This window comes from Vulpes lagopus, chromosome 10 (genome assembly GCF_018345385.1).
Source record: "Vulpes lagopus strain Blue_001 chromosome 10, ASM1834538v1, whole genome shotgun sequence".
Classification (NCBI taxonomy): domain Eukaryota; kingdom Metazoa; phylum Chordata; class Mammalia; order Carnivora; family Canidae; genus Vulpes; species Vulpes lagopus.
Genome location: NC_054833.1, coordinates 36,430,442 through 36,502,530, shown reverse-complemented (window position 1 = coordinate 36,502,530; position 72,089 = coordinate 36,430,442). Strand labels below are relative to the sequence as shown.

The window sequence follows — 72,089 nt, the reverse complement described above, 5'->3', positions numbered from 1 at the left end:
AAAACCAGTCCATTATCTCTAGGCAGAAATGAAAATTAAGTCGTTAACTACAATCTTTTCAAGCTTCTCAAGAAATACATTTATATTTTCTGTTAGCATCTAGATCAGTATGTGATAGTCTTTAAGTAATAATCTAATCTCTTTTTCTGTACATTGCAATTTCCTTAAAACTTGAAAAAAATGGAAAGAACCTTGGAGCTAATATAGTTCATTTTTCTATGTTGATAGCAATATACAATAAAGAATACAATAAAGAACATTGAACCCAGACTGAAACTTTGTTTTTTCTCCCTTCCTCTTGGTGTCTTTACGTAAAATTATGAACAACGGTGAATGGCTTTGCTATGCCCCTGCCCAGGCTAGATCACTGGGCTTTGCAAGGCTTTCAGTGGACCAACCACTTCCTACTGGAAACATCTACCTTGACTTAATGACCTGTTATTTTTGAACAATCTAGCTTTCTATACCATACTTGTGAGACTCTTAAACCCACTAAAGGACTGGGACTCAATTAGAAGATTATAGGACATGCCTTCAACCACTCCACCAACCCTGAAGTACAATAACAGTGGGCTACAATTTAAACAGCTTCAAGACAGCTTATCTCTGAGCAGGACATAGAGAAGACCCAAAGCTCTGGGAAACAAACAAGGGGTGGTAGAAAGGGAGGTGGGCAGGGGATGGGGGTGACTGGGTGATGGGCACTGAGGGGGGCACAGAAGTAGAAGTTAACAGAAAATCATGGGTCAGCTTCACTCTCGAGATGTCAACTTGTATCTTTTAAGTAATGGAATGTCTAGATGCCACCATGTTGTTGGTTGGTGCCTGTAAGAATTATCCTGACTCACCTTCACTGATCGTTATCTCTATAGCTTCTATCAATGAAAGCCAATTAGACGAATTCCACAAATATAATATGGGCTCAGATAAACCATAGTTTTCTAGGTATTCATAGTCACAGATCTTAACAGATCATAGAATTGAAAGATCTCAAGAAATCATCTGCTTCTGACCTTTATTAAACAGATTAAAACCAGACCAAACCAAACCAAAACAGCTGTGGCTGGAGGAAATAATCCTAATTTAAAAAAAAATCCCTGTCTGATAATTCCAGTATTCTTATCATATCTGAGTTTGGTTCTCATGCTTGTTTGGTGTCTTCATGTTTTCCTCCTGCCTCCTGACATGTCTTATGGCTTTTGTTGAAAGTGATTCATGTTTTATCTCTTAATAGGGACTGAAATAAACTGGCCCTCATGTGTGAAGATTTATATGAATCTGGCTGGAAATGAGGCTGTGTTTAATGTTTGTTGTAGTTCTAGGGATCAGACTTCAGATTTCTCTATTGTCCTTGTTCTTTTTTTTTTTAGTTTCTTTTTATTGGAGTTTAATTTGCCAACATATAGCATAACACTCAGTGCTTGTCCCATCAAGTGCCCCCCTCAGTGCCCATCACCCAGTCACCCCCATCCCCTGCCCACCTCCCTTTCTACCACCCCTTGTTTGTTTCCCAGAGCTTTGGGTCTTCTCTATGTCCTGCTCAGAGATAAGCTGTCTTGAAGCTGTTTAAATTGTAGCCCACTGTTATTGTACTTCAGGGTTGGTGGAGTGGTTGAAGGCATGTCCTATAATCTTCTAATTGAGTCCCAGTCCTTTAGTGGGCCTGTATCTCATGGATGTGGCTTTCAAAAGTGTTTTGTTTATGTCCTTCTATCAGTCGCCACAACTTTCTTTCCCTTTGTCTCCCACTCTCTTACCTAGGGGTATCATTTTCAATCTATTTTGGAAGATCTCTACCATGTTGGCTTTTTTTTTTTTTTAAATGAGAAAGGAAGACCAAACTGGGGCATAATTCCTGTCTCTGACTGGGGAAAATGTTTCAGATTTGCTATCTATCAAGTGCTTTCCCCCTGAAGGTTAGGTCTTCATTAGGGAAAACGAACTGGATGGGTTTCAGGATGAGGACTCTTGATTCCTGGCCAGAACCAACAGAGGATCTGTTTCATCTCATTACCAGGAGAACCTTGTGGATTGCTACAGAGCAAGCCTGTAATATGCGGTCCCCATATGACTGAGGGCCCCAGAAGTTTCTCACAGTTATGCTAGTCTTCACTCAGCCTCCTGCAGTTCATTAAAATAATATTCGAGTGTTCTTACAAGCTTATGGAGTTATGAACTTTTGCTTCAGGTAAGCACATCATGAGGGCTGTTTCTCTCTGGTACATTGGTCTCTAGTTTTCAGGCTGGCAGTTTGCCCTGCAACCTCTGGTCTCTGATGGGCCCAAGAAAAGCCATTAATTTTTAGTTTTCCTAGTTTTTTTTCTTGCACAGACAGGAATGACAACATTCAGTTTCTTTACATGTCCTAATTGAAACCCTTTGTTATCATACAAATCTTCACAACTGCTGTTGGCTAGTTCAGTACAGAAAGTAAAGTGCGAGGATGCCTGGGTGGCTCAGAGGTTGAGCACCTGCCCTTGGCTCAGGGTGTGACCCGTGGTCTCAGGATCAAGTCCCACATCAGGCCCCCTGCTGGGAGCCTGCTTCTCCCTCTGCCTACATCTCTGCCATTCTCTCTCTGTGTCTTTCATGAATAAATAAATTTTTAAAATCTTAAAAAAAAAAGAAAGTGGGCATCACCAGGACATGACTAACAAGAACATCATTATACAGTGATATAGCATCCCTATAGAATTTAGACAGGAACAGATAAAAAATGGTAGGGATGTGGACTTAGTAGAAACTTTGAAAAAGAAAAGGGGGTTGGTGAAATGTGAATGCTTAGTGTAGCTGCAGCAAATAAACTAATGTTTAGAATAATTTTCCTAGAAATTCCTTTGAGTCTGTGTTAGCCAAAGTGCTTGAATAAAATAATAACTAAATTTTTCTGCATATTTGTCATGTTCCAGTGTTATTTAATCTTTGCAGTCCTGTGAGTCAATTCTGGCTATAAATTCATGATATAAGTACCATGTTATTAAACACCACTTTAACCATTAAGAAACTGACTTTTACTTTTAAATTCGGCCACTTTCCCTGTGTCACACAGGTGGTAAGAAGTAGAAGAAGGGCTGGAACCATGATTCATGTGACTCCAAACTTCCTGTTCTTAATCAGTAGTATAGGTCCTCCCAAGGAGATAAAAAAAGTATTCTAGAAAAAATCCTATGATTGATATATATGACTAACCACTTTAAGGTCAGGAGAAGCCTGAAGGCATCAGTTTATAGGTAAAATGTGAATTGCTAGTCAAGCTACATATGTTACCTTACAACACCTTTTCCTTTTAAAGGGAAATTGATATCGCCAAGTCAGGGCGGACCCACCAAAATGGTCAGAATGTTGAAAGCTTGAGAAATACTCCATGAAATGATAAATGAGGAACATTTGGTGGAAGCAGACGTTTGCATTAAGAGGTGTGGGTGCCAGAAGTTCCCCACGTCTCTTCAACTTCACTGTCAAGATGGATACAACTTTGGGACTGACCTGCAGGGTCAAGGCTATCACCCAAGTGGTCACCTCTAAGTATGCACATACTTAAATGCTTGAGACCATAATTGGCAGTCTCATAGCACAACGGACCTGTTTTCCTTAGCAATTATCACTTTTACAATTTACTTTTATTTCATCAGCTTCTCCCTCTTCCACTGAACCAGCACTATCCAATTAAATTTTTAGAAATGATGGTAATATTCTATGTCTGCCATTGACTACATGTGGCAACTGAGTACCTGAAATGTGCTGAGGTAACAGAGGAAGTGGGTGGCCACACAGGGATAGTGACTATCATTTTGGGGAGCATAGCATAGCTTTAGACAATAATCCCTCTATATTTACTTTGCTCACCATTGTAACCCCAGGACTCAACATAAAGCTTTACACAAAACAGGAAGATAAGTACTTTTGAATGAACAAATGAGCGAAGGAATGATTTTACTAGTCTTGGACCTTAGCAGAAATTCAGGTTTTTCTAAGTATACGGTAACCACTAGGTTTACCAGGCATGATCTTTGTTTATGCCAGTTGTAGCATATTTATTTATAAAGTCTTTATAAATCTTTCTGTGCTTCAGTTTCATCAGCCTTGAAATAAGAACAATTCTAATAGATATAAATATATAAGTATGAAGCAGGAGAGTGCTTAAACTATTTGACACAAAATAAATACTATAAAACGGTTCTTTATGCAGTAAGCTCACAATTGTAGACTTATTTAAAAACATACAGCTTGCATTTTTTGAGTTTATTTCCTGATGAAGGAAATTTTCAATTTTTAATGTTTGTGGGCCCTCTTCCTGGGCTCCCAGGGAGGCTACATATTAACTTTTACCAAGGTCAAAATGATTTAACTGAACTTCAAAGCACGGGATCTATTTTCTGCCCTGAGCACACATTTTACATCTGAGTCCTTAGCAAGTAACCTCAAAGAAACATTTCAAACTAAAGGCACGAGCAAAAATCTTCCTAAGTTCTAACCCTACACCTCTAAAGCCTGCAACCTTGCACATACTAAAAGTTTGTAATTTTCTGAAATGTCCTTCTTCATGATGATTTGTAACTTTTTATGAAACATAAAACATATATGACCCTGTATTAAACATTCCTTCCCCTGAGCACTCTCTTCTTTGTGAAGATAGTGTATCCTGGGCAGCTGTCCTCACTTGGGCTCAAATAAAACTCTCTTCCTTTTAAAAACAAATTCTAAAAATTTTGCTCATTTTGTGCCAACAGTTCTAACACATGTTATGGTGTATTTCATGTCCATTGAAGGAATATTTGATCGAATACTTTAAAATATGTGATATACCAGATGTAACCATTTTATGAGCAAATTTACTATGTTGGTAAGTTTGGACAAATGACTTAATTTTCCTTGCTTCAGATTCCTTATTTTTAAAGTATTAAATATATTGTTAGGTTGAATCATACGAAATTGCTACCTGATTCAGCCTAATATTATCTTTTACATTGAGCTGTTGTGAAAAATGAATAAATTAGTAAAAGTAACAAGATTAGAATTGTAAGTGGTTAAGTATTCAATAAATCCTGGCTATTATCATCACTAACAATGATTTATGCACACAAAAATATAGTATTTTGAAACTATAAAGAACAGCCACCACTAATAATTGTACATATTTAACTATTTCTCCAAACTTTAGATTAGCAGCAAAAAATTAAAATCATGATTTCAAATATTTCAGAAATTATATTCAGGTAGGAAGCTGTTGTCATGAAGACTTTCTAGGCCAATGTATGCAAAGCTTTAATTTCTAGCTCTTAACCAAATGACTGTCTACTATTCCTACACTGAGAGAGAATATTATACATATGGGAACTAATGAAAGCATCAACAAAAGATTTTTTAGAAAGCAAATTTTAATTGCTTCTGTGCCCCAGTAACTTATCCCTGGTGAAAGGAAGTCTCACGGGAGCTTCTGTGTATATATCTTTGATGCTATTACTTATATATTACCCTAGGTAAAAATAAGTCACTTTGGCGAGTGGCTCTGGTAGCATTATGAGGAAGCTACAGTAGGGAACCATGGTTTTTGATACATAATACTTATGTGAACTTCTCAGTAATTGAGACCTGCCTTTGATCTCCTAAGTAGAAGAGAGCCCAGAAATTTCTATTTTGAACAGCCTCTACTGTGATTCTCAAGAGCTATTTCCCTTAGAGGATACTTGGTCTAAATAGTACATATAACCCAGACTAAGGTTTCCAAGTAAAGGGTGAGTATCTGAATTCTATATATTGTAGGAATTTTAATCCCAGAATGTTGAAGGAGTCTAGCTTCCTCACAATATAGGAATTTCCTAAAACTTCTAGAACATGGTTACTCTTTTGCTATAACACATCTTTTGCTATCACACATCCAAAGACAGAAAATAAGCTTTTTCAATGAATGGATAAAGAAGATGTGATCTACGTATACAATGGAATATTACTCAGCCATTAGAAATGACAAATACCCACCATTTGCTTCGATGTGGATGGAACTGGAGGGTATTATGCTGAGTGAAATAAGTCAATCAGAGAAGGACAAACATTATGGGGTCTCATTAATATGGGGAATATAAAACATAGTGAAAGGGAATAAAGGGGAAAGGAGAAAAAAATGAGTGGGAAATACGAGAGAGGGAGACAGAACATGAGAGACCTCTAACTCTGGGAAACGAGCAAGGGGTGGTGGAAAGGGAGGCGGGTCGGGAGTGGGGGGTGACTGGGTGACGGGCACTGAGGGGGGCACTTGATGGGATGAGCACTGGGTGTTATGCTATATGTTGACAAATTGAACTCCAATTAAAAAAAAAAAAAAGAAAATCAGCTTTTTCATAATTCAACCCATACCACTTTCAGGCACATTTAGATGGTTAGAGAGATATTTGATGTTAAAACAGGTAGTTCATTGGCCATAGCTCTTCCCTTTAAAGTAACATACAATAAGTTTGATTCCAATTCCTGTTACTAGTCATGTAGCCACTTGGTGCAAATTATTTTGATCCAAATCTTCAGATTTTAAATTAGTTTGTAAATTGCCATAATGAAATACTGCCCTCAGAACTCAACACAATTTACCAGATGAAGTTTATCTTGTGTGACTATCACTTTGCTCATTTTAGATTTCTATGTTCCTTTTAATTAAATAGCATTCTTAGGTGTTTTGTCTTTTGATCCTGATCTTTTCAACACAAGGCCATTGGTTCCCAATTTTGAATGTTTGCAGACCTGGCTTATTCCTACTTATCCTTTAAGATTCAGGTTTCTTTTGGAAGCCTTCCTGGACTCCCATTTGGGGTTAGCACCACATTCACTGTGTTCCTATAAGACTTGTGCAATCATGTATTAATCACATTGCCTTGTCTGCCTCCCCACTTCTACACTGTAACATTCTGAAGAGCAGGAACTTTATCCCATTCATCTCTCTAACCTGAGTGCTCACAACAAACTTTATGCTTATAAATTCCCGTTAGCTAACCTACATTGTAATCTTAGTGTCAGCTGTACACTATAGCCATTCAACACTTCTATACAACACCAGGTGCTCATCACAAGTGCACTCCTTATTCCCCAACACCTATTTCACTCACCCCCCCACCTCCCCTCTGGTAACCATCAGTTTGTTCTCTATAGTTAAGAGTCTGTTTTCTGGTTTGCCTCTCTCTCTTTTTCCCTCTATGCTTGTTTGTTTTGTTTCTTAAACACACATACACTACACCACATATGAGTGAACACACACCACATATGACTGAAATCATGGTATTTGTATTTCTTCGACTGGCTTATTTCACTTAGCATAATACTCTCTAGCTCTATCCATGTACTGCAAATGGCAAGATTTCTAAATTCATTTTAATATCAGCCTAGATTCACAACCTAACATTCTCTTCTTAGATTATTATCATCATACAAGTCTTTACTACTCTTATCTATGTTAACATTATCTCTGAATTCCGTAATGTCTTCTATGGCATCATCCAAGTTATTGATAGAATGTTTTTCAAGACAAGACTAAGTATACAGTCTTATGGAATAAGAACTTAAAATTTCTCACTTTGTCATTAATCTTTAGATGTTCATTGAATTCATGGAACTATGATGTTTGTTCTGTATTTTTACCTACTACACATAACTTTGTCATGTCCATAGACTATCACAAGAAATTTAGCAAACACTTTAAAAATCAAGATAATCTAGGACTGACCGTTTTTTGTCTATTAATCTAGTAAAACTAAAGAAAAAAATCTGGGCTACCTTAATGATCTTATTCTGGCTATAAATCATAGCATTTCTATTTTAAGAACTCAACTTTTTTTTTCCCTTTCCTAAACTGTTTTGATGTTTTCCTCAGGACCCCTTCATCTCTAAGATAGATTAGACTAAGAAAAGGGAAGACCATTGATGAAATGTTGGGAATTCTCTAGGGGGTTTCAGTCATGGGCCTTCAAACAGGAAATAATGGAAACTCTGATCATGTGTCAGAGTCACATTGCAGAGGGAGTTGGTCACCCATTAGAAGAGCTTAATACTCACAGTAAAAATTATAAAAATTAGACAAGGTATAATGGAACATCTGTGATGGCCAAAAGTTTTTAGTGGGTCACTTTTGTGAAGGGCTAGGAGTACAGGAGAAACAGTTGTAAAGAGTCAGAAATATGGAAGGACACCACAACTCAGCCCCTTTGTTATAAGTAAGGAAAAAATAGAGGATGGATTAAAATAAATAATTGGGATTTTGTAAAAGATAATGGGGGGAGACTGCCATATGGGGTTTATGAAACTGGCAACAGGTTTGGCTTGATCATGAGTTGAAGGTTTGTGCATTAAACATACTTAAATTCCTCACAGTAAGATATAGAATTGACCCAGAGCCAGGGATGGTTGGTTTCTGCTGGAGATGGCAAACTTTCTGGTTATCTGGGAGTAAAAGGAAGGCAGATACCAGGCAGCAGCAAATCACTGGGTACCTCACTTAAGTCTCCTGGGTATTTCAGGCTTACTTTTTCTGTACTTGTCGATTTTTTCTCTAATGAAGACATAAGATAAAGGAGAAATCATTTTAAATAGAGTATATTTCTTTAATCTGTAATCAGAAAGAGAATATTATAATTGTAAAATATAGTTATAATTTTTGAGCCAATATTGCACAATTTTTTGGAGAGAAAGATCTCACTGTTTGAAGAAACATTTAATGGGCATATTTGGCATAAATAAAGAGACATACACTGGCATAACCTAGAGGGGGGAAGGCTTGGAAGGTCATGGCAAATTAGCAGGTGGTGGTGGAATATTTTGAAAAGTAATTATGATATTATTATCATTTTGTTGTGGTTGTTTTACTTGTTTATAAAAGCTTTACTGATATAATTCACACACCACAAAATTCACCCATGCAATGTGTACAAATCAGTGGTTTTATTATATTCATAGAGCTGAATGACCATCACCACGTCCTACAGAACATCTTTATTACTTCAACCCTCTCCGCCACTCCCAGAATAAGGTCTGTGCTCATCAGGAGTCACTTCCTTTCTCCCCTGCTCCCAGCCCCGGGAGGATACTAAACTACTTTCTTTCTACATAAATTTACCTTTCCTAGACACTTCATATAAATGGAATAATACAGTATGTGGCCTTTTGTGTCTCTTTCACTCTCCATAATGTTCTCAGGTTCATCCATGATGTGGCATGCCTCAAAACTTTATTACTTCTTATTGTGGAATAGTTTTCCACTTTATGCGTATCCACTCATCATTGTTTATCCACTCATCATTGTTTATCCACTCATCATTTGATAGACATTTGGATGGTTTTCCTTTTTTGACTATTAAAAGTAATATTGCTAAGCATTCATGTATAAATTTCTATGTGAACATTTGTTTTCAGTTTTTGTGAGTATGTGAACTCTGGGTCATATGTTAAACTTTATGTTTAACTCTTTCAGGAACTGCTGAACTGGTTTTCTAAGCAGCTATATCATTTTGCAATCCCACCAGCACTATATGAGGGTTCCAATTTCTCCAGATCCTTACCACTACATGTTACTGTCTGTCTTTTCGATTATAGCCTTTCTAATGTGTATGAGGTGTTATCTCACTGTAGTTTGGACTTGCAGTTCCCTAATGACAAATGATGGTGAACCTCTTTTCAGGTGCCTATTGGTCATCTGTGTATCTTCTTTGGAAAAATATCTACTCAAATCCTCTGCTTATTTTAAAATTGTGTAGTCTTTTTATTGCTGAGTTGTAAGAATTTTTATATTTTTGGGGTACAAGTTGTTGTTAGATATGTAACTTGCAGATATTTTCTCCCATCTGTTGGTTGTCTTTTCATCTTCCTGGATGATACTTGTTGAAATACCAGTTTTTATGACATTATTTATTTTTCTATAGTTATTTGTGCTTTTGATGTCTTATCTAAGAAAATATTGCCTATTCCAAGGGCACGGAAACTGATTCCTATATATTTTTAAGAGTGTTATAGTTTCAGGGGCACCTGAGTGGGTAGCTCAGTCAGTTAAGTGTCTTACTCTTGATATCAGCTCAGATTTTGATCTCAAGGTTGTGAGTTCAAGCCCTGTGTTGGTCTCTGCACTGGGTATGGAGCCTACTAAAAAAAAAAAAAAAAAGATTGTTATGGTTTTAGCTCTTATATTTAGGTCTCACACCTATTTTGAATTAATTTTTGTGTATGTTGTGAGGAAGGGATCTGACTGCATTCTTCTGCATGTGGCTAACCAGTTATTGAATAACCATTTGTTGAAAATATTCTTTCCCTCTTGAATTGTCTTGTTATCCTTGCCAAAATCAATTCACCACAGATGTATGTGTTCATTTCTTAACTATAATTTCAATTTCTTTGATCTACATGTCCATTATGTCCATTTTTATGTCAGCAACACATCAGCTTAATTACTGTAGCTTTGTAGCAAGGTTTCAAATTAGGTCTGAGTCCTCCAACTTTGTTCCTCTTTTTCCAGTTTTTTTTAAGATTTTATTTATTTATTTATTCATGAGAGACACACACACAGAGATAGAGAGAGAGAGGCAGAGACACAGGAAGAGGGAGAAGCAGGCTCCATGCAGGGAGTCTGATGTGGGACTCAATCCTGGGACTCCAGGATCATGCCCTGGACAGAAGGCAGGAGCTAAACCACTGGGCCACCCAGGGATTCCCACCCCCCCCCCTTTTTTTTTTTTGGCTATTCTGAATCCTTTATATTTCCACATGAATTCTAGGAAGAGCTGGTTAATATCTGCAAAAACAGCTACGATGTTGATAGAGATTGCATTGAATCTATAGATCAATTTGGGGATTATTGACATCTTAAGGTTTTTGATTCATTAACATGAAATGTCTTTTCATTTACGTAGGTCTTCCTTAATTTTCTTCAAAAATGTTTTGTAATTTTCAGTGTATGTGTCTTGTGTCTCTTTGTTTAATTTGTTCCCAATTATTTTATTATTTTTTTGCTATTACAAATGGATTTTTTTCTGGATTATTTATTGTAAATGTCTAGAAATACAATTGGGCATTATATGTTGGTATATTTTTCAACCTTGCTGAACTTGTTAATTATTTCTAAGGGTTTTTAAATAAAGTCCTTAAGATTTTCTATATGTTACATCATATAATCTGTGAATAGAGATAGTTTTACTTCTTCCTTTATAATGTGGATGTCTTTTATTCCATTGTCTTCCTTGATTGCTGTTGATAGAATCTTCAGTATAAGGCTGAGAAGGAGTGGTAGGATGGCCATCTTTGCCATGTTCCTCATCTTAGGGAATAATATTCAATTAAGGATGATGTTAGTTGTGTTGTTTTTTATGGTTGCTGCTGAGGTTATTTAAAAAATAAAACAATGTTTTTTTGACAAAGCATACGCTCCTCAAATTGCATCATAACCTCTTATTTTTTTTAAAATCAAAGTGGCCCTTTGAATAATTTATGTTTGAGAAATCTTTAGGGCATTATGTTAAGTGTAATAAGCCAGTCACAAAAATATAAATGCTGTATGATTACACTTATGGGAGATATCTAAAGTAATTAAATTCATAGAAATAGAGTAGAATAGGAGTTACCGGGGCCTGAGGGAGAGGGAGAAAACGGGATTTGTTTAATGGGTATAGAGTTTCAGATTTACAGGATGAAAAAGTTCTGAGGATCTGTTTCAAAACAATGGGAACATATATAACACTACTGAATTGTACACTTAAACTGAAGACATGACAAATTTCATGTTATGTGATTTTTTACATATATATTAGTATATTATATGTAGTATATATATATACTAATATATATACTAGTATATACTAATATATACTAATATACACTATATAAATAGCATATATATATTATATATACAATATATACAGGATATATATCCATTAATCAGTTGATGAACATTTGGGATTTGGGCTGTTTCCATAATTTGGCTATCATAAGCCTTTTAAGTTTTATCTAAATATGCATACCCTTGTTTTTGATACATGAATAATTCGTAATGGCATCTCTTGGATCTCTTTCTTTTGGAGATGGAACAATCATCACAGCATACTCTGCCTCAAATCATCAGTTTTTTTCCAAACCTATATCCCAGAGACAGAAAGATATACATATTCTTTCTGCTCTGGTTTCTTGTGCCCCTGAAGGAGTGCTTTTAAAAGCTCTGGTTCAAAGTGGAGTACAAAGACAGCAAGACAATGTGCACATTGTTGTTATATAATATATCCTGCAAGATTGACATTCTGCAGCTCTGTTTCCCCAGAAAATAAGTTCCAAAGGTCACAGACCACATCAAATCATACACAGCACTTAGCTCATGCTGAATATTCTATAAATGTTTTTGGAATAAATTAATTTGGGCTTCAATGTTTCAGATTTCTGAAATCCTCGTTAGAAACCTTATCTCCTTCCTGGATGTGGAATTCAAATTGATGGTAGACTTATTGTTAGCTCTCCAGTTACTTTCAGAGCCACTATTTCTGTATTTTTGAAGAGGTGCCCATAGTCAAGGTACTCAGGGAGTATAGGATACAAGGTACTACAGGGGGTCTAGACTGGACCAGTTGTCAATGCACTATTGTAGTACTTAACATAATTCTTTTCCTTCACATTAATTGGCTTCTCTGATATGACAAAGAGACAGCGATAGGGGAGCAGACATAAGTAGCTAAAATGAGATAGGGAAGGTGAGAGAGACAGGTCTTACATCATATCCTTGATCATTTACTTATTACATACTTAAGGATAAGCAAATATCCAACCATTATAACCCTTGGTTACCTAATATGCAAACCAGGCATACTAGTATTTGTTCTGCATAAGAGCTGAGAGTAAAAAAACAAAAACAAAAACAAATCATGGAGATTTTTATAACAAAGTTAACAAAAAAGTTCTTTGGATGTTCATGGACTGGGCAATACTAAGACCCACTTTATTATCTTTTTAAATTCTGGTGTAACAGTGTTATATTAATTTCAAGTGTACAATATAGTGATTCAACAATTCCATATATAATTCAGTGCTCGTTAAGATAAGTTTACTTTTAATCTCCTTCTCCTATTTCATCCATCCCCCACCTACCTCCCCTCTGTTGTCTGTTTATTCTCTATAGTTAAGAGTTTGCTTTTGATTTGACTCTCATTTTTTCCCTTTGTTCATTTGTTTTGTAAATTCCACATATAAGTGAAATCATATGGTATTTGTCTTTTCTCTGACTGGCTTATTTCACTCAGTCTTATACTCTCTAGATCCATCCATGTCTTTAAGCACTAACATAGAGATCACGGACAGACATCGAACTGGACCTACCTGGTTGAAAAGACAGATTTTGTTTCATACTACATTACGTGATAGGATAATAAATATCTACCACAAATTTTCTTCTTCTCTTTCTACATAAAATTTCCAGAGGAAAATGGGAGCAGGAAATCACTCCACAGTGACTGATTTCATCCTTGCTGGGCTAACAGAGAAACCAGAACTCCAACTGCCCCTTTTCTTCCTCTTCCTAGGAATCTATGCTGTCACAGTGGTGGGGAACCTGGGCATGATCATGCTGATAGGGCTCAGTGCTCACCTGCACACGCCCATGTATTACTTCCTCAGTAGCTTGTCCTTCATTGATCTCTGCCATTCCACTGTCGTTACTCCCAAAATGCTGATGAACTTTGTGACAGAGAGGAATTTTATCTCCTATGAAGGCTGCATGACTCAGCTTTACTTCTTCCTTGTTTTTGTTATATCAGAATGTCACATGTTGGCTGCAATGGCCTATGATCGCTACGTTGCCATCTGTAACCCATTGCTTTACAATGTCATCATGTCTTATCAGGTCTGTTCCTGGCTGGTAGGTGGGGTGTATATCATGGGCTTGACTGGTGCCACAGCTCACACAGGCTGCATGCTAAGAGTGCTTTTCTGCAAGGCTGATAGAATCAACCATTACTTCTGTGATCTCTTCCCACTATTGGAGCTCTCCTGCTCCAGTACTTATATCAACGAGGTGGTAGTTTTGTGCTTCAGTGCAGTTAATATTCTTGTCCCCAGCCTGACGATCCTTGCCTCCTACATCTTCATCCTATCTAGCATCCTCCGCATCCGCTCCGCTGAGGGCAGGTCCAAAGCCTTCAGCACCTGCAGCTCTCACATCTCAGCTGTTGTTGTCTTCTTTGGATCTGCTGCATTCATGTACCTGCAGCCGTCATCTGTGAGCTCCATGGACCAAGGGAAAGTGTCCTCTGTGTTTTATACCATCATTGTGCCCATGCTGAACCCCCTGATCTACAGCCTGAGGAATAAAGATGTCAGAGTCGCCCTAAAGAAGATCCTTGAAAAAAGAAGGAAAACGGTATTTTGCTCGAGCAAAAATTTTTAATTCTCCAACAAGTTTCAATAAGGAAACACTCCGTAGACAACCATGTATATCCACAAGATTGTTGTTACTACTTGATAATTTGGAAAAATAGTGCGGGGGCCTGGGGAAGACTAGATTCATAATACCAGTCGTATGGAAAGCATCACTATACATAGAGTGTATTGGACATAGAACTGGACACCATATGGACACCAGAAAGCACCAAGTGTATTAGAGTTAAAAAGCAAAGTGCAGATAAATAAAATTCGTAGAATTAGGATATCTTCTAGAAATAGAATGCACAAAAATGGTTATGTGCTAATTTAAATGGGTTGAAATAAATACAGTTCCTGTGATAATTCTTACTGAATTATCTTTTAATATGCTTTTCAAGACTTTTAACTTCTACTAGTTATTTGAAAGGACAATATATTGTAATGACTGTCATTATCATATAGGGTTCAAGAACTATTTTAATTTTACATGTTTGGCTTGAAAACTTTGACTAATCATAACAGATAGCATATACCACCGGCCAGAACTCTATGGTAAGATCTTCCTGGTATGCTTTTCTTTCTCTCTCTCTCTCTTTTTTAAATTCAAGTGTAGTTGACACACAATGTTACTTTAGTTTCAGGTGACTCAACATAAACATAGTGACTCAACATGTCTATGTGTGATGCTGTGCTTGCCACAAATGTAGCTACTATACAACATGACTTTAATACCATTGACTGTGTTCTCTATGCTGTGCCTTTTAATCTCATGACTTACCCATTTCATAACTGGGGGCCTGTCTCTCCCACGCCTTTCACCCATTTTGCTCATCCTCCCCTACTCCTCTTCCTCTGGCAACCAAAGTTTGTTTTCTGTATTTATGAGTCTGATTCGTTTTTTGTATGTTTATTCATTTGTTTTAGTTCTTGATTCCACATATGAGTGGAATCATATGGTATTTGTCTTTCTCAGCCTGACTTAGCATAATACACTTTAGGTCCATCTATGTTGTTGCAAACGGCAAGATCTCATTTTTCATGGCTGAATAATATTCCATTGTGTAGATATATCCTCTTCTTTATCCACTCATGTAATGATGGACACTTAAGTTGTTTCCATATTTCAGCCATTGTAAAGAATACTGTAATAAACATAAGAGTGCTTATATTTTTTTGAATTAATGTTTTTTGTTTCCGTGGGGTAAATATCCAATAGTGGAATTATTGGATCATACGATATTTCTATCTTTAACTTTTTGAGGCACCTCTATGCTGTTTTCCACAGTGGCTGTACCAGTTTACATTTCCAGCAACACTATGCAAACAATCCTGTTTCTGCACATCCTCACCAACTCTTCTTATTTCTTTCTTTTTGATTTTAGTCATTCTGACAGGTGTAAGGTGATATCACATTGTGGTTTTGATTTTCATTTCCCTGATAATTAATGATACTATCTTTTTCTGTGTCTGTTAGCCATCTATATATCTTCTTCAAAAAAGAAGGTACCCTGCCCATTTTTTAATAAGATTGTTTGGAGGTTTTTTGGTGTTGAGTTGTAGAAGTTCTTTATGTTCTTCATATATTTTGGATATTAACCCCTTGGTGGATATATAATTTGCAAAAATTTTCTCCCATTCAGTAGGTTGCCTTTTTGTTTTGTTGATGGTTTCCTTCACTGTGCAAAAGCTTTTTTTTTTTTTTAAATTTAAGTATATTTGACACACAATGTTACATTAGTTTCAGGTGTATAATATAGTGACTCAACTTCTCTATACATTATGTTAGGCTCACCACAAATGTAGCTACCATGTGTCACCATACAACATTATTATAATATCATTGACTATATTTCCTACTCCAGGCTATTATCAGATACACATCTGGTTCATCACACATACTATAATAATGATATCTCTTCTGTTGTTGTTTACTATTAAGGCATGCTTGTGGATATTATCTCTATCAAAATTGTCAAATTCTTCAGAAGAAAAATTGTGTCTTGCATTGTGCCATATTCTTGTTCTAAGATTCAATTGTTAATAAGCAACATTTTCTATAGGCTTTATGAATTATTCTGTTCTAGGTTTTTCTCTTTTCATAGCAGTTGGCAAAAATACCTTTACAAAAAGGTTGAAGCTCCATTTCTAACAATAATTTAAAGCATTTAATAGTAAATTTGATTAAGAAAGTTTATTTTTTTATTGTCAAAATCATATAACATTCAATAAATATTTTGAAAAAATATTAACTCCTAGCCCTTCTTCCCTGGTACCTACACCGCGGCCCTCCAACTTGTAAGATGCTCAAGGAGGAGCATGAGGTAGCAGTACTTGAGGCGCCCCAGAGCTTGACTCCCGTGATGACCACTATGATCAACATCTATAGTGACAGGCCATGCCTGACCACATTTTCTGGTCCCTGTTCAACACAATCTTCTTGAACTGGTGCTGCCTGGGCTTCGCAGCCTTTGCCTACTCTGTGAAGTCTAGGGGCAGGAAGCTGGTGAGTGACATGACTGAGACTCAGATTTATGTTTTCACTTCCAAGTGCCTGAACATCTGGGCCTTGGGCTTGGGCCTCCCTCTAACCATCACCTTCATCATTTTTTTTGGCCACTAGCTCACTGCTGATTTTCCAAACAATTTCAGAGATCATAAAACATGGAGGGTAGTAGTAGCTGCCCATGGCCTGAGGCTGTCATTTCTGTCACATTTTATGTATGTGTCACTCTACCATTCGTGGCAATAAAGCACTTGTGTATGAGAAAAAAAATTAATCTCTAGAGCACATATATTTCTATTGCTCCTCATCATTTCTTTTTTAGTTTTAAAAACATACAGTCATCATCTCTCCTTCTTACTCTTGTTGGGAATTCTTCAGGGGTTTGTGCAATATTTAGCAAATGTTTTCACTTAGGCCACAAGTTAAAATATTCTAAGCATCATTGTTTTCTAAGTACATTATGAAATCTAAATATAATTAACAGAGGTTAAGGAGAGACACCTGGGTGGCTCAGTGGTTAAGCATCTGCCTTCAGTTCAGGTCGTGATCCCGCGGTCCTGGGATGAAGTCCCTCACTGGGCTCCCTACAGGGAGTCTGCTTCTCCTTCTGCCTGTGTCTCTGCCTCTCTTTCTGTGTCTCTCATGAATAAATAAATAAAATCTTAAAAAAAAAAAAGAGGTCAAGGAAAATAAAACATTTCAGAATTTACCCAACCAGTTGTTTTCCCTGGTTTCTTACTTTACCCCTGTGGGAAACAGCTTTAGAAAAATTCTTTAGGACAGCCCAGGTGGCTTAGCGGTTTAGTGCCGCCTTCAGCCCCAGGGCCTGACCCTGGAGACTCGGAATTGAGTCCCATGTCGGGCTCCCTGCATAGAGCCTGCTTCTCCCTCTGCCTGTGTCCCTGCCTCTCTCTCTCTCTCTCTGTGTCTCATGAATATATAAATAAAATATTTTTTTAAAGAAAAATTCTTTAGGGTCTATCTTAAAAATTTCCTGAAATTCTGCATTTTAAGATGGGTTGGCATGAAATTCACTGGCATCCTAACAACATCTCTAACATCCTCGGTTCTGATATGTAACCTAACAAGAACAATGAATTATACCTATGTTAATACTCTTAAGCACTTGAGAACCAGTAGAGAAAGGGAAATTCTAATTGTTTCTTTTCCCAAGAGTGGATACTTGTGGGATAAGATTCTGGTGGGAGGCCATTATCATTGTTTGTTCTTATTCAGACACTTAGTGTCTATACCCAGGGTATAAAATCCTGTCATCACATCAACCAACATTTGCAGGGGGACAGATGGCCTTGGGCATCAGCTTCATCAGAGATCAAGATCAGTAACTACAATCGCCAAAGGAGACTTTAGGTTATGAACACCTCAACACTAAGGAGTCCTGCAAGGTTGGTACTCAGAACTATCCACCAGCATCATCAGGTAATTTTTCCCTCTACAACAATGAAGATGAAAAGTACATGGCATTGAACTCTCTGAGAAGAAAGAGGGGTATGTCCGAATCTCAATCCTTGGCTTTTAAAATCTTAGTCTTTCAATCAAGCTCCATTTTCAGTGCACATAGGGGTGTATATAGCTATTTATATAAATTCACCTGTCCTCATTCCATTATTCACACTCTAATGAGGACATGCCCCTTTATTATCTCCCTGTTCCCTCTAATATAAAATTATGGCAAATACTTTTTTGTTTACTCCATTTCAACTCAGGCAGTGTGAAAGCCTTGTTGACTTAGTCTCTGTTAACTTACCTCGAATCTTCCTTCATAATTTTATTAAACACATATCAATTGAGGATAACTGAATGAAAAGCCAAGTAGTGTATTGAGTTTACAGTCTAGCAGAGAAGGGAAGCCAGTAAATAATTCATCCTACTTAAAAGTTAAATAACTGCTTATGTAACTGTAGGAAATGTATTCACAGGCACAAAAAAAAATGGTAATGTCAACTGGGGCTGTCATATTAAACTCCTAACTAAATGATCCTAATTTGTATTATTGTGTATAGTTTTAGAAATTCATTATCATTATTATTTCGAATACTTATCTATTTATTTTAGAGAGAGAGATAAAGAGAGGGAGAGAGAGAGGGCAAACAGGGGGAGGGGCAGAAGGAGAGGGGAACATCAAGCAGACTCCTCGCTGAGCACAGAGCCTGACTCAGATTTCAATCTCAAGACCCTGAGATCATAGCTTGAGCCTAAATCAAGAGTCCAGTGCTTAGCCACTGAGCTACCCAGATTGTCCTATTATTATTTTTTATTTTTATTTTTAATGTAGGCTCCATGCCCAGTGTGGAACCAAACATGGGGCTTAAACTCATGACCCTGCAATCAAGACCTGAGCTGAGATCAAGAGTCAGACACTTAACCGACCAAGCCACCTAGACACTTTTTTGTGTGTATTTACAGAAACAACAAGATATGCTGAGGAAAAAAATTGAAAACTCTGGTTTTCATTATGGGAATGACAATGTTGGGTGAATATTCAAAACATTACAATTATAACGGTTAACATTTATTAAGTTTCAACCAAGAGCCAGGAACTGTGCTAGGCACCTTGTGGGTATTATTTAATTTAATTTTCACATGAGAGAAAAATTAATATTTCCATTTTTCAGAGGAGTAATGCAAGCATAGGACTGAATTGTTTGCATCCATGACCTTAAAATCAAGACCTATTAGAATGATACAATCATGAAATATTGGAATTTAAAGAGATATTAAGGATAACTTAATACAACCACTCATCTAGAGCTTGCTTCCATAAACAATATCTGCTAAGTGGCCCTTTAGGCTGTGCTCTAACATTTCTGGCTATAAGATCAGGGTCTGTGTGACTGTTGTAAGCTTCTTTGATGTGAAACCAGATAGTTCTCCCTATAGTTTCAAGCAGGTCATTTTACCTCACTTTCTTAGAGACATAAGATGAATCCAACACCTTTTAGATACAGCAATATATTGAACATTTGACCATAACTGTCATGTGCCACATGAATATTTTGATTTCTGCTAATTAAATATCCCCAGTTATTTCAACCATTCATCAAAAGACAAGATTTCTGGATAATTTTTCTGAAATTTTCTAGTTTTTCTAAATCACATATAGTATTGTACCTCAAATTCAAAACATTATTCCAACTATTACTTGAGTGTTAAGAAAATGAATTTTCATTTTCTAGAATCTAGTTTTCTTTGCAATGTAAATGAAATATATATTAGTCTTTTTTTAAAAAAAATCACACTGTTGACTGGTATTGAATTTAAACTAAAATTTCTAGTTGTACTTTGCATGTGTTCTAACAATCCATATCTCTTCCATCTTAAAATTCTGTAAATTCTGTAAAGTACATGCAAAATACATGATAAGAAGATACCTAGTGTTTTTCTTCCAAAATCATTCTCATATTTTGAGAATAAGAGTAGTTTTCTGATCTCCACCACCAGCATGAAGTCCAACTAACAGAAACTATTCATAGTCTTCTGCTTCTCTGGCTACAGAGTTAGAATACATGATCTAAATTTCAGCCATTGTATCATTCCCCTGGGAGTATTTAAATTATAAATGAAGGAAGACAATTTTCACTCTTGGAGAAGTTGTTGAGGTATTGGTATATTATGTTCATACCTGCAAGGTAGTAGGCCTGGGTGAAGAAACCTAGGACAAGCAGATTAGCAGAATTCCAGGTGGAATGATATTGATAGTTGCTGAAAATTTCAGGGATTTTGAGCAAGAATTCTAGTAAGGAAAATGATTCAGACCTAATTAATAACTTTTCACGGACTTTTTAATTATAGAAACATGTTATTCTTTCTTATTTTCAATTGAATGGAAATTTAATCATTATGCCATTTGATAAACACATTAATATATACATATAGGGTATCCCATAGAATATAGGATTATTATATACATATGGGAAAGAGCCATTAGAAATAACAGTAGTTGAATCACCATATTGTACACCTGAAACTAATATTACATTGTATGTTAACTAACTGGAATTTGAATAAAAACTTAAAGAGAAATAATAGGAATAACTTCCCTATTAACTGACTCAAAATACCTAAAACTTGCTATTTTCTATTAAGAATTAGAAATATCTTAGTTACAAGTCTCTTGGATTTTCCTCTGGTTAGCTGGAATCATTGGTTGTCCTAGAGTGATAGAAGAGATTCAAGAGATATCTTCATGAAGAATGGCCTTTAATGAGGAATAAAATAATGATCTCCATAAAATTATTCTCTCTCTGTCACACATACACACATACATATGTATGCACAAATACACACACATACATCCCACACAAGTACACTCATTTTCTGTTTTTTAAGTTTAGAACCCTTTGAGAGAATAATGGACCCTGGAAATCATTCCATAGTGACTGAGTTCATCCTCGCTGGGCTAACAGAGAAACCAGAACTCCAACTGCCCCTTTTCTTCCTCTTCCTAGGAATCTATGTGGTCACAGTGGTGGGGAACCTTGGCATGATCATGCTGATAGGGCTCAGTGCTCACTTGCACACCCCCATGTACTACTTCCTCAGCAATTTGTCCTTCATTGATCTCTGCCATTCCACTGTCGTTACCCCCAAAATGCTGGTGAACTTTGTGACACAGAAGAACATCACTCCCTACTCTGAATGCCTGACTCAGCTCTATTTCTTCCTGATTTTTGCCATTGCAGAGTGTCACATATTGGCTGCAATGGCTTATGACCGCTATGCTGCCATCTGTAACCCTTTGCTTTACAATGTCATCATGTCTTCTCAGATCTGCTTCCGGATGACAGTGGGAGTTTATATTTTGGGCATCATTGGATCTACAATCCACACGGGCTTTATGATGAGACTCCTTTTCTGCAAGAGCAATGTGGTTAATCATTATTTCTGTGATCTCTTCCCACTCTTGGAATTATCCTGTTCCAGCATCTACATCAATGAATTACTGGTTCTAGTCTTGAGTGCATTTAACATTTTGACTCCTGCCTTAACTATCCTTGCCTCCTACATCTTTATCCTCTCCAGCATCCTCCACATCCGCTCCACTGAGGGCAGGTCCAAAGCCTTCAGCACCTGCAGTTCTCACATCTCAGCTGTTGCTGTCTTTTTTGGATCTGCTGCATTCATGTACCTGCAGCCATCATCTGTGAGCTCCATGGACCAAGGGAAAGTGTCCTCTGTGTTTTATACCATCATTGTGCCCATGTTGAACCCTTTGATCTATAGCCTGAGGAATAAGGATGTCAAATTTGCCCTGAAGAAAATTTTGGTTGGTAGAAAATGTTCATAAATAGAATTAATATCATGATGTCATAACAGAAACAGTTCTTTGACCTGCTAAGATATATAATGTGTTAAGTTTATTGTTCAAATGTTTGGAAGTTCAATGACATTTCCCCATATAACACAATCCTAAATTCTCCTTCAGTCCACTCCTTTGAACCTTATTACAGTCATTATGTGTAGAGTAATACTAAGAATAAAATCAAAGGCTTTTGAGTATGAAAGGAGTCTCAGTTTTATTTTTAACAATAATACAAACAGCAATAAGAATAATGCTGATGGTGATGAAGATAATAATTGTAACATATGTTATTGAGATTTCATGAAATATCAAGTACTGTGCCCAGCACTTTAAGGGAACAACTTTATTTAATATTTACAGTATTCCCTCAGGGAAGGCTCTAGTATTATTTCCCTTTGAAAGACGAGGAAATAGAAGGTTATTTAGTTTGATTAAATGCCTGGTTCCAAACATAATAAATCATCAGCCTACAAAACTGAATTTAGAACCCATAATTTTATTCAAAGTGATCCTTTGGTTCCAGGTGACTGTGGCTAGGTCTAAGACATCCTTGAGAATTTCCTTCTACTCATATGTTATCCCCAGTTCCCTATGGGATTGATGCCTTTCTATAAATAATTTCAATGCTTTTATTTCATTTAATACAATACAAATAATAAAAAATCTTTCTTCTTTTAAAAAACAAGCTTTTTTATTTTTTAAAGATTTTATTTATTTACCCATGTGAGACACACAGAAAGAGAGAGACAGAGATACAGGCAGAGGGAGAAACAGGCTCCATGCAGGGAGCCGGACATGGGACTAGATCCTGGGTCTCCAGGGTCACGCCCTGGGCTAAAGGCTGTGCTAAACCACTGAACCACCTGGGCTGCCCTAAAAAATCTTTCAAACCTGTACTGATCATGACCAAAAATTAGCAAACATGGAGACTCATTGCAGAGCTTAATTATAGGGACTCATTATAGAGTTTCAAGTATTACACTTGAGAACAACTTTTTATAAAAGCATCCCAAACATTATCTTATCTATTTACCAGTGATGCTGCAGCTCTTTATGAAGTAACTGCAGGGTAGTCAAATATCCTGCTCAATTATATCATTTTCATGTGGTTCATGTTCTTTTGCCCAATCATTTAGAGTTGCCATTTTACGTCAATTTTTTCTTTGAAACATCTCTTCTTTCCTTTCATATTTTGTCCTTCTGTTTTGGGACATATAACATCTTGTAACTATGGATTTACATAATATTCTAGACACTCAGTTGTCCTTTGTCTCTTCCCTATTCAGACCATCCACCGCATTATTGTTATGTCAATGTTCTTAGGATATAATGCTGTTTTGATATAACAAGTTGCAGTGTTTACCTATATTTTTAAAATCTAGGACAGAAATATATATATCTTTAACACCTTTGTATTCCATTATCCATTCATTTAATGACGTCAAACATTCATTTTCAAAATCCTCATATTTATTATTTGACTTAATTTTCATCAGTTCTATGATGCAAGGGAAAATGGCTACAATTGCAGCTCTTAGGTGTGACTCCTAGTCCAGTGCTCTGTCCAATAGACACAAATGGACTCATGAAGGGCAAACAAAAGGAGTGCTATGGGTAGACCCTTTATTTATTGGAGCATAAGCTTCTATATAAAATACAGATTAAGTTTCATCAAGAAAGAAGGGAAAAGCCTCTGTAAACCCAGAAACTCATGTCATATTTTGGTAATATGGTAGAGATATAAAAAAAGAAAAGTAGACAGAAAACTGTTCATAAATCACCTCTGGATGTATGTAAGACTTCACTCCTTATTTTAGTGACAGAAACCGCTAAATGTTTTTTAAGCAGGGAAGGGAAACAGTTTTGCATGTTAGTAGTATCATACTTAAGTTGGTGTGGAGGATGGATGGAAAAATAATAAGGGTGAATTAAGGCAAGTGAGCGGCCATTTGTTTTTTTTGTTTTTTTTTTTTTTTTGAGATTTCATTTATGTATTTGAGAGAGCGAGTGAGCAAGTGAGCACATATAAGGCAGGAGAGGGGCAGAGGGAGAGGGAGAAACAGATTCGCTGAGCACAGAATTTGAACCAGGCTTGACACCGGGCTCAATCCTAGGACCCTGAAATCATGGCCCGAGCCAAAGTCAGATGTTTAACCAACTGAGCCACCCAGACACCCCACCGTCTGACTGTTCTAAGCAAGATGCTACATGCAGTGACAGTGGAGCTAGAAAGGAAGGAGACTCTCAAGAGATCTTTGAAACGTGGATTGTTTAGACATCGCTGAACTGAAGTGAGCTGAAAGTACAGGAGAGTATGAGGATGAACGCAAATTTCTAGTTTGGATTATCAAATAGAAGGAGAAAAAGAAAACAAAAAACAAAGAACAAAAAAAAAAAAAAAGAAAGAAAGAAGGAGGAGGACAGAACTCTAGAGACAGAGCTCACTAACCCTAGGTAACAATTCATAGCAATGCAATTGGGACACATAAGCCTTGGTAACATTCAAACTTTGTCTCCCCATTTCTCTTTATATGTATTCTCTCCATAATCAGTACATATACACTTACAGAATGGAAACTGTAGCTTCTATGAATCTCAGTAATTTTCATTATTGTACAATCATTTATGGAAAGGTCTGTTCATGCCCTTCCCGTTCTTGGCGTTAACCAAGTTCCAATTCTTTTCCCACTTCTTTTGTTCAGCACACTGAGGAAACAGCCTAGGTCTGTTCACCTGTAAAGTGGCTTTCCAGGCACATAGTATTTGCCCATAAATATCCCAAAACCCTACAGTCACTGTTATTCCAAAGATAAAAGAAGCTTTGTGATGCATGGACATGTGGGAACCTGCTTGAATCTGAAAGAATTATGGTGGGAAGGATTTGAAATAGAGATCATCTAACACCTTGTTTCTAAGGCTGTCTATAGACCAGCCGCATTGGAATAGCCTGAGGATTTATTGAAAATGCATAATCTTAAACCATACACTAGATTCACTAATTTAGAATCTGTATTTGAACAAGATTCTTGGGTTATTCCTGTACACATTAAAGTTTGAGAAGCTTTTAACAAATATTGATATTTGACCTCAGACTTTAAAATTTAGATTTAATTGATATGGCGTGCACCCTGGGTATTGAGATTAAAAATAAAAATCTTTTGATGTACTAAAATGTGCATCTAAAATTGAGAAACACTAATGTAACTTAATCTTAAGTTCCTTTAATGAGAATTGAGTCTAATATATTTAGCCATATTTTAGAGCTCCCCCTCTCTTGTGAACATCAAATTTACCATGATTCAAACTGAGACATTTTCAAATATTCCTGTTTGTGAGGAAAAAAAAGCGTGGAAACATTTAAGAAAGAAAAAAGAATATGAAACATAGATGCCTAAAAATAAAATATTTTCTTTTAATAAACAATTTGGCATGTAGGATTATTAATAACGAAGACCTCAAAAAGGCATGTATTACATCAATATTCTGAATTCTTGTCCCTTAACCCTCAAAATTCAATTGTACATTCATTTGACTTTTGAATCAAGGAGGTATATTGCCTACTCATGCATAAAAAGAAATATTTTCTGCAAGGGAATAAATGGTTTAACTCATTATCTTAAAAGTTGTAACCCTATCCAGAATAAGATACCTTGTTAGAATGTGCCTGCATCCTCTAAATCTTGCTATTCACAGTATGGACTATAGACCAAAAGCCCTCACTAAGCATTTGTTAAAAAAAAAATGCAGAGTTTCTGCCCTTGTGTGACATTTTTGCTACTGAACAACTTCTCATCTTAACCTCAGTGTTCTATTGCCTGTACCAGCAGGGCAGAAATGATTAAAATATTACACTATCTGCTTAAGAGGCAGATTGAGGAAGGAAAGTTGCAGTATACAGTGATCATAAGGCAAAACCTAAACTTTTTAAGAAAACTAACCCAATTCACCTATGTGTAAAAACATTCCTTACATTGTACAACCAATACTGTCAGCTAGCTTTCGTAAATATCAAATAGATTACAAATCCTCCAGGAAAATGATAGTATAAATAAAGGGCAGAAGAGGAAGAGACCAGTTTCTGGAATAACCATGTGGAGAATCATTTTATGTACTTCCGTCTGAAAACATACTTACCACTTTGGAAACAAAAAATGTAAAAGAAACTTCCTTACGTATGGTAGGGACTCAATTTGCTTGACATATTAAAAAAACAGAAATTAAGCTTTGCACAGTGGCAGTATGATAGCCAATGAAGTTTATCCAAGGCATGATTATTGCTAATTAATAAAAAAAGGAAATTACAGTGGACCTTTTGGTAATAGAAGTAACAGATTTCTGAGTATGGCAAAAGTTTTAAAAATCCGACTACGGACATTTTTGTAGAAAAGTCTTATCCTTCAGAAGCCACTGACCATGTCCAACCTTCCCAACAGCTATGTAATTTAAAAGAACCTACAAATTAGTCCATTATAAAACAAAGCAGAGAACTCATTTGGAAGCACTGTTAGTAAGATATTTCGTACATAGTAGTAGAGAGTCTTTTTTAACTTTCTTGAGTTAAGGCCTTTGAAGAACCTAACTACACTGGGATATAAATGTTTTGTTTTGCTTTCCAGAATAATCTTTAAAATGCCGTATAATTTATGGTTTAAGAATACACTGACAGACAAAAATGCTAACGGGAAACAATCATTGTATACAATTTACCACTGTCTCAAGCATTCTGCTACCTTTATCTCAATAGCAGTAGATATCTGGAGTGTATTTTTGGAAACTTGTGGGGACTTTTGGATAATACAGTGATGGGGGCCCACTACTGGATGTCAACTAATCCATGGGACAGTTCTGTACAATAAAAAACTATTACAAAGAAGAAAAAAAAAAGCAGAATCTCAATCCCACTCAGATCTGCTGGATCAGAATCTGCATTAAAAACAACAACAAGAACAACAACTCAGGTGAGCCTATGAACAGATCTTTATCATAATTGCTAAATTTAGAACTGATAAAGAATCCCTCTGGAAGGAAAAAGTTAAAACAACTGGGAAATGCTAATGCAGGTGCTTCTTTTCTCAAAGGCTTCTTCCTTGAGACATGGAAATCCTCGAGAGTATGTGTTTCCCCGTTATTTGGTGCCTGGCATGCCTGAATCTAGGACCAATCTTCAGAGCGCAGCAATCAGAACTTAACTTTTGAATCAAGTAAATATATTACCTACTTATGCATAAAATAGATTAAGCATATTTTCTGAAAGGAAATAAATGGTTTAATTCAATATTTTAAAATCTGTAACCCTATCTAGCATTAGATACCTTGTTAGGATGTGCCTTGATCCTCTATCATGTGGAGATGAGGTGTTTGCTATGCTGAAGCTGGAGACCTACAATTAGAGATGCTGGCCTGTGACACAAACCAGCTTTGAAGGTGGCTTTGAGACCAGAGGCTGTGCCTGCCCTCCCAGCACTAAAGATATGAGGAATGCTGCATCCCTAGGACTCCCAGCACCAGCATTAGAGCATCCTCTAAGAGCATGTTATAAATACAATTTGGCAATGAGGTTTCCAGAAAGAATAAAGGTGAGTGTGCTCATCTTACCCTTGTGATTCAAGACTACTGAAGTCTGGAAGTAATTACTTTGGAATTCAGGCCAATGTCCCTTCATACATTGATTGATTAATTGGTTGATTTATAAAATGCTTTTTGCAATCCTCCTACACTGTGCCAAACATTGTGCTATTTACTTGGGATACAGACAAGGATCAGTTTGATTTGCTCCATCTGATGTATAGCGTAGTTCAGGTCTGAAAATGTGCTATTCAGAAATGACAGTTCTCTGAGCATTTCGTTTAAAGGTCTTATCAATTACAAAGAATTGGAAAATGTTTCCATAATTATTTCAACTTTAATGAGATTTGAAAAGAGAAATAATATTTAACAGATAACGGAGAGACAAAGAGTTGGTGAAACCATTTCATGTGAAAAAATAGAAAATGAAAAGGTAGGCAGTTGAAAAAACATGACATATTCCAGGAACTGAAAGAAGCCAAGTGTTTTGTAGCAGAGAAAGATGATACTCAAGAACTAAGAGTGGAGAGGAGCAAAAGAGTGTGGATTTTTGTACTTTATTCTAAATTCAATTAAGAACATCTTTTCTCCAATGTCCCAGAATGCAGATCATCATCTGGCTTATGGTTGAGTATATTTTATCACTAACAATAAATAGCTCATTCCCTTTCTAATAAATGTTAGAATAGTTTTTTTCTTACATTGGCTAAAGGGAATATTTCTAAATGTTTTATACATATATACAAAATAAAATCTCTTCCCATTTGCTTTTCTTAGGATATATAAAGATGCCTGCAAGTGATCCCATTACCTTCAAATATTTCCCAAACTCTTGATAGCTACTGTATGCCCTCTATCTTGTCAATGTCCCTCCTCATAAAGGATGTCCATAACTAATGCAGAACTACAGATAAAAGTGTAGCACAGTGCTTCCTAGCCTCATGCTACACAAAGAATATTTAATAGTGATGTGGCCTAATGGGGTAAGTGGATGAGATACTTTGTGGCTGTTGGTGACCAGCTAAGAGGCTCTGTAAGTCTTAGCTATCCCCACTAACCCAAGGGCTAAAACCAATACCTCAGGACCATTGTGATCATTTCAGGACAATCCAATTCTATGGCACTTGAGCTGCACAGAGGGACCTCTGTTATAGATCGTATGTGGATTATTCATTATCATAGTCTAGCAGTTTTATAAGTGAAATCAAAATCTCCCATTTCCTTTTTTAAAAAAAGAACTTTATTTATTTGAGAGAGAGAGAGAGAGAGAGAGAAAGAGAGAATGAGCATAAGCAGGGTGAGCAAGGGTAGAGGGAGAGGGAAAAGCAGGCTCTCCACTGAGCAAGTGCCCTGGCTCCATTCCAGGACCCCAGGATCATAACCTGAGCTGAAGGCAGATGCTCAACTAATTGAATCACCCAGGTGCCCCTCCCGTCACCATTTGTATCATCCACTATTCTATGGGCTTTATTGATTTAATAAGAAATATGCCTATTTTATGTTTTCATAGGAATTATACTCAAACCATGAATCTCGTATGTGAAGAATTTTTTTAAACTGACATTAGAACTTAACAATTATTTTCTCCACCAAATTTAACTTGTTTGTTTGGACTATTTTCAGTGTCTGGATGCATTGTCCTGGTAATCCTTTAGGGCAGAAGCTATAGTAATGTGGGAGTATTGTTAAACCACAGGATTTACATGATACCCTGGGGAATTAGGAATTTCTAAAACCAAGCTGAACTCACAAAAGAAAAATTCCAGAGTTTAATTCCATAGTGCTATTTCCAACTATCTTTTCCACCATGACTACTATAGTTCGAGTAAGTAAAAGAGTAGAAAGAAAAGCTTTCAATGTTTATGATATTCAGTGGCCTTATCTCATTCTTGATGTTACATGACTTACAATCTTGTTAATTAGCTCTGACCAGACTTTGCCACTGTCATATAGGCTCAATTTTTAATAACCAAACTTGAATATAATAGAATATCAAGCCTTATATGCTTGATTTGTCCTTTTGTTTATAGGGTGCCATAGTTTGCTCACAAGCAAATATATTTTTCAGAGCCTCATATTGAATCTATGGACATTAGGTTATGATAAATAAATAATGGAAAAATAGTTTTAAATAAATAAAATTCAAACATACCTTAGGTTCATAACTCTGAATCAGAGAAACCATTCAAAATTTTTATTTCTCTCTGACTTCCCTCTGATTTTTATGGCCACATTATGCTTAATTATAGTGACTCTTAGACCTCCTTAAAATGAAATCTCTATACAATATTTCTCTACCTGTTAGCACAGGACTTTTGGGTCATGTTAACAATCAATTTCATTCTTGATTAGAGGCTATTCCTCCCAATTTTATTTAATCTGTAAGTTAGATGATCACAAAATTTACATCTTAATCTCTAGAAAGTGTTGAGAAAATACGTGCCAGAATAGAAATTAGATTTTGAGTGCTATGAGACCAGGATATGCATCATTTTATTTTTTTACATTTCTATCACTCAGCTCAATGTCTGACATTTTGTTGTCTCTCAGTAATGCTTACTCAGTTAATTTTTTAAAGAAAAAAAAAAGGAAGGGAAAGAGAAAGTCCTGAAGTTCTCTATTTAAACCAGTAGGCTGACTTCAATTTCTTTATCTAATTATTTCCAAACAATCACCAGAATTACTTTGAGAGTTTTGTTTTCTTCTAATCTTATTTTTAGAAAGTTCAGTTCTGTAAACTTTCTTACCCTCAGAAATTCTGACTCACAATGCCTAGGATAGAAGTAGAAATTCTGTATTAAACAAAATCTCTCCAGATGAGTTGAGAGAATTTTGGAAGTTATGAATAAAGAGTTTTGAGAATATTTTTAAAGATCCAAAAGTGATTAAGAAAACATCAAAAAGAGGATCTAACTACCAGATATCAGAATGACAGAGAAGGGGGTGGTCACCACTTTAACTTTTTAATAAAAAGTAATTCCACCTTTGGCCCAGGGCGCAATCCTGGAGACCCGGGATCGAATCCCACATCGGGCTCCCGGTGCATGGAGCCTGCTTCTCCCTCCGCCTGTGTCTCTGCCTCTCTCTCTCTGTGACTATCATAAAAAAAAAAAAAAAGTAATTCCAGTTGTAATCTGGAAATTTTATTTAATATTCAAAGTTGTCAAGTCTAGAAATAGCAATATGAACAAATTATTTAGAGCTGTGGAGGTAAACTTTAGAAAAAACTTTATCAGTGCTCTTCTGTAGAAATTGGGTCATCTCTCAGGAACAGGGATAAACAGGAAGGGTGGATCAAAGATCTCCTGTTTTTCATTATAATCACATTTACATTCATCATTTTTTTAAATTAATTTTTATTGGTGTTCAATTTACCAACATACAGAAAAACACCCAGTGCTCATCCCGTCAAGTGTCCACCTCAGTGCCCGTCACCCATTCCCCTCCAACACCCGCCCTCCTCCACTTCCACCACCCCTAGTTCGTTTCCCCGAGTTAGGAGTCTTTATGTTCTGTCTCCCTTCCTGATATTTCTCAACATTTCTTTTCCCTTCCTTTATATTCCCTTTCACTATTATTCATATTCCCCAAATGAATGAGAACATACACTGTTTGTCCTTCTCCGATTGACTTATTTCACTCAGCATAATACCCTCCAGTTCCATCCACGTTGAAGCAAATGGGGGGTATTTGTCGTTTCCAATTGCTGAGTAATATTCCATTGTATACATAAACCACATCTTCTTTATCCATTCATCTTTTGATGGACACTGAGGCTCCTTCCACAGTTTGGCTATTGTGGCCATTGCTGCTAGAAACATCGGGGTGCAGGTGTCCCGACGTTTCATTGCATCTGAATCTTTGGGGTAAATCCCCAACAGTGCAATTGCTGGGTCGTAGGGCGGGTCTATTTTTAACTCTTTGAGGAACCTCCACACAGTTTTCCAGAGTGGCTGCACCAGTTCACATTCCCACCAACAGTGTAAGAGGGTTCCCTTTTCTCCGCATCCTCTCCAACATTTGTGGTTTCCTGCCTTGTTAATTTTCCCCATTCTCACTGGTGTGAGGTGGTATCTCATTGTGGTTTTGATTTGTATTTCCCTGATGGCAAGTGATGCAGAGCATTTTCTCATGTGCATGTTGGCCATGTCCATGTCTTCCTCTGTGAGATTTCTCTTCATGTCTTTTGCCCATTTCATGATTGGATTGTTTGTTTCTTTGGTGTTGAGTTTAATAAGTTCTTTATAGATTTTGGAAACTAGCCCTTTATCTGATATGTCGTTTGCAAATATCTTCTCCCATTCTGTAGGTTGTCTTTTAGTTTTGTTGACTGTATCCTTTGCTGTGCAAAAGCTTCTTATCTTGATGAAGTCCCAATAGTTCATTTTTGCTTTTGTTTCTTTTGCCTTTGTGGATGTATCTTGCAAGAAGTTACTGTGGCCGAGTTCAAAGAGGGTGTTGCCTGTGTTCTCTTCTATGATTTTGATGGACTCTTGTCTCACATTTAGATCTCTCATCCATTTTGAGTTTATCTTTGTGTATGGTGAAAGAGAGTGGTCCAGTTTCATTCTTCTGCATGTGGATGTCCAATTTTCCCAGCACCATTTATTGAAGAGACTGTCTTTCTTCCAATGGATAGTCTTTCCTCCTTTATCGAATATTAGATGACCGTACATTTCAGGGTCCACTTCTGGGTTCTCTATTCTGTTCCATTGATCTATGTGTCTGTTTTTGTGCCAGTACCACACTGTCTTGATGACCACAGCTTTGTAGTACAACCTGAAATCTGGCATTGTGATGCCCCCAGCTATGGTTTTCTTTTTTAAAATTCCCCTGGCTATTCGGGGTCTTTTCTGATTCCACACAAATCTTAAAATAATTTGTTCTAACTCTCTGAAGAAAGTCCATGGTATTTTGATAGGGATTGCATTAAACGTATAAATTGCCCTGGGTAACATTGACATTTTCACAATATTAATTCTGCCAATCCATGAGCATGGAATATTTTTCCATCTCTTTGTGTCTTCCTCAATTTCTTTCAGAAGTGTTCTATAGTTTTTAGGATATAGATCTTTTACCTCTTTGGTTAGGTTTATTCCTAGGTATCTTATGCTTTTGGGTGCAATTGTAAATGGGATTGACTCCTTAATTTCTCTTTCTTCAGTCTCATTGTTAGTGTATAGAAATGCCATTGATTTCTGGGCATTGATTTTGTATCCTGCCACACTACCAAATTGCTGTATGAGTTCTAGCAATCTTGGGGTGGAGGCTTTTGGGTTTTCTATGTAGAGTATCATGTCATCAGCGAAGAGGGAGAGTTTGACTTCTTCTTTGCCAATTTGAATGCCTTTAATGTCCTTTTGTTGTCTGATTGCTGAGGCGAGGACTTCCAGAACTATGTTGAACAGCAGTGGTGAGAGTGGACATCCCTGTCTTGTTCCTGATCTTAGGGGAAAGGCTCCCAGTGCTTCCCCATTGAGAATGATATTTGCTGTGGGCTTTTCGTAAATGTCCTTTAAGATGTCGAGGAAAGTTCCCTCTATCCCAACACTCTGAAGGGTTTTGATCAGGAATGGATGCTGTATTTTGTCAAATGCTTTCTCTGCATCCAATGAGAGTATCATATGGTTCTTGGTTTTTCTCTTGCTGATATGATGAATCACATTGATTGTTTTACGAGTGTTGAACCAGCCTTGTGTCCCAGGGATAAATCCTACTTGGTCATGGTGAATAATTTTCTTAATGTGTTGTTGGATCCTATTGGCTAGTATCTTGTTGAGAATTCTTGCATCCATGTTCATCAGGGATATTGGTCTGTAATTCTCCTTTTTGGTGGGGTCTTTGGTTTCGGAATTAAGGTGATGCTGGCCTCATAGAATGAATTTGGAAGTACTCCATCTCTTTCTATCTTTCCAAACAGCTTTAGTAGAATAGGTATGATTTCTTCTTTAAACGTTTGATAGAATTCCCCTGGGAAGCCATCTGGCCCTGGACTCTTGTGTCTTGGGAGGTTTTTGATGACTGCTTCAATTTCCTCCCTGGTTATTGGCCTGTTCAGGTTTTCTATTTCTTCCTGCTCCAGTTTTGGTAGTTTGTGGCTTTCCAGGAATGCATCCATTTCTTCTAGATTTCCTAATTTATTGGGGTACAGCTGTTCATAATATGTTTTTAAAATCGTTTGTATTTCCTTGGTGTTGGTAGTGATCTCTCCTTTCTCATTCATGATTTTATTAATTTGAGTCTTCTCTCTCTTCTTTTCAATAAGGTTGGCTAATGGTTTATCTATCTTATTAATTCTTTCAAAGAACCAACCTCTGGTTCTGTTGATCTGTTCCACAGTTCTTTTGGTCTCGATATCATTGAGTTCTGCTCAATTTTAATTAACTGTCTTCTTCTGCTGGGGGTGGGGTCTATTTGTTGCTTTTTCTCTCGTTCCTTTATGTGTAAGGTGAGCTTTTGAATTTGAGATCTTTCCAGTTTTTGAATGGATGCTTGTATTGCGATGTATTTCCCCCTCAGGACTGCTTTTGCTGCATCCCAAAGATTTTGAACGGTTGTATCTTCATTCTCATTAGTTTCCATGAATCTTTTTAATTCTTCCTTAATTTCCTGGTTGACCTTTTCATCTTTTAGCAGGATGGTCCTTAACCTCCACGTGTTTGTGGTCCTTCCAAACTTCTTGTTGTGATTAAGTTCTAATTTCAAGGCATTATGGTCTGAGAATATACAGGGGACTATCCCGATCTTTTGGTATCGGTTCAGACCCGATTTGTGACCAGTATGTGGTCTATTCTGGAGAAAGTTCCATGTGCACTTGAGAAGAATGTGTATTCAGTTGAGTTTGGATGTAAAGTTCTGTAGATATCTGTGAAATCCATCTGGTCCAGTGTATCATTTAAAGCTCTCGTTTCTTTGGATATGTTGTGCTTAGAAGACCTATTGAGGGTAGAAAGAGCTAGATTGAAGTCACCAAGTATAAGTGTATTATTATCTAAGTATTTCTTCACTTTGGTTATTAATTGGTTTAAATATTTGGCAGCTCCCACATTCGGGGCATATATATTGAGGATTGTTAAGTCCTCTTGTTGGATAGATCCTTTGAGTATCAGATAGTGTCCCTCTTCATCTCTCACTATAGTTTTTGGGGTAAATTTTAATTTATCTGATATAAGGATGGCAACCCCTGCTTTCTTTTGAGGACCATTTGAATGGTAAATGGTTCTCCAACCTTTTATTTTCAGGTTGTAGGTGTCCTTCTGTCTAAAATGAGTCTCTTGTAGACAGCAAATAGATGGGTCCTGCTTTTTTATCGAGTCTGAAACCCTGCACCTTTTGATGGGGTCATTAAGCCCGTTCACGTTCAGAGTTACTATTGATAGATATGAGTTTAGTGTCATCATGATATCTATTCAGTCCTTGTTTTTGTGGATTGTTCCACTGAACTTCTTCTTAAAGGGGAATTTTAAGAGTCCCCCTTAAAATTTCTTGCAGAGCTGGTTTGGAGGTTACATATTCTTTCAGTTCCTGCCTGTCTTGGAAGCTCTTTATCTCTCCTTCCATTTTGAATGAAAGCCTTGCTGGATATAGTATTCTTGGTTGCATGTTCTTTTCATTTAGGACCCTGAATATATCCTGCCAGCCCTTTCTGGCCTGCCAGGTCTCTGTGGAGAGGTCTGCTGTTACCCTAATATTCCTCCCCATAAAAGTCAGGGACTTTTTTTCTCTTGCTGCTTTAAGGATCTTCTCCTTTTCTTTGGAATTTGCAAGCTTCACTATTAAATGTCGAGGTGTTGAACGGTTTTTGTTGATTTTAGGGGGGATCTCTCTATTTCCTGGATCTGAATGCCTGTTTCCCTTCCCAGATTAGGAAAGTTTTCAGCTAGGATTTGTTCAAATACATATTCTGGCCCTCTGTCCCTTTCGGCGCCCTCAGGAACCCCAATTAAACGTAGGTTTTTCTTCCTCAGGCTGTCATTTATTTCCCTTAATCTATCCTCATGATCTTTTAATTGCTTGTCTCTTTTTTCCTCAGTTTCCCTCTTTGCCATCAACTTGTCTTCTATGTCACTCACTCGTTCTTCCACCTCGTTAACCCTCGTCGTTAGGACTTCTAGCTTGGATTGCATCTCATTTAATTGATTTTTAATTTCTGCCTGATTGGATCTAAATTCTGCAGTCATGAAGTCTCTTGAGTCCTTTATGGTTTTTTCTAGAGCCACCAGTAGCTGTAAAATAGTCCTTCTGAATTGGCTTTCTGACATTGAATTGTAATCCATATTTTGTAACTCTGTGGGAGAGAGGGCTGTTTCTGATTCTTTTTTTGAGGTGAGGTTTTCCTTCTAGTCATTTTGCTCAGTGCAGAGTGGCCAAAAACAAGTTGTATTGGGAAAAGGAGAAAAAGAGAGAGAAGGAAAGAAAAAAGAAAAAGAAAAAAGAGAAAGAAGAAAAAAAAGGGGGAAAAAGAGAAGAAAAAGAAAAAGAAAGAAAGGAGAAAAAAGAAAAAAAACGGGGGTGGGGGTGGGGGAAGCAATCAGAAATCAAGAAGAAAGAAAAAAAAAAGCACAAAACAAAACAAAACAAAACAAAAAAAAACAAAAAACCAAAAAAAAAAACAAAAAAACAAAAAACACGGGGGAGTATCTTCCGATTCTGTATACTTTAAGTCCCTTGTCTTCCCTTGGAACTGGTCCGTCTCCTTGGTCTTCTGGGGGAGGGGCGTGCTGTGCTGATTCTCAGGTGTTAGCACTCGGGGGAGCTGCTCTGCCCCTGCCTGGTGCAGGGCTCAGTGGGGGTTGTTCGCCCCGTGAGGCCCCGGGAGGAAGCCACAGTGGCGGGCGGCAGCTCTGGGACCCTGGAGTCAGCTCCCGCAGTAGCTCCGGGGCTCTCCGTCTGCAGGGCCTGGGGGCTCCCGGGCGGGGCCGCTGATCTGCTCAGCCCCGGGCAGGAGCGTCCTTGCTGTCCTGGGCCCTCCCGGCCTCTGCCTGTCCCGGGGGGAGGCCGGATCCTGGGCTGTGTCCCGTCGCCCTGTGCTCCGGGGCCTGCGCTGTTGGATTCGCGCTCCCGCCCCGCAGCCCCCTCCGCGGAGCCGCCGCCCGAGCCCCTCCGAGCTGCTCCGGGTCCCGCCGAGCGCTGCAGCCCTTAGGGAGCTCGGTGCATCTCCCGGGGCGCAGTTCCTCTGTTACTGTCCCAGTGAGCCCGAGGGCGTCCCCGCCTTTCTGGGGATCCTGCTCCAATTCCCCGGGAGGCCTTTCCGCCGGGAAGGTCGGTGCAGCTCCTGCTCCTCCGGGATGGGGCTCTCCTGTCCTGGGGACACTCGCCCCGGCCTCAGCCCGGCTCCTCGCGGGGCCCCTCCCCCTTGGAGGCCTTTTGTTCCTTTATTTCTTTTTCCCCGTCTTCCTACCTTGATAGAAGCGCGAACTCTTCTCACTGTAGCGTTCCAGCTGGTCTCTTTTTAAATCTCAGGCCGAATTTGTAGATTTTCAGGATGATTGGATGGTTTTCTAGGTAATTTGTTGAGGACAGGTGATTTGGAGACCCTACTCTTCCGCCATCTTGCCCCTTCCCCTACATTCATCATTTTTTAAAATACTATAATCTCCCTAGAGATCTCTGTTCAACCATATTGAGAAATCTCTGAACACTCTGTGTTCAAATATGGTCATCTACATCTGACTATAGAGCAACCAGCCCACAGAACTCTGTTACCTATGACCTCACTATTATTATTACCTGTGTCAATTGCCTGTATGAAATAACAATAAACCATGTCTTTGTCATATTCAAGTGAACAACTGAAGTATTGACCTTGACGCAAAATTCCTTTGACTTGGACAAGTTGGATTCCAGAAAGGAAGGCATTTACTGATCCAATATATGTACATCAAGTGAACACAGATACAAGGAGGAAGGGATACAGAGCATGAAAGCTAGCACATTAAAATGTGCTTGAGTTTCTAGAGTTTTAAGAAAACATCAAAAATAGAATCTAACTACCAGATATCAGAATGAGAGAGAAGGGGGTATAATCTATTGAGAATCAGTATCTTGATTGTCTTCCAATATCAGACTAAACTGATATTTTCTATAAATCTATGAGATGACCAGAAGTAGCCAAATGATGATTTGGTGTGTTAATGTATTGATTATCTGTTTAGAACTTATATCTAAGAAATGAAATATGTTGATCTATCCCTATATTTGGGAAGGATATCTTTACACTATTACTAGTCTTCTAATCCATGCATATGGTAAATCTCTCTCCTTATTAAGATTTTCTCTTGTTTTTCTCAAAATTATTTAAAAGTTTCAGTGAGTAAACATTGCACACATTTTGTTAGATCTGATGCTAAGTACTTGATGCTTACCTGTTGCTATTTTATGTGATTCTATTTTAAAATAACTGTTTTATTTGTTGCATCTTTCAAAAAATACACAGAAATATTAAATAGATGTAAAATTATATGCTCTGCAAACACTAGCCAAAAATAAATCTCATGATAATGTATTAATATCAGATAAAGAAGACTATAACCAGGACACATTATTAAATATAAAGGGGGCCATTCCATAACAATACAGATTTTAATTTAAGTCCTGAAGGGAAATATAGACAAATCAGAAACTTTGGTGGGAGACACTGACACATTTATCTCAATAACTATTAGAATAACAGATAATAAAAAATCACTATGCATATATAAGAGCTAAACAGCATTGTTAATAAAGTGGATATAATTGAAATGATATGCATCATAGGACCTACAAAAAACAAACAACATATTTTAAAATGCATTGGGAATACTTATAAAAACTGACCTTATGGGGGACCTGGGTGACTCAGTTGGTTAAGCATCCAACTCTTGATTTTGGCTCAGATCATGATCTCAGGGGTGTGAGATCAAGCCCCACACTGGGTTCCACACTCAGCACTGAGCCTGTTTGAGATTCTCTCCCTCTCCCTCTGCATCTGCTCCTGCTCATGTGCTCTCTCTCTTTCAAAGAAAGAAGCAAATCTTAAAAAACAAAACAAAACTGACTTTATGCTTCAATATAAAGAATTCTGAGCAATTTGCAATACTTTAGATCATTCACAGTATGCTCACTGACCACAATGAAATTAAGACAAAATAATTAAAAGTAGGGCTAGCTAAAAACAAACAAACAAACAAACAAAAAACAAGCCTAACTTCTGGAAAGGTGACAATTCACTTCTCCATAATCTTTGTGACAATGAAAAAATGAAATAGAAATTATATTTTAACTGGATGATACTGTAAATTTGATATATCAAAGCTTGTGAGATGCAGCTAAAATGGGGCTTAGAGAGAAATGTACAACTTAATATGTACATGTCAGAAAAAAAAAAAGCTGAAGATATTGATGCAAGCTTCCATTTCAAGAAGTTAGGGAAAGAATAGGCAATCATGATAAAGAAATTAGCAAAGAATAAAATAGTTATTAGAAATAATCTAAATAGAAAATAATCATATATTTCACAAAATCGACACAGCCAAAGTTGCTTTCCTTAATTAATAAAGTTTGAAAATCTTCTAGAATGAGAAATCAAGGAAAAAGAGAAGTACCACAATTTGCTGATTTCAGGAGTGAATAAGCAGAAATTTTTGCATAATCAAAAATATTTTTTAGAGATTTTATCTATTTCAGAGGGAGAGACAGAGTATGTGAGGAAGGGGAAGTTCCCAGAGAAGGAGAGAGAGAGAATCTCTAACAGATCAGTGCTAAGCACAGAGCCCCACATTGGGCTTGATCTCATGACCCTTGGATCATGACCTGTGCCTACTCTACTTGATCTTATGACCCTGAGATCATGACCTGTGCCAAAATCAAGAGCAGGACACTTAATTCACTGAGCCACCCAGGCACCCCTGCAAAATATTTTTTAATGTTAAAGAATTATAACGAAAAACCTAATACAACACATTTGATCATTTTTAAAGTTGGTGAATGTGTTGAAATTTCATTTTAGGAAAACTAAGAAGAAAGATAAAATCTGATATTTATTAAATAAATCCAATCCCTTGCTAAAAATTCTCACACAAAGAAAACCACTATTCTAGTTAGCTACCCTAATGAATACTTCCAAACTTTAAAAGTAAATTTTATGCAATTTATTTCAAAAAACACAATGTTTTTGAGATTTGTGTTATTGCATGTATTTGTGATTTATTTCTTTTTAAATGCTGAATTGTATTCCATTCTATGTATGTATGTATGCACATACGCATATGTGTATGTATGTATGTATATGTTTATGGATGTATTTTACAACTCATTCATCTATTTATGATGAATTCAGTTTATTCATCAGTTTATGAACACACATTTGAGTTGTTTCCAATTTGGAGTTGTTAGGAATCAGCTGCCTTGCACATTTTTGCACAAATTGTTGTGTATACAAATGCTTATAGGTAGGTAATATTGTTATTTCTCTTTTACAGATTTAGAAGCCAAGACACAAAGAGATTGTCTGACTTATCAAAGCCAAAACTGTATCAGCTAGTAACTAAATGATCGTATCAAACTCTGAATTTAAGGCCTACCATTTAACCACTACTCATACAGCCTTTTCAAGCGAAGACAGAAGTACTTGGTCCAGGACACAAAACCACTAACTGTGGTCCAGTTCAGGTGAGCCACACCGTGGTACAATGATAGTTGCAGGTATTGTTTCATCTTAAGAAAAATATTTAAACATTGGAAGATTTCATATAGAAATTGAAATTTCCTGATAATTATTTTTAAAATTGAAAGGACTGAAATTAATAAGGACTCTGTGCACTCCTACTCGAAGTTAATCGCAGGATACTCTTAAGTATCCTTTGTACCCAAGTAGTCATGAAGTCAATATTCCTCATTTACCTTGACTTCTCTAAATATTTAAGTTTCTAGGTCTCCACTTAAAAATATTGGCTTGATGATCATTGAAATGTTCAAAATAGGAAAATAGACACTTAGCAAGTTTTCAGTGATTAGAAACATATCTATTTTTATATGAAATATATTTATTATATTTGGAAATGAGGCTTAATAAACATTAAGTCACAATGAATCCTAACTAATGCAAATTAACCTCTGGGTCAATTACATGATCGTATAGACCAAGAGAATATCTAAGTCATGAATCATCTACATGGATGATTACTCTAGATAGAGAAGAATAATGAAATTTTCTCAACAACAATGGTTTTTCTCTCTCTCCTTCAGAAACTACTCAGTGGAAAATGGTAGCAGGAAATCACTCCACAGTGACTGAATTCATCCTCGCTGGGCTAACACAACAACCGGAACTCCAGCTGCCCCTTTTCTTCCTCTTCCTAGGAATCTATGTGGTCACGGTGGTGGGGAACCTGGGCATGATCATGCTGATAGGGCTCAGTGCTCACCTGCACATGCCCATGTATTACTTCCTCAGTAGCTTGTCCTTCATCGATCTCTGCCATTCCACTGTCATTACCCCCAAAATGCTGGAGAACTTTGTGACAGAGATGAATGTCATCTCCTACCCTGAATGCATGACTCAGCTCTATTTCTTCCTTGTTTTTGCTATTGCAGAGTGTTACATGTTAGCAGTAATGGCCTATGACCGCTATGTTGCCATCTGTAGCCCCTTGCTTTACAATGTCATCATGGCCCATCAGGCTTGTTTCTCCCTGATTTCAGGAGTGTATATTATAGCCCTGGTTTGTGCATTTGTTCATACAGGTTGCATGTTTAGGATTCATTTCTGCAAATTTGATGTGATCAATCATTACTTCTGTGATCTTCTTTCCTTGTTAAAACTCTCCTGTTCTAATACCCATGTCAATGAGTTAGTGATTCTAATCTTTAGTACAGTTAATATCCTTGCCCCCAGCCTGATGATCCTTGCCTCCTACGTCTTCATCCTCTCCTGCATCCTCCACATCCGCTCCACTGAGGGCAGGTCCAAAGCCTTCAGCACCTGCAGTTCTCACATCTCAGCTGTTGCTGTCTTCTTTGGATCTGCTGCATTCATGTACCTGCAGCCGTCATCTGTGAGCTCCATGGACCAAGGGAAAGTGTCCTCTGTGTTTTATACCATCATTGTGCCCATGCTGAACCCCCTGATCTACAGCCTGAGGAATAAGGATGTCAATGCTGCCCTGAAGAAAATCTTAGAGAGAAGAATATTCTTGTGATCAGAAATAACAGGATCTTTTACTAGCCTGTCATTGTCTCTTAGGTTGTATGAATTGATATGTTTAGTTTTAGCCCATCTGCTAGTATACATCCTCACTGAGTGGAATTCTATTGACAGGATTTCTTACTCCCATGGCTTTTGATGCCATTGCTCTCTCTGAATTTTGCTCTCATGAGTATCTCTGAGACACAGATTTGAAGTACTAAGGATGATCTGGATTCATGGACCCACAAATACCATTGCCATCACCTCTTACCCCTGTTCTTTGTACAACTGATAAGCACTCAGTTCTCAACCATAGTGAGAGTATCTCTTAGCAGTGGTTAGCAATCTCCATTTTTCTGTGCAAAGACAATTAAAAATGACAGCAATATAATGATGTAATATTTAGCTTTTGTATATCTCTTGCCTAGGAAAGCTTCTTTCCCCCCATATGTCATACCTAGAAAAAACCTAACCAGAACTTTAAAATATAAGCTACAGACTCACGTATGTGTTGTTGTTGTACCCCGTCCAATATTCTCCTGCTTTGACCTCTAGTATTCTAGTTTGTAATGGTCTATTTATTGTCCAAGTCCACACTAGACTGTAATCTTCATTAAGTAGATCCCTGTACCTATGGCTCACTGCCATATCTTCAAATAGCAGAATGTCTGCTACGTAGTAGGTCCTTGATAATTATTCTTGATATTCATTTTCCCTCTATAAAACATTTATATAAAACCCAGCATTTATTCCATGCGGTCTTCATGCATTAATCCCTTAAACTGATATCTGTGGCTTTCTGGCTTTAGTTTAAATCAAAGAAATGGAACTTTGGAGAATTCTTTAAGGATCTTTAAGATAATTGGTAGCATCCTTTGTTGCAAGGATTAAGAAATATTATTCCTGAGTTCGTTCTGTTGTGCATTGCAACAAAGAAATGGTAGCTTGTAAATACCTGATTTTTCAAGTCATTAAGTCCTGTCAACAACCAAGAAGTCCCTGAAGCAAGTCTAATTTATTCTTGAATTCAAGTATGCAGCCTTAGAGACTAAACAAAATTAAGTAGACTTGAAATCTGATGGGTCAACATGGGAAATCATTGGCAGAATGATATCTGGGACCCAAACAATTGCATCTAGGCCACTCTACCCAAAGAATTTCACCTATCTTGGCAGAGGGGATATTTATTGCTACTAAGTATTTAAATATAAGACCTTGATTACTGCCTCCAGCAGATACCTTTTACTAATTTAACTTTTGTTCTTTGATCCCTCTTTTATTTATTTTTATTGTTTTTTTTTTTTTAGTATAGTTGACATACATTAGTTTCAGGGGTACAACATAGTGATTTGACAACTCTGTCCATTACTTTATGCCCATCACAAGTATAACTATCATCTTTTACCATACAACACCAAAACAGCAACACTGACCATATTCCCCATACTGTACCTTTCATTCTAGTGATTATTCATTTAATAACTGGACACCTGTACCTCCCTTTCACCTTCACTCATTTTTTTCATTTGCCACCTTCTCCCCTCTGGCAACTATCAGTTTGTTCTCTGTATTTATGGGTCTATTTCTGCTTTGTTTTTTCATTTGTTTTGCTTTGTAAGATCCTACATATAAGTGAAATCATATAGTTTTTTTTTCTCTGACTGACTTATTTCACTTGGCATAATATATCGAGGTCTGTCTATGTTGTCCCAAATGGCAGGATCTCATCCTTTTTTATGGCTGAGTAATATTCCTGTGTGTGTGTGTGTGTGTGTGTGTGTGTGTCCACCTAACTGCAAACCCCAGACCAGTTATGCTTAGAGGCTTCCTCTGCCCTGTAACTTACCTCCTAGGCCCTCTATTTTTCATTTTCTTTTTCCTTTTTTAAAAAGATTTATTTATTTATTTGATAGAGAGAGAGAGGAAGAGAGAAAAAACACAAGTAGGGGGAGGGGTAGAGGGAGAGGAAGAAAGAATCTCAGATTCCCTGATGTGTGCAGAGCCTGACACAGAGCTTGATCCCACGACCCTGAGCCGAAATCTAGTGTTAGACACCCAACCAAATGAGCCACCCAAGCACCCCTCTCTTTTATTTTCTAAACTCAAACAATAAACATGTGGTGAAGTTAGGGAAAAATCGTAAGATTTCTGTTTTCTCTATTTTCATTCTTTCTGGTATAGCAATAACTTTTTGCTCAGTCAGAATTATGTTCTCTTCTGCTCTATATTACCATGCTGACTACTAAACCTCTGGAGTTCTTTGATTTTCTAAGCTTAAACGCACAGGTCCTTGTGTATGTTAGTCTATATACAAGCTAGAAAGTGAGAAAGGTAAAGAGGTAAGCTTCAGGAGTAACAGAGAACCTCCTTTAGAAAGTGATCCCTAAATATGAGACAGGAATCTATCAAAATCCTAGAGGAGAACACAGGTAGCAGCATTTTCGACCTCGGCTACAGCAACTTCTTGTTAGACACCTTTTCAAAGCCATGGGAAACAAAGCAAAAATGAACTATTGTAACCTCATCAAGATAAAATCTGCACAGTTGGCAAATTGAATTTAAATTTTAAAAAATCTGCACAACAAAGGAAACAGTTAACAAAACTAAAAGGCAACCTGCAGAATGTGAGAAGATATTTTCAACGGGCATATCAGATAAAGGGCTAGTATCCAAGATCTAAAAGGACTTATCATACTCAACACCCAAAAAACAAATAGCCCAGATAAGAAATAGGCAGAAGACATGAACGGACATTTTTTGAAAGAAGATTTACAAATGGCTAACAGCCACATGAAAAAATGCTCAGCATCACTTGGCATCAGGGAAATACAAATCAAAACCACAATGAGATACCACCTCACACCAAAGATTTACCCTAAGTATACAAATGTAGTGATCCAAGGGGGCACGCACACCCCAATGTTCATAGCAGCAATGTCCACAATAGCCAAACTGTGGAAAGAGCCACGATATCCTTTGACAGATGAATGGATAAGGAATATGTGGCATATATATGCAAATGTAATATTACTCAGCTCTCAGAAAGGATGAATACTTACCATTTACATCAACATGGATGGAACTGGAGGGTATTATACTGAGTGAAATAAGTCAGCTGGAGGAAGACAATTATCATATGGTTTCACTCATGTGGAAATATAAGAAATAGCACAGAGGATCATAGGAGAAGGAGGGAAAACTGAATGGGAAGTCATTAGAGAGGGAGAAAAACCATGAGAAACTCTTAACTATAGGAAACAAACTGAGGGTTGCTGGAGGGGAAGTGAGTGGGGGATGGAGTAACTGGGTGATGGGTATTAAGAAGGGCATGTGATGTGATGAGCCCTGGGTGTAACATGCAACAGATGAATTATTGAACTCTACATCTGAAACCAATGATGTACTATATGTTTTGGCTAATTTAATTTAAATAATAAAAAAAGAGGAAAATACCCTAGTTTGAGTGAGTTTGAGACTCACAACAATCCCTGGAAGAATCTAGACCAATCCTGGAAGAGCAGATAAAGAGATACTTATTCTTATCGAATGGACAAACTTGGGATTAGCTGGATGTGAATGACATGACACCCATGCACATGAATCACAACACCACTGGGCTCATGACCAGTGAAACACTGAGAATCTCAAAGTCATCTGTTCGCAAGCCCAAGTGATCATTATCACTGAGTTTCCTTCAACCACCAGCATTCTTCAGCTGGTGCTCTGCTATATGTGCAGCTATTTATCTTATGTCCCATCCCAATGTTAGTAAAATCTTCTATGCAGTGACATCCAAAAAACCAAATACAAATGCTTATCTCGAGGATCTTCTCCTGCTCAGACTCCATGACATGACCTTGTGCAAGGTGCCCTTTACTTCTCTGCTCAAATCTTCGCTTTGGATATCTCCCCTCCTCCACCCTATCCCACAATGGAGTCTTTAATCATTCTCCCAGTCATATCATGTTTTGGGAACTATTTAAAAAGGGGGCATAAAAGTGAAATGAAATGAGGTATCTAAAGTGCCAATTTATGGGGTAAACGTGTATAGTCAGAGAATACTACAAACCATACTTTGGTCACTTCCCTTACTTGAGTTTCCTAAATGGAGTTTATAACAAATAAAAATCCTCTGACCTACTATAATTCATTATCCAGATTTAGTGACATTCTGAATTTCCTTCAGTTTAGGTCATTTTTAAATTGCGTTTTTTTCTTAAGACTATGTGATACTTAGGTAATCTTGGAGTTTGCTTTATTTTTTATCTGTAGCTACAGTATATTCTAGAAAACAAGTATGATTTTATTTCATATGTTTGGCACCAAGATACCAAGAATCCAGGCTTACCATTATAATGTTAATGGCTTGGTAAGCCACATATGTTCAGTGTTACAGGAGGAACAGTGCTGTCTTCTTATGCACTGAATTTTGTATTTGGGCCTAGAACAATCATGCTCAGCGGTCTCTTCTTCAGGGATCTCATTTCTTTTCACCAGAAGAACCATTTGTTAAGCTTTATTGTATCTTCTCAGATATATTTGAAAAGATGAACAACGTAAAAAAATCAAAGAATCTCAAAGTTATAAAGGACATTAAGGATGTATGTAGGATAATCTTGCATTAAAATAAGGAGTACAAGGTCATCACAAACCTGCAAGAATGTCATCTTACTCATACTTAAACCCTAATAGTGATAGAAATTCAATCCTTCACAAAGCATCCTATCGCATTAATTTTTTTTCTGTACTAAAATGAAATCTAACTTATTAGTTGCATTCTTTTTTTTTAACTGGTTATTTATCATGGAAAAGCACACAAAAATTCTGGATAGCAGCTCCTATAGAAATGAGTTTCTGCTTTTCTAATCAAAATGTCCCAGGAGTTCTCTCAGCAGAAGTGCTTGAGGCTTTGGTCTGGAATCAGACTTGGGATTTATTCTCAGCTCAGTCCTTTTCTAGCTATGTGATTAAGTTCTAAATTCTTGGTGCTTTTATTTTTTTACATTATTTTTAACATTTTTATTTATTTATTCATGAGAGACACAGAGAACAAGGCAGATACATAGGCAGAGGGGAAAGCAGGCTCCCTGCAGGGAGCTGGATATAGGACTCCATCCCAGGACCCCGGGATCACAACCTGAGCCAAAGGCAGACACTCAGCCCTGAGCCATCCAGGTGCCCCGTGGGTGCTATTATTCCTCTCCTACTTAATAAGGTTGTTTTGAGACTTAAATTGAAGCATAAAAGAACATAAAAATAAATTAGCAGAGTACCTGACAAATGCTCAATCCATATCACTGTTATTTTTATTAAACTATTTTCATAAGAGAAGGTTTTAAAGACACTTTACCAGTTTATAACCTTTCTTTAAATGTACTTAATTTATTAATGCTGTTTTGTAAGGTGCATTTGCTAGAAAAAACACATAATAGTTAAATAATTCCTTATTATTTATTACATCTTGCCTACAACAGTGATATTCATTGTAGATATCTACATAGTTCTAAAATGTTTACATACTAGAAAATAAAGTGTTGTCATATTACCACATGTAAGGATAGGCAAGTAGGGGAAGCAAAATAAAAAAAAATAAAAAAGGATTTAGCCTAAAGCCTTGAAGTCAGTATTAGAGTCCATTCTCCAGACAAGCACACTTGGAAGGGATACAGATATTTTTCATTTCAAAGCATCTATTATTTTTTTTAAATAAATTAATTTTTATTGGTGTTCAATTTACCAACATACAGAAAAACACCCAGTGCTCATCCCGTCAAGTGTCCCCCTCAGTGCCCGTCACCCATTCCCCCCCACCCTCCGCCCTCCTCCCCTTCCACCACCCCTAGTTCGTTTCCCAGAGTATTTTGCTTGGGGAGTCAATGTGATTAACTTTAATATAATTGCTCCCTCAGAGCTACCACTGACTGCATCATGAGAAATGCCCAAAGGGATCTGAAGCAGATGAACCAGAGGGAATGAGCATGTCCAATTCTTGATGGTATATACTCTTGGCACCTTCTTTTATAAACACCTAATCTCAGTTCCTGTGGCTGGGATATGCTGTGTTCTTCTGAGAACCAGAGAACAGGACTTGGGTTGTCTTGTTATACTGCAGAAAATTCCACCATGTTCCCTGTGAACAATGTGAGTGTTCAGATTTTTTCTCACCGGTCACTGACACTTTTTGCTTCTTACCCACTGAAGTATTGGGATCCAATTGTTGGGACCTGCTAGATTTTCAGTTCTTAAAGATGATTCTTATTTGAAAAGGACTTAGAAATCAAGAGGATCATGGACTCATTAGAGAAAGTACCTTTAAGGGCAAATTAATCATTGTCCCTGGTCACAGTCAAGAATTAATGAACTCTGAGTCTTCACTGACCAAAGGAGGAAGGTTACCAGGGGGAGGTTATGATGAACCTTCTTCAAGAACTGGGTCCAATTAAGTCAGAAGTTCAGAGAATCTTCTAGCATGTCTAGAGTTTCTTGTTGCTCTAGTAACAAGCTGCTGCTAGTAAACACAGATGACTTTTTTTTTTTTTTTCAGGATATGACTGACTCTTTGGAGTCTTCATTTTTCTCTGCATCTAGCATTGTAATTACATGTTGGTTTGAGTTATTTTTTCTCTCTTCCTTTCCTTAAGTTAATAACTTTATTAAAATATAACAAACACTTTGAAATACATCATAAATGTATATCCTGGTAAGTCTGTTCCTACACAAATATTCTATCCCTTTCTCTTTTCTTTTTTTTTTTTTAATTAATTTTTATTGGTGTTCAATTTACCAACATACAGAAAAACACCCAGTGCTCATCCCATCAAGTGTCCACCTCAGTGCCCGTCACCCCTTCCCCTCCAACACCCGCCCCTTTCTCTTTTCATGTGAGAATCTTCTCTCCAGAAATTGGAATTTGTCTCCAAATTTTTATTGCTCATACTGCTGCCATGTAATTTCCAGAATTGCCTTGGGGTTAGGCTGGAAGAAAAGAAGAGAGGGAAAAAACCCAGGTATTAACCTCACACTTTTTGAACCTGTGAACACCTTCTATTGGGTTCTCCAGTCAAAAAGATGGGTTATCTATTGGAATTTCCTCATTTGGGGCAGTCACCACACAAATCCGTAATTGTCACCCTTTCCCAGCTGAAAGGCACAGGAGAAAAGAGGAAAAAGTAGAAACACATCAATGTGGGCTTCTCCAGATTTTGTCTCCTTTTCACAATCTACTTCCTTCTATTTACTTTCCAGGGTTTTTAGGTAAACACATTTTGTACTTTATCTAGAGTTTTTTTTAAAGTTTTGTTTATTTATATAATCTCTACACCCAGCATGGGGCTTGAATTCACAATCCTGAGATCAAGAGTGGCATGCTCTTCTGACTGAGCCAGCCAGGTGCACCTCCAGAGTTTTTAACTGTAATCTGTGAGAAAGATAGATACAGTGAACTTAATCTATTTTGGCCAAAATCAAAGTTTTTCAGAATACAGTCAAGAATTGTTATTGTCTATCTTTTTACGTAGAAATGTCCTTGCATAAAGTTGATTGTTGACTGTTAAAACATGAGACCTACCCATTCATCAAAGAGCTTCTTAGTTTTACATCAGCGTTCACACTTTGGATACTTCCATTCTTTTGTGAAGTCCAACATCTGACAAAGATGAGGAATGCCTCAGTGGTGACCAAGTTTATCCTGCTGGGCATCCCACACACCGAGGGTCTGGAGAACATGCTCTTTGTCCTGTTTTTGAGCTTCTATATCTTCACTCTTATGGGGAACCTGCTCATCCTACTGGCGATTATCTCCTCCACTCGGCTTCACACTCCTATGTACTTCTTCCTGTGTCAACTGTCTGTGTGCGACATATTTTTCCCTTCTGTGAGTTCCCCCAAGATGCTCTTCTACCTCTCAGGGAACAGCCGGGTCATCTCCTATGCAGGCTGCATGTCCCAGCTCTTCTTCTACCATTTCCTGGGCTGTACCGAGTGCTTCCTGTACACAGTGATGGCCTATGACCGCTTTGTCGCCATATGTTACCCTCTACGCTACACCGTGATCATGAGCCACAGAGTGTGTGGCATCCTGGCTATGGGGACCTCCTTTTTTGGCTGCATTCAGGCCACCTTTCTAACTGCTCTCACCTTCCAGTTGCCCTACTGTGGCGCCAATGATGTGGACTATTACTTCTGTGATATCCCGGTGATGCTGAAGCTGGCTTGTGCTGATACCTCAGCCCTGGAGATGGTGGGCTTCATCAGCGTGGGCCTCATGCCCCTCAGTTGCTTCCTTCTCATCCTCACCTCCTACAGCTGCATTGTGTGTTCCATCCTGCAGATCCGATCTCCTGAAGGCAGACGCCGTGCCTTTTCCACCTGCAGTGCCCACCTCACTGCCATCCTCCTCTCCTTTATGCCAGTGGTCCTCATCTACCTGCAGCCCACCCCCAATCCCTGGCTCAATGCAACTGTTCAGGTCCTGAATAACCTGGTCACTCCTATGCTGAATCCGTTGATCTACAGCCTAAGAAATAAAGAAGTAAAATATTCTCTGAGGAAGGTGCTACAGCAAGTAGCCTTCTTTCCTGAGAAGTGATGGAGATTGGTAGCTACACTTTACTAGCATCACATTGTTTACAAAAGGTATTTCCTTTTGTGTGATATAGAGGCCCCTTTTGCAGATACAGAAGCTAAGGTTTGAAGCCATAAAGTGAATTATTCAAGGTCACAAAACTAATAAATTATCTTGCCTAGGATGAATTATCTCTTCCCAGTTGGCAAGAACGCCTAGTCCTCTGTTCTTCACTCTGTTTTCTTCTCCTGTTTTTCTCCTCCCACATCTTCTGCTTCTTGTGCCTTTTCCCGTACTCTAGCACTTCTTCATTTTGGCTGGCATGATTATTTAATTATACTCTCAAACACCTGCATCAGATAAGCCACCATTTGTTTTAAGATTTCATTTATTTATTCATGAGAGACACAGAAAGAGAGGCAGAGACTCAGGCAGATGGAGAAAGCCAAAGGCAGATGCTCAACCACTGAGCCACCCACTGCTCCATAAGCGACCATTTATTTGATGGTCTAGGAATTGTTAAAAAAAAAAAATGTGCGCTTCAACCGCATGGGCCTAGGTGGCATTCTGTGACTATCAGAAGTAAAGAAGCTGTGTCAAGGAAAAGAGCTTCTGGATGAGACCTGAATCAGGTTTATGGGTGAATCAGAGGTCACCCTATGAAGCCTGTCTGTTAGTCTTGGACCTAGAAACAGCCTATGAGGAACTGAGGCAGTAGATAAAAGAGAATGTAGAGAGACTAAACAGGCAGTCTGTGAAAGGGTGACTAATTCGGTTGTTTTTCAGTATCTGAGTTTATCTTTGAAATCCACAGCACAGCCAATGATCAATGCAAAGTCCAAGCCACTACTGCTCTATGGTTTTGGATTCCCTGCTTACTGAAAGGCTGTGACTTGAATGCTTTTCCCTAACATTGCTTTGTTCCTTTGCCTAATGAGCTTAACATAAGAAATGTGCCTTTCCAATCCAAACAATAATTTGAAGAAAAGAAAGAAAATGAGAAGGAGGTTATGGGAAGAGAAGGGGAGGTGCGAAGGGACGTGGTGGAAGAAACGAGAGGTAGAGATGGGAAGAAAGAAGGGGTAATGGCAATGGAAGAGGGTGATAGGAAGGAAGGGGGTGATGGGCTGAGAAAGGGGGTGATGGGAAGGAAGGGAGCAGAGGCAAAGACAAGTCTTCTCTCCTCTTGCTTCTTTCCAGGATCAGAGTTCAGTCAGGGAATCTGCTAGACTTAATCAGCCATTACATTGTGTTTGGGGCCTCATGGGAGGGTGATGAGAGGTGGATGGATGAGATGGATGGATGTTCTTGAAAGGAAGAACATTTTTCTAATTTGTCTAAGGACAAAGATTCAGTTGGGGATTGACAGTACCAAACTGACTGTTTGCTGAACAGATGAAGTTCTGAATCCCAGATGAGTTGTGGTAGTGGTTGATGAAGCAGTATCTGTCACTTATCTTGTACCTCTTAAATATCTCCAAGGTATTGAGAGCAGATCAATCTTCAGGCCCTTGGGATGAAGCTTCAATGATAGCTCTTGTCTTTTAAAGAGCTTTCATCAAATAGAAGAAACATGGCAATAGTCATATTTTCTATTTGTTCAAAAGATACACATTTATAGAGCCCTCCATTGGGCCAAAAGCAGTGCAGTTGTGTAGTCAGGAACAGAGCATCACTCGATGAAGTATGGTAAATGAACTCATCTTGACCTACTGAGGAGACCAAGACCCTTTTAATCTACTCCTTTCTTCTCCTAGTTACTTAACTTTTGTTGCAAAGGAAAATCAGTTGTTTGAGGGTAAGGAAATCTTTAAGAAAACTTTACCACTTAGAAGAAAGAAAGCAGGGCACTTCGTAAGGAGGAGGAGGAAAGATCCATCTAAATTGTGTTCACTGTCCCTTACTAGTAGGGAGCTTTTGTTTACTTCCTCTGGAACATAAAGGTAGTTAATACTTTTCTTGCAAGTGCCATTGTACAGATTGAATGGCACAAAAGCAAAGTACTCATCTGCCTTATTGTAGGTACTCCAAAACCTTAATTATATGTATTTTCTTCTATTTTTCTTGCTATTTCTATAGCTTATTCCCTCACTTCACAAAGTCCTTGATGCTCAAATGCCACTACTACAGAGAGGATTTCTGCAACCACACTGTTAAAACGTTCACCTACTTCATCGCACATATATTTCTATTTATTGTTTGTCTCCCTAACTAAAAAAACATCATGAACGTAGGAATTTTTCTTATCCTGTTTGTTGCTGTACCTCTAGAACCTAAAGTAGATCCTTTTACATGGAATGTCTTAAAAAAGATGAATTTCTGAAAGATTACCCAAAATGCCTACTCCAAAACAATAGATTACTCTTAGCCTTTTACTAAATCTTCTACTTAGTTGTAGCTCTTATTCTGATAGCAACAAGGTATTTAGCACAGCTGGTTAAATGAGGCATATAAAACTCTAGAAGTCACGTGTAAAATAGAACAATGGCATGACTATTAGTGTTAGAACCAATATACTGAAAAGGGATAGACAGGTCCTATTGTTTAATTTCTGACTATGTGCCAAGAAGTTCTCTTCTAGACTTTATATACATTATTTTATTAAACTTTCGCATCAACATATCAGAATATATGTTATAATCACCATTTTTTTCAGATGTAGAAACTGAATTCTAGTCTGGTCAAAGTAACAGCCCTAAGAGAAATGTAATTTAAGGTAGAATCTACATCAGTTGAAATTTAAGATTTTCCTCATATATTTTGCTGATTATATCTAAAAGGCTATACATAAATGAAATCAAGTTGAAGCCAGAAAGAATTATGTAAATTTTGTCCATAACTTTTTATTTCTGTAATTCCATGAGGTCAATCTTCTTAAGAGTTTGCAAAATAAATAGATAATATAAATATCAAAATAAAAGTACAGGATTACTTTATATTTACATCAAAGTCTTAGTGAAGCCATACATGGAGGTATATATAATTTCATAATTAGATAATTTTTTAAAAAGTAACTTTTTAGGGGATCCCTGGGTGGCTCAATGGTTTAGCGCCTGCCTTTGGCCCAGGGCGCGATCCTGGAATCCCGGGATCAAGTCCCACATCGGGCTCCCGGTATGGAGCCTGCTTCTCCGTCCTCCTGTGTCTCTGCCTCTCTCTCTCCCTCTCTCTCTCTCTATGTCTATCATAAATAAATAAATAAATAAATAAATAAATAAATAAATAAAAATAAATCTTAAAATTTTAAAAAGTAACTTTTTAAAGTACTTACTAGTATGCTAGCCAATATTTCAAACACTCCACTTGGTTTTGCTGATTTGATTTCATAAATACTCCATGAAGTTAAAATTATTGCTATTCAAATATAAGAGATAAGGACACCAACCTTTAGGAAAATTAATTTTAAAAACTCATCAGTGGCCAAATTAGGAAGTGTAAAAACTTGTCAAACAAAGGTGTGTCTAAAAATAATGTTGAGTACACTGTAAACTCTCTTTTATACTGTACTATGTCTTAAATAAGCTGAGAGAAGAAAATCATCACCTTCATTTTTTGCTGGTTTTTTTTTTAAGGTTAAAGGAGGACAAATGTTTGTTATTAAAAAGGAAGTCATTTTTCAAAATCTGATAGGTAAAATTAGAATGCAACAGATGAGGGTTCCTGGGTGGCTCAGTGGGTTAAGCTTCCAACTGATTTCAGCTCAGGTCATGATCCCAGGGTAGAGGCAGAGCTTTGCAACAGGCTCTGCACTGGATGTGCAACCTGATGAGGACTCTCCCTCTCCTGCTGCCCCTCCCTGCTCATGTGTGCAGGTCACTCTCTCTCTCAGTCTCTCTCTCTCTCTCTCTCTCTCTCAAAAAAGAATGCAACAGGAGAAATGATTAAAAACAATACATCAAAGACATCATATGACATTTGAATAACCATAATGTCAATGATGTTACACAGGGATCAAAAGTAAAAGGAATAATTGCTACAAAACTCCTAAAACTTGCTCACTCTGTAAGCTACAGAAAATTGAAGTGATATGTATATATAAACACTTTCAATATACTAAAAGGCATAGGACTGTGATGCCTGAGAGAAGAAAAAACAATGAGATGAGACACTCGTTCTGGCCTCCTGCTTTGAGACAATTCCTAGACGTTGGCACAGAAGGATGTTAAGTCTTGCTGAATTGACGGGCAGAAGTCAGAGTTCCAGTTGTTAAAGTGGAAAGAACTTGTGAGGCAGAGCACTAGAGTGGAGGCAGCTATTCACAGAAATCAATAAAGGATCCTCTTTAGAAATTGGGATCCCTGGGTGGCGCAGTGGTTTGGCGCTTGCCTTTGGCCCAGGGCGCGATCCTGGAGACCCGGGATCGAATCCCACGTCGGGCTCCCGGTGCATGGAGCCTGCTTCTCCCTCTGCCTATGTCTCTGCCTCTCTCTGTGTCTCTCTGTGACTATCATAAATAAATAAAAATTTAAAAAAAAAAAAAAAAAAGAAACGATAAATACCCACCGTTTGCTTCAATGTGGATGGAACTGGAGGGTATTATGCTAAGTGAAGTAAGTCAATTGGAGAAGAACAAACATATGGTCTCATTCATTTGGGGAATATAAAAAATAGTAAAAGGGATTATAGGGGAAAGGAGAGAAAATGAGTGGGAAATATCAGTGAGGGTGACAGCACATGAGAGACTCCTAACTCTGGGAAATGAACAAGAGGTAGTGGAAGGGGAGGTGGGCGGGGGGGACAAGGTGACTGGGTGACGGACACTGAGGGGGGCACTTGATGGGATGAGCACTGGGTGTTATACTATATGTTGGCAAATCGAACTCCAATAAAAAATATGCAAAAAAAAGATTTTATTTATTCATTTGAGAGAGAGAGAGAGAGAGCACATGTAGGGTTGAGGGGGCAGAGGGGAAGGGAGAAGCAGCCCCCATGTGGATGGATTTACATGGGGCCTTGATCCCAGGATTCTGAGATCATGACCTGAGCCCAAGTCAGGTACTCAACTGACTGAACCACCCAGGTGCCCCAGCATGGGATCCCCTTGTGTGTGTGGCTAGACACTAATTTGTGAATGCATAGGGTGAAATCCCACAAGGCCAGGCAAAGAAAAATTCTGAAGCAATTATTACAAGTAGGGGCTGTAAATAAAAATATTTCAAGAACTTGCTTAGAGCTAAAAATCATTCAAGTTCCTACCTTCCTAAGAAGATACAAGACATTTAGTAGAGATCTAAAAAGGTCACAGGTTAGGTGTGTGGGGGCTTAATTGGCCCTAAGTAAAGCTAATTTAGGCACAGAATAAAGAAACCTGAAAACAAGACCTTGATTGATTAAGCTGATCCAGAATTAACATAACTGCCTGTCAGAACAAGAACTGTCTCTCTAAAGAAATACATCAAAATACAGCACTCCCTGGAAGGCACTAGAGCTAAGAATAGTTTGATATTTCCACTCTCAAATGTGGAAAACCTTTGCATTATACGGGGCATTGAATAAACTATTTATGAAGATTTTGTCTCAATAGTGAAACAAAACTACAAGCACAAATAAAGTTAATCAGAATCTACTCAAAAAAGCTTAAAAGCAAGCCTTGAAAGAATCAAACTTTTCCAAATAACTAAAGTGCATTATAGAATCAAAAATTTCCAGATATATAACACTTATCATGATGAATACTGAGTAATGTATAGAATTGTTGAATCATTATATTATACACCTGAAAGTAATATGACACTGTATGTTAACTATACTGGAATAAAAATAAAAATAAAAGTTTAAAAAATTTTCCAGACTTATAGAGAAATAGAAACACAAGGCCCATAATTATGATTTATTTTTTTTAAAGATTTTATGTATTTATTCATAGAGAGAGAAAGAGAGACAGAGGCAGAGACACAGGCAGAGGGAGAAGCAGGCTCCATGCAGGGAGCCTCACATGATCTTGGCTCTCCAGGATCATGCCCTGGACCAAAGGCGGCACTAAACTGCTGAGCCACAGGGGCTGCCCCATAATTATGATTTAATAAGTCAATATTCAAAGAACCAGAAAAGTAAAATTAGTAGACAAAGACATTAAAACAGTAACTTTTAATTATATTCCATATTTTCAAAAGGTAAAGAAAATCATAGGCATTATGAAAAATATGGATAAAAAAATCACCTAAATCAAAATTCTAAAGATTAAAATATAATGTCTAAGATGAAAAATTCACTGGATTAGAGCAGTAACAAGTTAGGCACTGCAGAAAATTTGTAAGTTCTGTCATAGCAATGGAAATAACCTAAATGAAATACAGAGGGAACTATTGAAAAACAATATGGGCAGAGCATCAGTGAGGCATGGGACAATTTTAAGCAGCCTACTAATATAAGTATAATTGGAGTCCCCAAAGGAAAGAGGAGAGGGAGAGAAGAGAAAAAATATTCAAAGGAATAATGACCAAAATTTTTTCAAAGTAAGATGGCAATTATAAGTCAAAAGAACCAAGAACTCAACAAAAATTAATCCAGAAAATAACTGAATATTTGGAATGGCTTAAAAAAGAAATTGAAAGAGAAAATAGAAAGTATTTTGAGCTAGATAAAATAAAATCAAATTGTATGGGATATAGCTAATGCAGTACTTACAATGAAATTATAGCACTAAAATCATATTAGAAAAGAAACGTATCAAAGCAGTTACCTTAATTGCCAACAGAAGAGCATATTAAACATATGCAGAATAAATTAATAGAGAAAAGCAGAAATTAGTGAAATATAATACAGAAAAACAATAAAGGAGGTCAATGAAAATAAAAATTAGTTCTTCCATTGCTTGGCTTCTTGTGGTTTCTCCAGTACAAGGGTGGAACTTCTTCAGAATTTGGCTACCACTCATTTTCTCCAACACTACTGAGACAGTGTGGCATTGCCAGGAGTTTCAGATAGAAAGAACCTGCAACCCAAAACCAGATCACTGTTTCCCACACCTTCTTCTTAGCTGGGGGCACGTGCATATTTCCTGGGGGTTCCGCATGGTAGACCACCTAGCAGGCTGGATTCTCAGTCTTTAACTCATGCAGCCAGTCCAGAACCACCCCAGCCCAAGATGGTCATGAAATTGCACTAGACTCCTACATAGGATGTCCTCTCCAGCACCTTATTTCACCAGTGTCCAGAAATGAGCAGCTTTCTCAGGATCTAGTGAGTTCGGAGCCTCAGTACTTCCCCATACTTGGCATCCTGGAGAGTAAGTTACCAGGAGCTTGAGGCCCTTTGGTCATTTCTCCATCATATATAAGTCAAGGCAATGACGTCACCATGGAGTTCTAGGTCTCAGCCAGGGAAGGGAAGGACTCTGTCTTTCATGTTCTAGGTCACCCCAGACAGAGTTTTGCTCATGTCTACTACTCTTATATTTTTTTAGAATTCTCCAAAGCTCTCAAGAGCCGAATTCTTGTTACTTTAATCCCTAATGAAAAAAATATTTATATTAAACTCTTCCTGTTTAAATCATTGTGTGATTTCTCTTGATTAATATATGTTTTCCACCTAATATCAAGAACAAAGAAAGGTGCTTGCTCTCACTACTCCTCAATATTGGGCTGAAGGTTCCAAGAAAAAAGAATGAAAGTCATCCATGTTAGGAATGAAGGCATAATGGTCTGTATTTCCAGATTTGATGATCATTTATGTGGAAAATCCTATAGAATTTACCAAGAAGCCACCAAAAGAAAGAGAAAGAAAAAAAGAAGAAAGAAGAAAGAAAGAAAGAAAGAAAGAAAGAAAGAAAGAAAGAAAGAAAGAAAAATTTAACAAGGTTTCAGCTTTTCCACAGACATAACAACTATACCATAAAGTGCAATTGTGGTTTTTAGGGGGATATATTATGAAATATTATATGGACTTTATATATATATCATAGTATATATTATACAGTGTACAGTATAAAGTACTAATATTTTTATATTTTATGAAAAGTAGAACACCATTAACTATAAGAGAACTGTGAAGGTTTAAGGATGTACCTACCAGTATTAAAGGCAAAAATTTGCACATGTCCCTTTGCAGCCAATCCTCAAACACCCCCAGCCCAGGCAGCAATGAATCTGCCTTATGTCACTATATATTTGTTTTGCCTTTTCTAAGATTTTATATGAATGAGATCTATAATGTAAACTCCTTGATGTCTGGATTCTTTCACTTAGTACAATGATGTTGACATTCATTTATGTTTTGGTCTATATTTGAAGTCCCTCCATGTTAATTGTTCAGAAATATGCCATCTCATGGATAAAATACAATTTATTTATTTGTTGATCACTACTATTTCAGTTGTTTCCAGTTTTTTACTGTTTTGAATAAACCTGCCATGAACATTCACATACGTCTTTGTCTAGATACATTTTTCATTTTTCTTGGGTAAATACAAAGAGTGGCATTGTTGTATCTTATGTAAATATGTATTTCACTTTACAAGAGGCAGTCTAATTATTTTCCAAAGTGGCTATGCCATTTTACAACACCAATGGCAATGTATGAGATTTCTACTTGCATACTAACAGGTGGAATTTTTTGTGTTAAGTGCTTAACATAATGCTTTGCAGAATGTAGGCACCATAAATGTTAATATGATTTATTGTAATAGTATATTTTAACAGATGTATATAATACGTTGTTTTATACCTGTTATATGTAAGTATAAAAGATGAGCAAAGCTCTGTTTCTTATTATAATCCTATTTATTTTTCCACATGCGATACTCTTCATCCGAACTACTAAAGTGCTAAAAATTTAAACATGATTCCACACACAAAAAAATGATGTTGGGATTAGTTTATGTCAACATCAACATGTATTTGAATTTAGTCAAAATGTGCCAGTTATAAGGAGAGAGAGTTCTAGTATGAAGCTTCATTAATAAAGGAAGAAGAAAGAGAAGGGAACATGTAGGATCCAGTCCCCAATTTCCTGTAGTAAAATAAGGGCATAAAGATCTTAGGAAAGTAGAAGTGACCATGATGTTGTAATTACTGCGAGGAATCAGGTCTCTGTCAAAGTAATTTAGCGAAAGAAAAAATATAATATGCTACATTAAATAGAAGGCAAATTTAATAACAGAAGTCAGCTGACACACTTGTTTAAATTTACCTGTATTTTTTTAAGATGTATTTATTTGTACATGAGAGACACACAGAAAGAGAGAGGCAGAGACACAGGCAGAGGGAGAAGCAGGCTCCATGCAGGAAGCCCCAAGGATACAGACTCGATCCCAGGACTCCAGGACCACGCCCTGAGCCAAAGGCAGACGTTAAACTGATGAGCCACCCAGGGATCCCCAATTTGCCTGTATTTTGGGCACCTGAGTGCCTCAGCGGGCTAAGCCTCTGCGTTTGGCTCAGGTCATGATCTGGGGTTCCTGGGATCAAGCCCTGTGTGGAACTCCCTTCTCAGCAAGGAGCCTGCTTGTCCCTCTCCCTCTGTCATTCCTCCTTCTTTTGCTCTCTCTTTGTCAAATAAACAAGTAAAATCTTTTAAAAAAATAAATTTTTGCTGTATTTTGAAGCAAATAAACTAAAGATCTATCATCAAGGGAGAGCTTGAGATATGAAAAAAGAAGTAAAATTTTGCTATAATGATATGAGATGATAGCTAATCCTTATAGATCATTTCACCGTGTAAAGCTCTGCATTAAACTCTTCACATTTATCACTTGTTTAATCCTGTATTTTCATGAAGTAGGGATGGCTCTCATTTTACAGATTTGAAAGCAGAGGTTGATAAATTCAGGGATGCACTCCAAGTTATACTTCTGCTTAATAGTAAAGCTGATACTTGCCCCCAAATAGGTCTTATTTCAAAAAGCATAGTCTCTACACTGTTATGATAGCAACCACATACGACATGTGAAATCTAAAGTTAACAAAGTATGCTTTCTAGGTTCATTTCAGAGTGACACACGAACAGTCAATACCATACAGTTTAATGCCATGTCAATAAGACCAAGAAAAAGTTCCTTGTTTCTTAAAATTACAACCATGCAAACCTTTACATGAAAAGTAAATTAAACATAAATTTGTTACCAAAATATCATCCTATAAGAACTCCCTAAATTAGGTAATCTCTGAAAAACTTTTTGGTTAACTAATTTCAGAGGTCTTTATTCATATGTCATACAGAGTTTTGTAATGGCACAAAGTGGATTGATCACCCTGGGGATTGGGTGAGGCAATTTGGGGATTTTTGTTAAAATGATGCACTGTTGACTTCTCTCTGGTAGTATTCTAAGGCAAAACTGAGCATCAGTATAACACACACACACACACACACACATACACACACACACACACACTCACATTTAACTCAGTCATTACAAATAAACACATACACCATTCACATTAATTTCCCTAGCACCTGCAAGGTGAAATTGATTCCTTCTAATCACCACATTAAAAAGGAAAGGTGAAATCTTGTGGCATTTACCTCTCATAGGTGTTAGTAATAAAAATGCCTTACATAAATTTCAACCAGCTTTTATTGACTTTGACAAAATGCAACGGTGAAAAGGAATTATTTGATGCCAGGGCTCCAAATGGCCGCATGTTCTGAGTTGTAATTTCACCACCAAAGAGCATCAGTGAAATCTGCTAATCACATTTTTGTTAGGCATTCTTTTTGTTCAGAGCAGCCTGTGCCCAGTGCATAAAGAAAAATAAAATTAATAAAGAGGAAGTTAATCTGAGCAACAGAGCCAAGGTGAACTATGTGAGCCTCAGAATGAACTTGGAAGAGGATATAGAGCACTATATTTATCAATTGAGCAACACATTCATCTTATATTTGCTGGTTCTATCAGTATATGTTGTGCGAACATAGCTCAGCTCATCCTCAGTCCTCTGAAATATATAATTCAGGCACATATTGTGTGTTTAGTGATTAAAAAGACTTTAAGGGGTCTTTTCTTAAAAGTGTTCTACCCCTATAACTATTACCTTGAACAACAATGACTAAACCACACACAAACTCAAACATACATACTCACACAGGCAAACTCACTATACCACAGCAGAACTGTGGGAAAGAGAACAATGTTTTTAATAATATATCTATGAAATATCCACTTTAATAAAATATCATAAAATCCTATAAAAATCAGTGGAAAATATGCCTATCTGCATGAAAATAAATGATTTCTCATATCCTCTTAGAAAACTGGAGGTGCATGGAGCTTGACTATCATATAAAACAGCCCCTGTATATTTCTCTAAGGAATTAGAAGATCCGGGGAGGCTAAATTGCCTTTATAATATAACATGGAAAGCCGGCAGAAGTAAGAAAATAAAAATGAGATCCCCTTTCAGCCATCCAGTGTTATTCCTCATAAAAATTACTTTAGAGTAAAAATTCTAATGATCTTGTCTGTTTTAAGAAATGGATGCTTAATATTAAACAGAGTTGATGCCTTTTAAACATTTTTTAAATTGAATTATGTATGCCCAACTCGCCGACAATTACATCATTTGTGTAGCTGAATCTTACCAACTTAGCAGTAGTAGGGAGAATGCTCAAAGACCAATCTCTGCCAATAAACTTAGCTTACATGGACCTTAACTATATTGCGTTTCTATTTTGGACAAATACACATATTTAGTATTTTAAATCAAACAGTTCAGTGGCATTTAGTATAGTCACAAATTTGTGTACCCATCACCACTCTATTTTCAGATCATTTTTTTTCCACTCCAAAATACAACCCGTGACCTCTTTCCCAGCCCCTGGCAACCATTAATGTACCTTCTGTCTCTATGGTGTTGACTGTTCTGGGTATTTTATGTAAATTGAATCATGCTACATATGGTCTTTTGTGTCTGGCTCCTTACACCTAGCATAGTATTTTCTCTCTTTCTTTTTCTTTCTTCTTTCTTTCTTTTTCTTTCTTTCTTTCTTTTTTTCTTTCTTTCTTTCTTTCTTTCTTTCTTTCTTCTTCTTTCTTTCTTTCTTTCTTTCTTTCATCTTTTTTAAAATTTAAATTCAATTAATTAACATATTATTAGTTTCAGAGGTAGAGTTTAGTGATTCATCAGTTGTGAATAACACCCAGTGCTCATTCCATAATGTGCCCTCTTAAAGTCCATCACCCAGTTACCCTATCCCGCACCCCCTTCCCTCCAGCGATCCTCAGTTTGATTTCTATGATTAAGAGTCTCTTATGATTTGTTTCCCTGTCTGATTTTATCTTGTTTTATTTTTCCCTCTCTTCTCCTATGCTCCTCTGTTTTGTTTCTTAAATACCACATATGGGAGAGATCCTATGATAATGGTCTCTCTCTGATTGACCTATTTCGCTTAGCATAATACCCTCTAGTTCTATCCATGTCTTTGCAAATGGCAAGATTCCACTATTTTTGATGGCTGAGATTATATACAGATATCACATCTTCTTTATCCATTCATCTGTTGATGAACATCTGGGCTCTTTCCATAGTTTGGCTACTGTGGACATTGCTGCTATAAACCCTGGGGTGCAGGAACCCCTTCAGATCACCACGTTTGTGTCTTTCACTCAGCATAATGTTTTCAAGGTATATCTATGTTCTAGCATGTATCAACAATACACTTTTTGTTATTAAATGGAAGCTTGGAGTTTAAAGGGACTTAATTTATCACCTTGTATCTTTGACCTAAACAAAATTAATAAAAGAGAACCTATTTAGTTCAATTGAGTGTTAGTGCAAGGACACATGATCTTAGGAGTTCCAGACCAGTCTGGGTTGCCAGATTTAGAAGTAAAAGTAGAGAAAGCCCAGTTACATTGGAATTTCAAAAAAACAATAAATAATTTTTAATGTAAATGTGTCTCAAATATTATTTATTCAAAATTCAAATTTAAGAAGTTTCCTCCTTCCACTTGTTAAAGATGAAGAATAGGAAGAATGATATGAAACCATCACCACAATCAAGGTAATAAACTTACCTATCATGTTCAAAAGTTTCTCCTCCCGCAACCCTCATTTTTTTTACGATATGAGCATTAGCTGATGTGGCTCTGCAAGGTTGAGAAATGGCACAAATCCTGAGGTTTATCTTCCAGGAGGAAGACAAAAGAGTGGAGCAAGTCTCCACAATCCTTGGCCTATCAGTTGTTCATAGTGTTCCTCTATTATCCTTTTAACATTTGTAATGTGTGTACTGCTATTCCCTTTTTCCTGATTTAAAATTTGTGTTTTCTCTCTTTATTTCTTGATCATTATGTCTAGAGTTTTTATCAGTTTTATTAATTTTAAAAGATAACTCACTTCTAGGTTTTTTTTTTTAATTACTGTTTTTCTCATCTAAATTTCCTCGATTCTCTTCTTTTCCTTACTATTTCCTTCCCTCTGTTTACTTTGGCTTTCATTTGGTCTCTCTCTCTCCTCTCTCTCTCTCTTTCTCTCCCTCTCTTTTCTCTCTCTCTCTTTCTTTCTTTCTTTCTTTCTTTCTTTCTTTCTTTCTTTCTTTCTTTCTTTCTTTCTTTCTTTCTTTCTCTTTGTAAGTAGGCTCCGTGCCCAGCATGGAGTCCAGCTCAGAGCTTGAACTCACCACCCTGAGATCAAGACCTGAGCTGAGATCAAGAGTAGGACACTTAAACAACTCAGCCACCTGGGAGCCTCTGGTCTCTCTCTTTTTGAGTTTTATAGTGGTAGCTTAGATTATTGATTTGAGAACTTTATTCTTTCTTGATGTGATAGACATTTAATGTTCTAAGTTTCTAAGCTCTTTCTTCACTATATCCCATAAAATTTGTATCCCATCAAATTGCATTGTCATTAAATTTAAAATATTTTCTGTCTAATGTCCCTGTGATTCTCTTTTCCCATGCACTATGTAAAAATGAATTGTTCAGTTCCCAAATATTTGAGGATTCTCCTCTATTTTAATGTTTATGTTCTGATAATACATTTTTATAATTTGAGTCACTTTAAATTTATGAAGTTTACTTTCATGACTCTGACTACATTCCATCTTGGTAAATAGTCTATTTGCTTCTGAAAAGTAAGTGTATCAAATTACATGAATTGTTCTATTACTGTCCACTAGGTCAGGTTGATTAGTTACCATTTTTCAACTTTTTTGTCTTTACTGATTTCTTGTCTACTCTCCTATCAATTACTGAATGTAGAGTATTGACATCTCCAATTATTACCGTGGATTTGTATATTTCTCATTTTTATATCTACTAGTTTTATATTTTGATACTGTCAGGTGCATACACATTTATGTTTTTATAGCTTGTTGGAGAATTGACCTCTTTGTTGCTAAACAATGCCCTTTTTATTCCTGGTTCTGAAATGGATTTCATCTGATATTTGTAGAGCCAATACAGCTCTCCCATGTATACTATCCTTTTACTTCCAAGCTATTTATGTCATTAAATCTAGAGCGTGTCTCTCCTAGACAACATATAGTTGCAACTTATTTTATACAATATGACAAATTCTGTCTTCTTACCTGCATATTTTATGTGTTCTACTTTTTATCATTAGTTTTCTCTTAAATGTTAAGTGAAACAGTGATGTAACCTCTAAGCCTTTGTACTTACTTGGCTTCACACTCAAGCCTCTCTACAAGGAAAGAATGAGTCATGCAGATGGCATTATGCAAGTTCCTGTAACAAACAGAGTTCTCTTTTTGAATTAATACACTGGCCTTCAGGTAATGAACTGATCTGCCACGTAGATGACTGCATCAGAAGACTGGTAATATCTCTGAGTGTCCTGATTTTATTGTAATTTTTAAAAAATGGTAGCATTGTGCTTGCGCACATTAGCTTGTTGAGCTTTGTTATTGTGAAATCCATTCCCAAAAGAACAATTTCCTGTCTGCCCACAGACAAAATTAGATTTCTAAGCTGGCAGGGCTGAAGGCAGATTCTAGACCATGATTAATACACCTGGGTCGTGACTATCACTCTGTAGAGCCTCTTGGAACAGCCTGTCCCTTCTCCTAGTGATGCACTTTATCGATACAACAGAATCTCTACACAATTATGTTGATGGAACAGTGGACAAAGGCTAAGGCATTTTCTGGTGGAGGCAGATTTCAGATCCAAGTCTTCTAAGTCTGGGTCCTATGCTCTTCAGATAAGTCTTAAAATTTTCCACTAAGTAACTCTGCTGGCAGACGAGAGAATACTAGCGACATGGCATGAGGAGAGGAAGGTAGTTTAAGGTTGCTGTAATTTTTAAGAAGTCTCATATTCTATTTCCTACTAGATCTGCAATTTTCAATATAAAAATTCCTGGGTTTTTTTTTTCACCATCACATTTTTAAGCAGCTAGGTCTTCAAGAAAATGAGTCCTGTTTATTTTTTACATAAAGCCTCAAATTGCTTACGGCCCTCAACATGAGAAGCATGTATTGTTTCTCCCTGGACATTAGAAAAGATACCCTTTGTGGGTATGTTTGTGAGTGATCCATGGCGTGGGTGATGTTACCATTCCTAAATAGATCATGAAGGTGCATGTGGAAATGTATGTGCATTCTACATATATTTGATGTGATGTTCCACTACCAGTAACTGTTTCCCAAAATGACAATATGAAATTCTTCTGTAAACTAAAGAATTATAGTCATAAAACAGATTTTCATGAGAGATGAGTGCCCACCTTATTTGAATCCTTTTATTTTATTTTAATATTTTAATTATTTATTTATGAGAGAGAGAGAGAGAGAGAAAGACAGAGACACAGGCAGAGTGAGAAGCAGGTTCCCTATAAGGAGCCTGATGCAGGACTCGATCCCAGAACCCCGAGATCATGACCTGAGCCAAAGGCAGATGCTCAAGCGCTGAGCCACCCAGGTGACCCATTTTGTATCCATTTTAGATAAGAAAATCCAAGCCTCTCAACAGAGGAGAAATAACAAATGACGATGTGTCAAATTGGTAGCAATTCATGCACACTTTAGCTCATTTTACTTTGGCAATTATCTCAAAATACAGGAAGCACTGCAGTTACATGCCTTCCTCACTGATAAGGACATTCAGGGGTACCATCTCACCAGTGAATCTCACCAGCCAGATTTTCCTGTCTCCCAATTTACTGAGGGCATTTTTCCTAAGGAAGTGGGAGACTAGAATGATGGCCAGCATAGCACGGAGTCCTTGAAATCTGGTATCCTGGGCACTTGTGTCAAGCTAATTCTGTAAAGTTAAATTCTCTGCATTTGTTTATTGGCCATTGGGGTTCTTGTTCTGAGAAATCGTTGTTTTTATCCTTTGCCTGTTGTTATATTTCATTGTTGAGCCCTCTCCTGTTAATTTGTGGAGGTTTTTTTTTTTTTAAAAAAAAAGGTTTTATTTATTTATTCATGAGAGACACACAGAGAGAGGCAGAGACACAGGCAGAGAGAAAAAGAGGCTCCCTCTGGGGAGCCTGATGTAGGATTCAATCCCAGGACCTTGGGTTCACACCCTGAGCTGAAGGCAGATGCTCAACCACTGAGCCATGCAGACGTCCCTATGGAGGTTCTTTATAATTCTGGTTATGAATTCTTTGCAGGTTATATGCGTATCAATTAATCTTTCCCAGTTAGTAGCTTGTCCTTGTCCTCCGAAAGGCACTATCCCTTTTGTTGTGTAGATTTTTATGTGACCATATTTATGAGTCATTTTCTTTAAAAATTATGCTCACTGAGGGTCATGTAGCCTTCTATATTTTCTTATTTTTATATAATACCCATTTTTAGATAATTACAGTAAAATAGCAAGTATTTATACAATTCAATGAATTTTGAAAAACGTATTCACTTGAGAAACTAGCACATCTATCAAGATGCAGTGCAGATGGGGTGCCCAGGTGGCTCAGTGGGTGCCATAAAGTTGGTGAGGGGGGAGCCAATTTTATCGACAACTTTTTCGGCATCTATTGACATAGTTAGATGAATTTTCTCATTTAATCTATTAAGATAGTACATACATTACTTTGTTTTCAAATGTCAAACTGAACATGCACTCTCTTGGAATAAATCTACTTGGTCATTGAATATCTTAGATATTGCCGGATTCAGCTTTCCTACTGTTTGTTAAGGATTTTCACATCTATATCCATGAGGTACATTGCCCTGTGATGTTTCTTTTTTCTTTTTGAAATTGTCCTCATCTGGTTCTGGATAGGGTGATTCTGGTTTCATAAATTGAGTTGGAATATGCTCCTTCATCTACTGTTTTCTTAAATACTTAGCTTAAGATTTAGCATTATTTCTTCTATAAATGTTTGCAAATATCTGCACACTAAATCCTGTGGGGCAGGATATTTCTTTGACAGGTTTGTAATTACAAATGTAAATTATGAGTATAGAACTGTCAACTAAATCTATTTTTTATTGTCTGTTTAGTAAAAAAGTGTCTAAGAAATTCCAGTAACTATGTCAATAGCTATCACTAGCTGGTAGTGTGGAAGACTGGATGTTCAACTAACCTGAGGTCAGTTCAATTTTCTTAAACTTACGGCTTCGTCACATATGAGGTTAACACTTGGCAGAGTCTAAGTAATCATCTCTCGCTTTGACTGTGAGATGTAGGAGAGAGCTCCCACAACTGGGGGGAAAATACAGCAGGAGTATCCCTCAGTGTCTACTGTTCTAAAGAGTATAACTCTCTGGTATAACTCCTTCCTAAATAAATAAGAATATATAATTGTGTGTGTGTGTGATGGAAAAAGCAAGAAAATACTCCATTCAAGGAAAAGTATCACCAGGAATGGATCTATAGAGAAGCTGTCTATTGGAACTATCAGAAAGTGATACAAAAATATCTAATAAATATATTCAAGAATTTGTAGGAAAAGTGCAAAAAATAGGTGAACCAACACGGAAATCTTAGGAAAACATATTTATATAAATTCACTTTTACCCTGAAGATTCCTGTCTTTTTCCAATTTTGGAAAATTATCATTAGCTATCTTTTCAAATCTAGTATCATCAGTCCCTCCCTCCATCACCTTCTTCTGGCATACCTATTAGACTAAAAAATTGGGCATGAGACATGATTAAACATTTATCAACAAAAGACATAGAGATGGCCAACAGGTTCCTCAGAGAGTTAAAAATAGAATTACCACCTGACCCAGGAATTGCCCTACTAGGTATTTACCTGAAGAATAAAAGTGGAGGCTCTCAGGATATCTTCTTTGTCTCTTAACTGCCTTTTTTGTTTTTTTAAATCATTTTTTTTCTTTCCTTTACGCATTCTAGGTGAATCCTCAGGACTCATTTTCCTGATTCTCTAATTCCTCATGATAATGTCTAGTTCTCTAAATATGTCTTCAACTATATCCAATCTAGAGTTTAATCCAAACACAATTAATTTCTATTTCAGTGACTATATTTTCATCCCTAAGCATACAATTCACATTTTATTTCTTCTAGTTTTTATTACGTTTATTATGTTTTCTTTTTTAAAATGGAAATTTAATTTTTATATATCTTAACAGCTAGTATGTTTACTTTAAATCTCATTTACTATAAATAAATTACAATTTCTAGTATACAATATTCTAAAAAAATATTAAGTAACCCATAGGAAGTCAAGAAAGGGAATCAGAGGAAAGAGAAACAAAAGAAAAAAACAACACAAATAATAAAATAGCAGATTTAAGCCCTAACATACCAATAATCAGTTTATTTGTAAATGGTCTACATTTGACAATATCCACTGAATGGATAAAAAACCAACTAACTCAACTCTATGCTGTCTACAAGAAACCCACTTCAATGTTAGGTAACATAAACTTCAGAGTAATAAGGGAAAATATCAACATTAATACCAACAAATAATACAGTTCATTTAGTTCAGAAAGGGAAAAGTAAAATTTTTTAATGATACGTGATTGTGATTGTCTAGGTAGGTTGGGGAATGGGGTTACTGGGTGATGGATATTAAGGAGGGCACTTGATGTAATAAGCCCTGGGTGTTATATGAACCTAATGCATCACTGAATTCTACCTCTGAAACTGATAATACACTATATGTTACTAAACTGATTTTAAAAAAAATTTAAAAGTAAAAAACAATCATTATATAAAAATCCATCATTTTCAATAATTAAAAATGAACAAAAGGAAACTAAACTTTAAAATACCATTTGCAGGCACGCCTGGTTGGCTCAGTTCATTAAGCACCAGCCTTCAGCTCAGGTCATGATCTCAGGGTCCTGGTATGGAGTGCCGCATCTGCTCAGTGGGGAGTCTGCTTCTTCCTCTCCCTCTTCCTCTGTGCTCTCTCTCTTGCTCTTTCTCTCTCACTCTGTCAAATAAATAAAATCTTTAAAATAATAATACAATAAAATATCACTTGCAAAAGCACCAAACACATGAACTCCTTAGTGATAAATCTGGCTTAATATGTGCAAAATCTTTATAAACAAAACTTTATTGAGAGAAATTAAAGAAAACCTGAATATACTGCATTCTTGCATTAGCAGACTCATTAATATGATGTTAGTTTTCCTCAAATTTGTTCATAGATTCAATATAATCTTATTCAAAAGCCCAGTAAGCATTTGTAAAGATTGATAAACTGTTTCTAAAATTCATAAGGAAATACAAAAGGCCTGGAATGAAAGAAAAGAACTTTGATATAGAAAAACAATGCTGGAGGGTCTACATTACAAATTTCAAGAAATGTTCTGAAGCTACAATGAATAAGACAGTGTGCTGTAGGCATCTAGTTAGATGATAGATAAATGGAGTAAAATAAAGAATTAAAAAATAGATCCACACATAGACAATTGCTCTCAACAAAATCATATGCCAAGGAAATCTGACAGTGCCACAAAAATTAGACATTCTTATGCCAAAAAGAAAAGAAAAAAGAAAAAGAAAGAAAAGAAGAAAGTAGGAAAGAAACTATTGAGGGGATCCTAGGTGGCTCAGTGGTTGAGTGTTTGCCTTTGGCTCAGGTTCTGGTCTCGGGGTCCTGGGATCAAGTTCTACACTGGGCTCCCAGTGGGGAGCCTGCTTCTCCCTCTCCCAATGTCTCTGCCTCTCTGTGTCTGTCATGAATAAATAAATAAAATCTTTAAAAAAAAAAAAAAGAAAGAAACTATTGATACACATAAGACCATGAGCGAATCTCAAAATAATTATGCTGAATAAAAGAAGTCAAGCAATGAGTATATATAGTATGGTTCTGAAGTATAATATTCTTGAAAGTGCAAGCCTCAGTAACAGAAAATAGATTCCTGGTTGCCTTGGGAAGGGGTGGAAGAAAATTAAGAGGGAAGGGTTGCTAAGGGAGTGAGTATGTTCATTTTCTCAATTTTGGTGTTGGTTTCACAGTTAAATATTTGAAATTTACCCAATTGTACACTTCTTAAAAAATTATTTATTCATTCATGAGAGACACACAGAGATAGGCAGAGACATAGGCAGAGGGAGAAGCAGGCACCCTGTAGGGAGCCAGATGCTGGACTCCATCCCAGGACTCTGGGGTTATGAGCTGAGTTAAGGCAGACCCTAATTTTGCACTTTAAATATATGCAATTGATTGTGTGTCAGTCATACTTCATTAAAGCTGTAAAATTTTTGATAAATAAATGAAAGGGCAATTCATGACAGTGTAGACTGGCAAAAATATCACAGATTTGAAATTAGGAACAACCTGGAAAATTGCATGGACATATGTTTTCCACACCCTTTGAAATCACAGAAAGGAAACAGGTCACTTATTCTTTTTCTAAAATGGTTAGATGAGTTACAAATAAAAAATTCTTCTATGTGACAGATGATGAAATGGTTAGATAAGTACAAATAAAAATTTCTTCCATGTGGCAGATGATGAAATGGGTTTGGCTGGATGATAGAAAATCAAAAATGTTACAGAAAAATTTAATAAAATTTTGTGGTTTTGACAAAGTAATTGAATTTTTAACACAGCGTTAAAAGTTTGATATCTGCCATGGAATCATTATTAATCTTAACACTTGGGAGAGAAGTTTGGTGTTTATCATAAACCCCCATGGATCAAGAGGAACACTACTATATTGCCAACAAACATGTCCTTTGTAATTGTTTCTTCCCTATAGAGCCCAATCACAGGAGTGATAAGCCCCAAAGGGGAATTTTGCTTCAAATCATCTCCTTCAGATCCAAATAACTTCAAATAAATCTTTCCTTTAATAATAGAGGACTGAAGGTCAGTAGAATTACTTTCCTTGCTGTGCTTAGTTGGTCATAAACTGTTACTTTTCATCAATACTCCTTGTATTCTTTTTTTTTTTTTTTTACTCCTTGTATTCTTATGCAGAATCAACTGTATGATTTTGACAGAATTAGAGAGATTGTGGGCCATTAGTGTTTGGTGATACAATTGTCTTGTAAATGTGTGTGTGTGCGCGCATGTGCACGTGAACTCTATGAGACACGTAGGTCCAGCACCACTTTACCTGGTGGTAATATTCAGGTAAGTTATAAACTTCCATCTACCTTTGATGAAATATTATAGTTGAAATTGAATTTGGGAGAAAGTTAAAAGTTCTCACTACCCATGTTATTTGAACAACACCGTAGGGGTGGGCAGTGTCTGCTTCAAGACAGGTGGCCACAGAGAGTGCAACGCACAAAGACCATTTCTCCTTCCGCTACGTGTCTGCTC

At 37.0% G+C, this 72,089-nt stretch overlaps 4 protein-coding genes and 1 pseudogene across 4 annotated transcripts; all 5 read left to right on the top strand.

Annotated features, from left to right (window-relative positions):
* The first annotated feature begins 13,423 nt into the window (after positions 1-13,423).
* LOC121500870 (olfactory receptor 8G1-like) lies at positions 13,424-14,386 on the top strand. Its single transcript, XM_041772983.1, has one exon. The coding sequence runs from the start codon at positions 13,427-13,429 to the stop codon at positions 14,384-14,386; it is 960 nt and encodes a 319-aa protein (XP_041628917.1). The 5' UTR covers positions 13,424-13,426.
* Positions 14,387-21,236: 6,850 nt separating this feature from the next.
* On the top strand, positions 21,237-22,172 carry LOC121500406. The gene has a single exon (XM_041772090.1). The coding sequence runs from the start codon at positions 21,237-21,239 to the stop codon at positions 22,170-22,172; it is 936 nt and encodes a 311-aa protein (XP_041628024.1).
* Positions 22,173-26,407: 4,235 nt separating this feature from the next.
* On the top strand, positions 26,408-26,559 carry LOC121501111 (annotated as a pseudogene).
* A 13,772-nt stretch (positions 26,560-40,331) lies between these two features.
* On the top strand, positions 40,332-41,929 carry LOC121500366 (olfactory receptor 8G1-like). Its single transcript, XM_041772026.1, has 2 exons — positions 40,332-40,400; positions 40,977-41,929. The coding sequence occupies exon 2, from the start codon at positions 40,994-40,996 to the stop codon at positions 41,927-41,929; it is 936 nt and encodes a 311-aa protein (XP_041627960.1). The 5' UTR covers positions 40,332-40,400; positions 40,977-40,993.
* A 7,641-nt stretch (positions 41,930-49,570) lies between these two features.
* Positions 49,571-50,503, top strand: LOC121500808 (olfactory receptor 149-like). Its single transcript, XM_041772908.1, has one exon. It carries the CDS (start codon positions 49,571-49,573, stop codon positions 50,501-50,503), a length of 933 nt encoding a protein of 310 aa, XP_041628842.1.
* The last annotated feature ends 21,586 nt before the right edge of the window (positions 50,504-72,089 follow it).

What these genes read in the sequence shown, in the direction of transcription:
- LOC121500870 (XM_041772983.1), top strand. Translation starts at nt 13,427, where the DNA reads ATGGGAGCAGGAAATCACTCCACAGTGACTGATTTCATCCTTGCTGGG.
- LOC121500406 (XM_041772090.1), top strand. Translation starts at nt 21,237, where the DNA reads ATGGACCCTGGAAATCATTCCATAGTGACTGAGTTCATCCTCGCTGGG.
- LOC121500366 (XM_041772026.1), top strand. Translation starts at nt 40,994, where the DNA reads ATGGTAGCAGGAAATCACTCCACAGTGACTGAATTCATCCTCGCTGGG.
- LOC121500808 (XM_041772908.1), top strand. Translation starts at nt 49,571, where the DNA reads ATGAGGAATGCCTCAGTGGTGACCAAGTTTATCCTGCTGGGCATCCCA.